This window comes from Mya arenaria, chromosome 16, assembly GCF_026914265.1.
Source record: "Mya arenaria isolate MELC-2E11 chromosome 16, ASM2691426v1".
NCBI classification, from domain to species: Eukaryota; Metazoa; Mollusca; class Bivalvia; order Myida; family Myidae; genus Mya; species Mya arenaria.
In genome coordinates, this window is record NC_069137.1 from 40,749,993 (window position 1) to 40,822,081 (window position 72,089).

Below are 72,089 nucleotides of genomic sequence, written 5' to 3' on the forward strand. Positions count from 1 at the left end.
ACGGGTAACGTACTCGGCGGAATTCCGCAATTTACTTGTAAAACCCGAGGAAAGTGGAAGTTACGCGTGGAGTGGACCGCACTTGGTATGCCAGTTGGTTATGACTAGTAGATTACCCCTATTGATTTTTAGGTCAGCTAAATTTAATGATCACTGTTGGTTCGTCTCGAGTCCATAAGTACAAATCCCATGACCATCATTGATTATTTCTCAGCTACGTCCACATAATGGGGGACACAAGCGCTTTAGCAATCTAGTTTATAAAATGAAATTCATGGATATATCAATTGAGTTGTTATTACAAGGTGCATTCATAACGTTTCCAGACTGCGTGTTGTCAGTTTTTAGAGTAGATAAAATTAAATTCCATCGAAATAAAGTCAAAACTATATTCTACAGGACTACACATATTTTAAATATCAATAACACATAAACAATCATTTTTTACATAGAAAATAAACATAACTCACACGGTACGGATCACTTCATACAGAAAAGACAAACTGTAAACGTTCACTCACAAAATTACGTCCGCGTAGACGCGTGTATGCTAGTCAATATTGTTTTCAAAGTTTTGCCCTTGAAACTCCATATATTTTCTGTGTCGATCTACCAATTTGTTGAAAGTGTCTGCGTCCCACCCATGTTCGTTGCTGACGGCAAATTTCATTCTCTTCAGATTCAAATCTGCGACCTTATTTAGTCGGCCTTGGAAAAACATAAAAGTCAAAAGGAGCAAGGCGGATGTCACAGTGTTTCACACGACAAGAAGTCTTTTGTTAGTAATGTGTCTTCAGTCCGATGTGCAGGGGCGTTGTCAAATTTTCAATTTTGCAGTCCGGACGTTTCTTTCCTAATGCATTTCTCTGCACGACCTCAAATGTTACAAACATTTGTTCACATCAAACTTAATATGACTCTCTGCATATGGTAGAAGCATCCACTGGCTGTCCTTGCAAAAAATTTATATATATTTTTTTCTTTGATGATTTGGATCTCGCATATGGTGTTTTTACCCGTTCGTACAGGTACATTGAATATTTGTATTTTGTATTCGTGTACCAATAGGAACTCGCCATTTGAAGGCAAATAAAATAAGAATAATCGTTATAAAAGAAAGTATGCACTAGGAAATGCCTTATTATATAAAAAAAATGTGTTAAATCAATAACAATTGTGAACTTACAAGCTTGTACTTACCAAAACAAATGTACAGACCAAGTTGTTAAGGCGTTAGGACAGTATATCTGTTTTTGTAAAGCTTTTCTCGATCAGAACTTATAAGGGAACAATTTAAATGAATTTCAAAACGTTTACTGGCAGCATGAAATCTGTGGTAGATACCCTCTTATTGACAGTATCAAGTTTAATCCAATGTAAGTTACACATTACATAATAACTTAGGTATTCGATTGAGCTATTCATCTTAACAATTGAAAGTGGCGAAAACATGAGAAATATTTTTTTTGGTATGTTCTTGTTTTGTGCATAATACCTCTTATTATATGTCTTATAATTAATTAAAGTCCCCACAACCGTAAATGTCTTTCAAGGACACTCTTGATGATGTCTGTAAGTTAATTTAAGTACCCACAACTGCACATATCTCTAATGTGACACTCTTAATAATGTATTTGAGTTAATTTAAGTGCCCTCAACTGTACATGGCTCTCATGTGGCACGCTTAATGATGTCTAAGATTTCATTTAAGTCCCAACAACCGTAAATGTCTCTTATGTGACACTCTAAATAATGTATTTGAATTAATTTAAGTGCCCACAACTGTACATGGCTCTGATGAGGCACGCTTAATCATGTATGTAAGTTTACTTATTACACACAGTGCAATAATCATCAAAATGAAAGAAATTGGGATTAAAGGAATGTTCCTACGCTTAATTTCAAACATGTACTGTGCCTTTAAATGATACGTTTTGGTAAATAGGATAGCTTCAAACCACTTCGATGTAAAGCAAGGCATTCGGCAAGGGGGAGTACTTTCCACTTGGCGTTATCTCCTCTTTATAGAATGATCTCTTGAACAAACTAGAAACTACCGGCAACGATGAAGATACCCTTACCCTTAAAACAATATCCATTGCGGTAATCCAACACTTGAAGACGACTTAACACTGCTATGTGGAAACAGCATTAGGAAAACAATTACATTTTGTGAAACACTATGCTAAAACGTGGGGATATGACTTCAATGTTGACAAAGCAATACATGTGTCACAAGCGTGTTTCTCATGTGGCAATTTTAATGATTTCTTAGAGTTAATATACGTGTCACAAGCGTATTTGTTTATCATGTGGCACTCTTAATGATGTCCGAGAGTTAATATACGTGTCACAAGCGTGTTTCTCATGTGGCACTCTTAATGATGTCCGAGAGTTAATATATGTGTCACAAGCGTGTTTATCATGTGGCACTCTTAATGATGTCTTAGAGTTAATATACGTGTCACAGGCGTACTCTTTTCTCATGTGGCACTCTTAATGATGTCTTAGAGTTAATATACGTGTCACAAGCGTGTATGTTTCTCATGCGGCACTCTTAATGATGTCTAAGATTTAATATACATGTCACAATCGTATATGTTTCTCAAGTGACACTCTTAATGATGTCTAAGATTTGATATACGTGTCACAAGCGTATATGTTTCGCATGTGGCACTCTTATTGACGTCTAAGAGTTAATATACATGTCACAAGCGTATATGCTTCTCATGTGGCACTATTAGTGACGTCTTAGAGTTAATATACGTGTCACAAGCGTATATGTTTGTCATGTGGTACTATTATTGATGTCTAAGAGTTAATATACATGTCACAAGCGTATATGTTTCTCATGTGGCACTCTTAGTGACGTCTTAGAGTTAATATACGTGTCACAAGCGTATATGTTTCTCATGTGGCACTCTTAATGATATCTTAGAGTAAGTACCCACACCTATACAAGGCTCCATTCAATTGTTTTAATAGCTGCTTATACATTTACTTGTTCCCGTTGGTCCTTGGTTTGCAACTGTACATGTAGAATAAAACTATCTTACACATTACACGGGACATTTTCTTTTACATCCGCCCCGTATACATGTAAACGATACTTTTTTCTGGAATACCGAACATTGAAATTTAAGTGCAATATTGACGGTGTAAGTGTTGGTTTTAGATATTCCACCAAATTGCCATGAAGTTGTTAATTGAAGCCGATTTCGTGAAGCGCAGTAATTTGAAGTGAACGTCAAATAGTTCCCGATTGACGTCGCCGTTTTGAGGTTTTCATTTAATTTTGAATAAATATTTTTGTTGATGTACATTGTTCTGACTCTGCTCTTTAAAATCGTTCTATTTTTGATTTAGTATCATTATCCATTAAAATATTATTCTGAAATTGCGCGTAGATGCATGTGAGTCGTCTTACCCGGGTAGAGAAATTTCCAGTCCCGGGAAAAACTAAGAAACGCATGTCCGTTATGAAAGAAACATATTTTCGCGTTAGGTTTTGCTCCTGTATTCAAATGTGGATTTGTGGATCAAGTATCGTTTCCAGTAAAAACATCACTATTTGTCGTATAAATGAAAGGTTTATCTTATTGTTTTATTGTGTGTTGTTGTGAAGTACCTCTTCCTATAAAGTTATCACGTGTTGTCTGATTAAGTGTAAGAATGGTCTTATAGCATCCATGTCTTTAATGTGGCACGCTTAATTATGTCTTAAGATTTAATTTAAGTGCCCGCAACTGTTTATTTCTGTTTTGTGGCACGTTTAATCATGTCTTGGATTTAATCTAATTGTCCACAACTGTCTAACTATCTCTTATGTGGCGATCTTAATTACGTCTTTAAGTTAATAACGTGCCCACAACTGTACATATCTGGTATGAGGGACTTCTAATGATGTCTTAGAGTTAATCAATGTACCCACAACTGTACATGGCTCACATTCAATTGCCTCGATAACTCCTTTGTCACATGTTTGTTAAGTTAAATACTATCCATTGTACACGTATCAGCATATTTCCACATTAGGTTTTGCTCCTGTATTCAAATGTGGATAAAGTACCGCTTCCAAAAAATCATCATTATAAAAGCTCATTTTTTTTATTTTCAATTGTTTAACATTAATTGCTGAAAAAATACATGTGTGTCGAGTTATTCCCCTCTATGGAATAAAAACCACAACAGAACAGGTAACATTTGCGTGCCGTGCTCTTGTTAAGTATTATGACAGTACTCTCGTTCGAAAAAGGGTTATACAGAATTTCATTCGGTTGGATCGTCTTATCCGGACAATACCTGAAGAATTGCTTGACTTAGGACCATGCAACGTTAGGGGTAGGTACCATCTGACCAATAATGATCCCTATTGTGTTAATATCATCACCCTCAGCGGACGGAGGGTTTATTGATTTGAACATGTCGGGTTGTTCCTCAGTCTGTAGACTTAACCTTGTCCGACTGATAACTAGTTAACGCTTTGGCCTAAGGTTATCAAACTCGATAGGAACGTTGGTCATGAAATGCCAATGACACCTATTGATTCGTGGTCGTGGTTACATTGTTCACAAGAAGCTTGTCCTATTGAAAGTTAGATTATGCCTGGCTCCCATGAGGTTTATATATTTAACTTCATAGTCATTAATTATTGTTGGGGCAAGTGTGATGTTGTGCGTATACAAGTGAGTCATTCAAAGGCCACAGTCGATAGTCTTATGCAAAAATTTCCCGCACATTATTCCGTGAACCGTTTGACGTGTTACCATGAAACTGCAGCAGTAGATGGCCATTGACAAGCTACATTCACTAACATCTATTTTTGGAAAAAAAAATCTGAAAAAAAACATTGTCCGCACATCAACTCGAAAACGGTTTTAACTATGACAATTGCACGTCAGTGGTCGGTTGCCATTGACAATCATTTGACTATTTTGCTCATGAGCTCAGAAGGTCAAAGGTCAAGGTCATGTACAACAGAATTATGAACATTTTGTCCACACAATGAATCTAGAATGGTTTGATCAAGTATCATATAACTTCAGTGGTAAGTTGCTTTTGACCAGTAGATGGCTCTTATTGTTTTTTTAAGGTCAGCTTTTTATTGCACGCAGTCCGATATAAACTTTGTCCGCCCATTTACTTGGTAACTGTTTGACCCTGAAAATCCAGTGGTATGTTGCCCTTGATCTGTATATTACCCCTATTGTTTTTGAGGCTAGAAGAAACACTTTGTTCGCCCATTAAGTCAAGAACCGATTGACAATGAAATTTCAGTGGAAGATTGCAATCGATCAGCATATATAAATATTGATTTTAAGCTTAGTAAGTTAAAAGTCACAATCAACTGTCTTATGAAAATTTGTCCGCACAATAACCAAATTACCGTTTGATATAGGAACATGGCACTTCGAGCTGATTGTGAGGCAGGCGCCACAGAGTTGCAAAGTTAGGGCACATTATTATCGTTTACGATTGAGTATGATTTCATAATTGATGTCAACTGAATTAACTAATTTGCTTCATAGGCGTTTCGAGCTTGCTCTTTTTATATAAAGGAAACCTTTATAATTAGTAATGTCAAATATAATGTCAATATAAAAGTCAAAACACAAAAGGTTCGTACATATAATACAACAATTTACAAATATATCTTGTGCTTCTAATACGGCTTGGAACGGTACACGAAAGTAGGAAATCACATTTTGCTTAACCGCACGTTTACTGATAGAAGTATCCCTGTAAACTAACATAGGTTATATAAAATATGTTAGTTGATGTTGCTAGAAATTTGCTCAAACTGGATGTAATGGACCGATTTCTTTATACTGAAGGTAAGCATTCCCGCTTAGCTCCAATTTTCCGAGGCTCGAGGTATGTTCGACGGTCCATTGGAGTTCAAGCCAACGGGGTTCGACTGTATGCTACTATTTTAGTGTCTATGTAATGAATAAATATAAGAAACAAAAAAAAAACAATTTTATTTTTTAACAATATTTGTAACTAGTTTTCTCTGTTCATGATACTGTAAAACTATTTCTTTTTCCTCGCCCAGCCTCTGAATTTAAAGTTACTCGCTCATGTTTTTGAACCAAAACAAAGTTTTCCCGGTAATGCATCTGAAAACACTTGTTTTATCATTATTTTACTCTAGGATATAGAAATTACAAAAAAACACAGTTATAGCATAAATGAGTATTTTGGCTTTAGTGGGGCTCGAACCCACGCCGGTAAAGTCAAGAAAAAATATAAAACAGCCGTCTAATCCACACGGCCACCGGGACTCTAACAAATGTGGTGGATATGTTGACCTGTTAAGGATACATTGATAACCTCACGTGATAATGTCAATCAACCAATTACGCAACTACACAGCCCTAATTAATTTTCAATCGCGTTATAAACGCTAATGAAATTTGTGGTCTTTAAAGACGATATTTGACCAAATATCAACATTTGCTGAAAGGTTCCAGCTTTTTGTATTTTAGTTCAAACACTACTTAAGATTTGCCGCATTTTATTTTGATATTATTTTTTTTGGCAAAATATGAGCGAGTACCTTTAACAAGGCAATTCTGTCCGTAACTTGTTTGACAGTCAGCAAGGGATATTCACAAAATAATGAACATTTTATAATAAAGAAACATATTATAAATAGCCATGGAAGGCACACCAGATCAAGGATTACACAAAAAAGAGAAAACTCTTATTTCCATTGTGGTCCTTTTGATAACGTTTATAATGTTCATTTTCCCCGGGGTATTTGTCTACACTTGTTCTACTGTGCCAGCCTTTGACAGCAATGACACTCTCTCCTCTCTGTGTATTCTTTTCCGCGATTCGCGACCTATACGCTTATATGCTATCTCTTTTTCGCGTTTCAATGCGTATGTTGCTTCCAAATCTAGTTTCCTTTCTTGATAGGAGTCCTTCATGTCACTGAAAAGTTTAAAACATTGATGACAAGTTTTTCGAACACAACAGATAAAAACAGTTGATACAAAAAAAATTGGTTTGAAGTATTCAACGTGACTTTTATTATTATGACGATTATTTTAAATACCCCCCCACACACACACTAATTATCAAGTTTATTCATATGCATATTATTTTTAAGTCCATTTCTTATTTTCAAAGCTTGTCCACTAAGTTGAAATATATCAATATAAGATGCTTTATGAAAAGCTTTATAAGGCATTACCAATGCTTGCGAAATGATCAAAATGGTGGTTGTATAATGTTTGAAAAGCACTAGTAAGTTGGCAAACTATGCAAAATGGTGGTTGTATAATCTTTAGGTGCACTAATAAGTTGGCAAACTTAGCAACATAGAACTAGTTATGCAACGCTGTCATGTGACATTATGTGATGATCAAATTCAATACTTAAACGCATCAACTCGTATTCTGGTTTTGTGGGGATCGAACCCACTTATCATCGAAGAGGTTTTGTTTCGATCCAAATTACGGGTACTTTCTCGAGGTCCCTCAAAATTGATATTAGTACTGGTGTCAACCCAGAAAACAGACTCGAACGTGAATAAGTTACATCAAATTTCGTCACAATCGAACTCAAAGAAAATAGTATAAACTAAACTTAATCATATTTTTGACATTTCAAGGCGTCTGTGCAACATTTGTTTTCTGATTGTGGGGGTATGAACGCAGAATGATTATACGTGAATTTACTTTTAATATCAATAACAACTTTTTCGCCTTTTAGGTATCCTACCAACACATATTTACCTGGCGACCCAATATTATTTTAGGTCATTTGAAAGGGTTTTGTATGCAAGAATACAAAATGTAAAAACAATACGTTTTTCGACCTTCAAAAAATGCAAAATAGGTAAATCTACGCCCGATTTCAGTTGAAATAGGGACTTTACATACAATTTAGTAATTGTATGTATGATGTACATTAGGCCGTCTCTTTTGAAGATGCACTCTTACTTAATTAAGATTTACCACAAATAATTCAATTGTTTAAATGTACCAAAAGGGATGAATAAATGTCGAAAACAATGGTTCTTATGAAAGATACCGAGTTTAATTTGAAAGAAAGGTGCAGAAAACACAGTATCTCTACCTTATGAGACGATAGTAGATCACAGTAAATGTTTTAGCACTAACCAATCATTTAATATTTTTGCGTTTTCAGCTATTAGATACACGGTTACAATCTCGTTGTCAGTAATTAATATTTTCCATAAATACATTATTTAGTAAGTAGTTAATGGTTTATCACTCAAAATTTATGTTTTATATACATGTGTATGTATTGATTTTGAATACGAGTGTCACTTTAAATAAAAGTGATCAGCATGCAACTACCTTTTAAATCATATCATATTGTTATGGGGTCACCAGGCCCCAATATCACGAAAAAGCTCAAGTCAATCTCACCTCTTTTTATCAAATTACGGCATCAAATGATCAAAATTGTAAATGTTTTACCCCTTTTTAAATCACATTCTCTCATTCATTATGTTGACTAAAAAATGGTCAATATTTTATATATAAAAAAATTGAGAGCAAAAATTGTACTTGAGTCCAATTGATTATTTTTGAGTTTTATTCAAGAGTCAAGTACATTTTGTTCTGTAGAAATATTTTATTTAGAATATTGAGCAGAACATAACGCATGTGAGATTGTGCTTTTAAAAATAGTAAAACATAAATAATTTTTGATAATGTCATACTGTAATGTGGAAAATTGAGTTGAGATGAAGATTTGAGATTTGACTTAAGTATTTTCGTGATATTGGGGCCAGGCATCAATACTGAACAGACTGATTAATGGAGCTACCAGAGAACTAACTTATTTATAATTTCTAGTACCATAACTATAGAATCATACCTATCATTAAATGCCCAGGATTTGTTGTATTTATCGCCCACTCGGTACGGCGCTCGACCAAGGAAATGTGTCATTGTGCCTATACGGTGTAGTATCATTGCCAGGAATTGTATGAGGAGAACGAACGAAAACAACACCAAAACTACCAAACCTGCAAATATAAAAGTCTCAGAGTAAAAAGAGCCACGATATTCCGGCTGCGAATACTCGTCGCCAACAAAGGTGCAACAGTTCTAGAAACCAGTTTTCGCCTTAAAACACATAACGATATTGTCTCTGGCATGATGTTCATTTGAATTCATTTATATATCCTTAACCGTTTTTTTTAGCTATGACCAGGGCTATAACAATATCGAAAAAAAAAGCTAAACATAAATCATTTAACTTTAAATCTGGTGTTTTTCAATTTGATGTATCATTTTTTTCGATTAGCTTGCAAGATTACAACATAGGCACGAGCAATTAAGAAATTTGAGAGATTGACGCTATTTATTGATTTCTGAAATAATTTTGTCCAGTTGAAGCGCACAATGCTTTAAACTTTGTCAAAGTGTAGATAGGCAAAATACAGCAATAACACGTTTCCAGGCATTACTTCTTCCCACTACATTTTTTGGTTGACCATGCATATTATAAACAGCACCTGGCAAGGCCATACGTTAATGTTAAGCGTTATATACGAATTGAACAACCTACTAACCATGCATGAAGAAAAACAAAAACAAAACGTCAAGGTAAAAGAAGCCCATCAATTATCTTTAATTTAATATACAACCTCTGGCTCCAATCTGTCAGTTGACTGAACATAACCCCCACCCCCAACCCTCGACACCTTTGTTATGGACAGCACAAACCAACAGGTTTACTCTCCGCAATACTAAGAATCTGCCCTTGGTTATGAACACTCACCCCAAAACAGAGTTTCTTCCCACCACACTAAGTATCTTCCGTTACGCGCCTTGGTAATAAACCCTCACTCACAAATAGGGTGACTCCCCAGCACACTAAGTAGCTGCTATTAGTTATGATCCCTCATCCACCAACAGGGTTACTCCCCGCCACACCGAGTATCTGCCAATAGTTATGAACCCTCACCCACAAATAGGGCAACTTCCCTCCACACTAAGCATCTGCCATTGGTTATAAACCCTCACCTACCAACAGGGTTACTTCCCGCCATACTAAGTATCTGCCATTAGTTAGAAACCCTTACTCACAAACAGGGTTACTCCCCGCCACACTAAGTATCTTCCATTAGTTATGAACCCTTACTCACAAATAGAGTTACGTCCTGCCAAACTAATTAGCTGCCATTAGTAATGAACCCTCACTCACCAACAGGGTTACTTCCCGCTACACTGAGTAGCTGCCCTTGGTTTGCCAACGTGAAGATAAGGACCATCCAAAGAGTGTTCGAGACAGCAAACACCATCAACCAAGCATTACGTAGGTCACCCAGCTTTACTGTTAACAGAAGTATTAGAGGTTACGTAACGCTACTGGTACGGGTTTTTCTGTGCACTGCGTCATCCAAGTATGTGTATAGTGTAAACGTTTAATATGGCATAAACACAGGCACGAAGAAAATGATTTATGCGAGTATAGTCGAGCCTACAATAACAAGGTAAAAAGGAAAAATTGCATTTTTTTAAAACTCAACTTAAATCTGTGCGTGTAAGTGTAGCTAGATGAAACGTACACGTACACCTTGTATATCGCAATCTGTCTATTATAAATGTACTAAACATAAATATTTTATGAGTGTAAAACGAACACATTTTTGCATTTCCTAATAATCAAGGCCAATTTACAAAATGCAAAAAAACTCATAAAAGTTAAGTGATATTTCAAGGCACACTGATTTCACAGACCATACCAAGCCTGTTATCTCAGTTATTATTGATATCAGTAATTTGATAGTTATGCAATATTTGTACTTTGTGGCGATGTGTCACGTTGATCGTTTGATGGTCTTTGATCTGTGCACTTTAACAAAAGGCCAAAATCAAGAGAATGGCTTGTGGACTTGTCATTGTATTTTCGTAAAATTGATTGTTTTCAAAGGCACTGCTATTTCTCCTTGTTGTGTTGTGCATAATTCTCTTTTTTGTTAACAAAAGCAAAGTAATACCAAATCAATACACTAGGGTCGTAAGTAACTGTAGCTGCATTTTTACTTGAGGTATTTGAATTACCGCGTGAAGTGGAAATGGGTCTTAATGTAAACGCTTGAATTACCGCGTGAAGTGGAAATGGGTCTCACAGTAAACGCTTGAATTACCGCGTGAAGTGGAAATGGGTCTCACAGTAAACGTTTGAATTATGAAGTGAAATGGAAATGGGTAGTACAGAATACGTTTGAATTACCGATTGAAGTGGAAATGGGTCTCACAGTAAACGTTTGAATTACCGATTGAAGGGGAAATGGGTCTCACAGTAAACGTTTGAATTACCGCGTGAAATGGAAATGGGTCTCACAGTAAACGTTTGAATTACCGCGTGAAATGGAAATGGGTCTCACAGTAAACGCTTGAATTACCACGTGAAATGGAAATGGGTCTCACAGTAAACGCTTGAATTACCACGTGAAATGGAAATGGGTCTCACAGTAAACGCTTGAATTACCGCGTGAAATGGAAATGGGTCTCACAGTAAACGCTTGAATTACCGCGTGAAATGGAAATGGGTCTCACAGTAAACGCTTGAATTACCACGTGAAATGGAAATGGGTCTCACAGTAAACGTTTGAATTACCACGTGAAATGGAAATGGGTCTCACAGTAAACGCTTGAATTACCGCGTGAAGTGGAAATGGGTCTCACAGTAAACGCTTGAATTACCGCGTGAAATGGAAATGGGTCTCTCAGTAAACGCTTGAATTACCGCGTGAAATGGAAATGGGTCTCACAGTAAACGTTTGAATTACCGCGTGAAATGGAAATGGGTCTCACAGTAAACGCTTGAATTACCGCGTGAAGTGGAAATGGGTCTCACAGTAAACGCTTGAATTACTGCGTGAAGTGGAAACGGGTCTCACAGTAAACGCTTGAATTACCACGTGAAATGGAAATGGGTCTCACAGTAAACGCTTGAATTACCACGTTAAATGGAAATGGGTCTCACAGTAAAGGCTTGAATTACCTAGTGGAGTGGAAATGGGTCTTACAATAAACGTTTTAATTACCGAGTAAAGTGGAAAAGGGTCTCACAGTAAACGCTTGAATTACCACGTGAAGTGGAAATGTGTCTCACAGTAAACGCTTGAATTACCGCGTGAAGTGGAAATGGGTCTCACAGTAAACGCTTGAATTACCGCGTGAAGTGGAAATGGGTCTGACAGTAAACGCTTGAATTACCGCGTGAAGTGGAAATGGGTCTCATAGTAAACGCTTGAATTACCTAGTGAAGTGGAAATGGGTCTCACAGTAAACGATTGAATTACCACGTGAAATGGAAATGGGTCTCACAGTAAACGCGTGAATTACCACGTGAAATGGAACTGTGTCTTATAATAAACGTTTGAATTACCCTTTTGAATTATCGCGTTAAGTGGAAATGGGTCTAAGGGTAACATTATCGCGTTAAGTGGAAATGGGTCTAAGGGTAAACGTTGAATTATCGCGGAAAGTGGAAATTGGTCTCAAAGTTAATGTTTGAATTACTGCGTGATGAAGAAATGGGTTTGAGATTAAACGTATGAACTATCAGTTTTTGGCGTCAAATGACAGATTATTTCCGTAAAAAAGAAATCTTTATCACTTGAGGCGTACCACTGACTTTTAATACACCTCACAGCATGGGGGTCGGAACTATAATATCAGTAACAAAACACTGATATATACCACTCTGACAATAAGGGATGATACTCGTTAAATAATTTGATTACGGACAAAGGACATGTTTACCTTTAAGATCTTCTTCCAATCCATACGCTGTGGACTGGGGAAGCAGGCAAAAGTTTTTCAGATCGTCCCAAAACTTGAATTCATCGCAGTTTATTCTGTCCATTTTTTTGTAGTAACTGTTTGTTCAACCTTTCACGAACTTCAATTATTTTCCTCTCGGCTGTAATGTAACAGCATAAGTATATAGTATCCGATACACAACTGTAAGAATTAAGGATGCCTGGCGACCCTGTATTATTTTCGTTTAGAAAATGTTATGTGCAGGAAACGAAAACACAAACACTTTTGTGATACAAACCTTAATAAATTTAGAGAATCCCACCCACAAATAAGCTAGTTTTTTTGAAAGCCGCATCAATCATAATAAAGCTTGTTGATACCTGGTGACCCCGTGCGATTTTGGTATCATATCTTAATTTTCATTGCTTGCTCATAACTAAAAAATGAAATAAATAACCGAAAGTATAATGTACATAGTGTCATCGCAGCTTGTACGTTGTTATTTACTCCAACTGAAATCGAACGTGACGTTACATATTTTGCAATCTTAAAAAGCCAAAAGAACTTGTATCTAAATTTGCCGTTATGTAAATAAAATTTGAACTGTTCCTACACAGTGTAAAGACCTTTATTAAATAACTATTAATTACTAGCCATTAAACACAGCATTTGCCTCGTTCAATAATACAAAGGCCTCCTCTATAACAGTGCCAATATCTATATCAGTTAGCGGCCCCGGGCCGAAAAGTTATATGGATATAAAGCCCGCATTTAGAAGAATTTGATTGGCTAATTAAACAGGGCCAAACAATGATATAGATTCGCAGCTAGAAATTCGGAAACTGCAGCCATTTTACTTAAACGTCAGTATTAAAACGTTTGGTTAAATATGTTATGTATTTAAAGTTGTTCTTTGTTATATGTTTTTTTAAAGAAATTTAGTGTTTAAACTTTGAATCCTTTAAGTGCATGAAGTTATTTAATAAAATTGTCAATAAATAAGTGATTTGACATTGGCCCTGTTATTTGTCCTCGTGACAGTCGTATTGTCCTTCGGCCTCGTGCCAATACGACTGCCCTCGGACAGATGACAGGGCCAATAGCAAATCACTTATTTATTAACATATATTACAACTAGCAAGGAATGTCTGGGCATTCCACTGCTTAATGACCTTAGATTTTCGTTAATATCAATTGAATAATTGGATTAGGAAACGGAATCGAATTATCAGACAAACATTTCTTTTTGGGATACTAATACATAAATAAAATTGCCCGTCTAATTCTTTTAAAAAGGTCCGTCCCAAAATAGCGTATACTTCCTATTTCTAAAGTCCGAATGAAAAAACATACAACAGTAGGTAAGCTATTTAACAGGATCCCTTGCAGATTTGTTTCTGAAAAACTGGTAGCTTTACATACGAATTTAAATTTTTACAGTCAACATGATATGTTGCGTTTAGTCCAACACCGCGTTAACTACTAAATATTGCTATTTTGGTACGACCCTCTAAGATAAATATAGCATATTATTTGGTCTCACTTTGGGTTGGATTTCGCAGCTTGCTTATTGCATACAGCAATCTTTTGATGTGACCTAAAGAAAAAAGAATTATTCAAAAATACATGTTTAACGTAACAATAGAAATGTTGCGAAACACGACTTGTACGGGTACGTGTATGTTTAAACTATTTTTTTAAGTTCCATGTTATCCAGGTATGTGTATAATTTACTGTTGAGAATGAAAGAGCAAGAGAAAAATGATAGATGCGAATATCAGCCAGCCTACAAATACACATTTAAAGAAAAAACTCGCAAACGACTGGATGTACACGTCGCGTTTCGCAACCTCTTTTTACATGCAATGCAAATATACTTAAAACATAGTACTAAATGTTCCGTCTATTGCTTTGGGATTTTGAAGATTTTAGACCTCATATAAATTGTCATGTAAAGCAATGTTTCGGTATATTAATATTTTTTTTAATCTTCATGTGCCCACGCCTGACCCATTCCGTTATTCTGCGTTTATCACTCGTGAGTAAATTCGACTACATTCCGTAAATTTAGCCTACTTCATCGACCAATGAAATGGCTGCTCACATAACTGAATACTCTTCATTTATTGTCCTGAAAGTGAAGCCTTGAGTCCGTTACTATTTTATGGCGATTTAAAAGATCCATTTGACCTTGTTTGTGTCTGTAATGTATATGGCGATCTTATCAACTTATATAAAAAAATACTAATTAGGCCAAGTATGATGAAATGCATTGATTACATGCACTGCCCGACATATACATATCAACTAGATTGGTCTAAGTTTATTTCAGACGCATTCTTACTTCGTCAAAGCATTGTTTATTTTGTATATTTGTCAAAATAAGTAAATTAAATATAGGGTCATATATAGCTCTCAGCATGGCATATTATATAATTATCATAAATGTCTATTTTGTTAGAATATGTTCATTGATCATATATATGTATTTATACTCAATGTAAACTTTATTGTTATATTTACTGTTTGTATTGATAATAATTATTAATATATGTCTGCTAGTTGCTATGTCATACCTTTCAAGTTATCGTTGTATATATGTTTACAATGTATGACAATTTATATCATGTAATGAGAAACATATATGTTTTAAAATACTTAATAAGCTATCAGTGAAATAGAACAGAAGATAGTTGTTTGAAATTAAGCCCGCGTTCACGTCCAGATCAAACATCTGCCACACAGAGCTGGGACAACATTTCAACGACGTATTTTTTTATATGACGTAGCAATTAATTTTTGGCGCGTAACATCATGGCCCAACGAGAGTCTTTATATAATATCGTTATAATTTGTTTTACATTTGTTTTAAAGTAAACAAGTTAAAACTAACAAATACTATATGTTTTATAATTATGTAGGTAACATTGTTCTATACAATACAGATACAAAATCATGGCAAATGCCAGTGTATCAGTGAGTAAATCAATGTATTCAACCCAATCATTATTTAATTGATTAAATGATGCAAATCATCTAATAAAATAAATACTTCAAATTCGTATTACCTTAAGATCTTGAACTTTGAATACGTTATTTTTTTCAGAACATTTTTAATGATAATATTTGTTCAGAATGTTTTATTCCGTTGTCTTAAGTTATTTTCATGCTTTTAGTACGAAACAACATTGGCTAAAATGGAAGTTTGATGCCAATGATTTCTGCCTTTAAGCTGCACTCTCATATATTGACCGTTTTGACAGCTTTATTGTCTTGGAATGAGCAATTGTTCGTGTACATGTGTGGAATCCAGAGATATAAGTCTTCTGACAAAAGAGCAGATCGCAACTTTTCATATTCATGTTCGAAAATTGATGTTTTATGGCTCAAAGAGTTACTAACGCTTTAAGAAAAATGAAATTCTTGGCAGTTTTTCAAACAATTGAGATCTGTTATCTTGCATGACTAAATTGAAGGCATTGATGCCAAAATAAGCTGATTCTGAGACATTTCTTTTTAAAATGTCAAAACTTTCAATCTGTGTGAGTGCAGCTTTAAATGGGAATGTAAGTTAGATATTTTTTGTTTCTAACTTAACACGATCTAAATTAATTATATAATTCTCCATTTTGACAAAGAATGAGCGATATCATTGGCCGAAAAATCTCTTTCAAAACATGAAGAATCAATGAAATGGCTTGAGCTGACACACTCTAAACTAATTGTGAACAAATAACCCACGAGTAATAAATGCAGATTAACGGAATCGGTCAGCCCGGGTAGCCGACGATGATCTTTTTCAGAGCATAACATAGACTGACGATCTGAACGATATTAGTCACAGCAACTAAATAATGACAGAAAATACAGAACATGTCCAGGCCCCAATATCACGAAAATACTCAAGTCAAATCTTAATCTCATTCTCAACTCAATTTACCACATAAAAGCATAGTATGAATTAAAATCTTGCATGTTTTTATACTTTTTGCAAACATATATTCTCATAGAATGTGTTCATAAAACATTTGTGTCAATATTTTGAAGAAACTTAATTGCAGAGCAAAGATAAACTTGAGTAATTGTTAAAAAACAAGAAATTATACTCAAATACATTTTTGGTTGTAGAATATTATTCCCTTGGAATCTTGACCAAAGGCATGTATCAGCATATTATATGATAGAATGCCTTTTCAAAGGTGTGAAAACATGTGTTATTTTTAATAACTTTTGAAGTTATGTAGTAAAATGAGTTGAGACTGAGATTGAGATTTGACTTAAGTTTTATCGTGATATTGGTGCCAGGTCCAATGTACACTGACGTCTTAGATCTGAGTTTGAGACTTAAGACTTAAAACTGCGTAACTCACTATCAATATTCCTTTTGTTAATATGATCTCGTGCGATATGGGTTTACGCAAACAACTGGAAGTGATACAACCCAACATATCATCCAACTAAGATGGTGGTTCCTTTATATCATACTTTAAACGTATTTTTTTTTAAAAAGTATAACAATAGCTGTCTTTACAAAAACATTAACATTCGACGACGAACGTTCTATTTCCTTCCCGTAATAATTCAAAAGTATAATTGTAAATGCGCACTTGGCTGCTGCATTCGGTCCGGCCCCAATTTCACGAAATACTCCAGTCAAATATCAATCTCAGTCTCAACTCTTTTTATCAAATTACAACATCATATGATACAAAATTGTAAATGTTTTACCCTTTTTAAAATCACATTCTCTCCTTTATGTTGATAAAATATTTGGTCAATATTTAACAGAATTTTTTTTGAGAGCAAACATTGTACTTGAGTCTAATTTTTGTGTGTGTTTTACTTAAGTACTTTGGTGTTGAAGAAATATTATCTTTTTAAGAATATTGTGCAATCATGTTAATCAACATAACGCGTGTGAGAATGTGCTTTTAAAAGTAGTTACACATTAGTAATTTTTAATAATGTCATACTGTTATGTGGAAAAATGAGTTGAGATTGAGTTTGAGATTTGACTTAAGTATTTTCGTGATATTGGGGCCAAGTTTTTTTTTCTTTTCTTTTTCTGTGTATTTTTTTAATCAGTCAATATCTTCGACGGAAATATAACAGGTATACAATCAATTATCATCATACCGATCTTCTTGATCTTAAGGTGTGTCTCAATGTCGGCCCTGGAGAAGGACTTCAATATTTCCATATCTTTCGATGTTCTGATATGTTCCCTTATGAAGTTCTCCATGTAAATCCCCAAGCCTATATTGTCAAGCCACTCTTCAACGCTTTTCTGTAATGCAATATAATGTAATGTCATAAAATGTATATCATTATATTTAGCTTTCATTAACAATCTATCACCCTAAACGCTATCAGGTTTTATGAAAAACTGTTTGCTGTTAATATGATATTGTATAAGGATGTTTTATAGTTCTTGTTGTTATTTCCAATCGGACAATCACAATATATATTTATAAATATATATGTATGTGTAGATCTTTTGTATTTAGGATATGTTTAGATACCTCACCTCCTTAATATTTAACGCTGTCCGATTGGTTAAAAGTGGTCACGTGGACAAGGAAAACAACTCACCGGTACAAAGGCTTGAATTTCATAATCTGGAAGGCGTTTGATATTTTGCATCAAATTACTTGTCAAGCCAGCACCTGGGAGAAAGGCATGATGTTATTAATTGTGAAAGTTGTGTTCTGAGATCTCGGCAGATATCCTTTATCTATTTCACGTAAGGAAATGTCTGTCAAAGTTTGGTTAAACATCATGAACAATGTTAATTCACCAATGAACATATTATACCATGATTTATGAATAAATGTGAATGGCTCATGTTTGGTAAAAAATACACTGTTTAATTGATCATCTTGGTTTTATGTTTATAAGAATAAACGTTGATGTTGATATGAGTTATCTTCCCATGTTTAAATGTAAAATTCGTGACCAGTTTATACAAGACTGGAATGCTCCGGTTACTGATATGCCTAAATTGGTAGCGTACTCTAGACTTAAGGATAATTATCCTTCTGAATATTCTTAGTGTACATCAAAGCTGATAGTTTAAGAGAATATATGAGTTGTTTAAGTTTATCTGCAAGTACATTAGAAATTGAAATTGGCAGATCAGAAACATAGGTATTTCAAGAGTCGAGAGAAAATGTAAATGTTTTTCTCCAAATATAACAGAAGTGAGTATCACTTTATGCTGTCTCGTACACTTTACGATAGACTAAGATGTAACCATCTAGGTAATACACTCTGGCCTTCTATGAATATGTTAATTATGTGTATCCACCTCAACGAGTTAACTGTTAAATGTAGCTATATATTTCAAAGCTGAAATGAAGCTAAGAACTCAACCCTGGAAATACAACTGTTTCTTAAATACTAGCTATATTTGGTTCACTCTTATAATATGAAACTTTAATGCTTGTTTTACTTGTATATGTTTATATAATGTATGTCGACATGACTACGTTTGTAAGCATGACCATAAGCATTTATATGTCGTTTTTGCCAATAAACTTTTAACTTCATTTTTTAAAACATTTTATTTTCAAATTGTGATTAATTATGAAAACATATTTTTAAACAGAATTCATCAGCATTCGTTATAATGAGATACTAAGAAAAACAACAGTATCTGAATGACAGATGTAATGTGTATTATATGCATTTACCTCTTTTCATATATGAGCCGCATCGCGCGATTTTGGGCCTTTGGACATAAATAATACAAATGAAATAATTATTAATAAAAAAATGCCAAAATTAATTATTTTTCTATGTTAATCAATTTCTTTCAAACTCCTTTCTTTTTAAGGTTTGTCATTGGTGCGTCATTTTCTCGACAATTTATGACCATTAGTTTACTCATGTTTCCATAGCAACCATGGATTTCGTCCCGACATATTTTGCCTGCATTAATAGTCTGTGTTTAAAACTGCCAAAACTGATTTATTATTTTTATCTTAATTTTTGGTCATTGATGATTCTATGATAAGAAAAGAATTTAAATTATAAGCTAAATATGATATTGATACGTTAATTTTGCACGTCATTTGAATAATGTGCTTTCGTAACGACGTCATTTGAATGATGTCAAATTTAGTATTCAAAATGTGCAATACATGGTCTCACTTGTAAACACGTAACTTAAGCAATTTAAGTAATATCAACATGAAAAATTCAGAATATCTTTCTGAAATTACATGGCACTCAAATACCTTAAAACATTGTAATAGCAAAAATATGTCCGAAGGCCCAAAATCGCGCGACGCGGCTCATAGTGTATGTGTTGAGTGTAAAATTAAACTGAAACTGAACCAGATATAAATGGTTTAACATAATTAGAACATAAGTAGTTGGAATTTAGAAAGTCAATACTTACTTTTCACACCTAAATCTCTTATTTCCCTTTCAGTCATTTTGCTGATGAATATTGTATTTTCGAATCCATGCTCCTTAAATCTCTTCACTAACTCCTGTTGCGCCTATAAAAAGATAACCTTCTATGTTTGAATATGTATTTTTTTCGAAATTGTTTCAAACAATATGTAAGTAGATAGCTATCAATTAAAAGAAAACGAGTGAAAGTTTGCCCCTAAAGTAGAGGAAAATAACCTTCCATGTTTGAATATGTATTTTTTTGAAATTGTATCAAACAACATGTAAGTAGATAGCTCACAAATAAAAGAGAACGAGTGAAAATTGAGAATACATCCCTTGAGCACGCCCTGTTAGAGGTGTTTGTATTGTTTATATACCGATTATACTTTTTTAGGTTATACTATTCTAAAATCAATCAACTGACTGGAGTGTTCCTGTTTTCGCTGGGAAGCCATTCCTCGACGGTAAGTACTTTGTCTTCAGTATCATCCACGTCGTCAAAATCTGCGTTGAGATCTCCTAAACATACACAACAATTCGAAAAAGGCCTTTGCTTGGCTCCAATATACGTACCCTCAAAGTTTTTTAAAAACTGTGTTTAAAACTTCTAAACAGACACGCACATTTAATCGAATATGAAATCACTGACAAACTTGATGGTATAAACATTGCCGCTTTACTTTATTGCTTTTTCGGCCTAAATGCCGTCTGGAAACACACTGACTTCCTGTAAAATTCACAGAAACGAACGAAATAAAATTAAGATTTTTATGGTCATTATAAGCTTAAACTAGAAATCAAATTGGTCATTGTAAAATTGGTTAAATAAAATAAATAAGTATCGGAAACGAGCTCCTCAGATCTCTGATTGTTGAATACGGTCCTGCTTTGTTTTCCTTCCTTCTTAACAAAAACGCCATTTCGAGTCGTGCCAACGTGCTGACCAATTAGCTGACGATATAGAGGAATACCGCTGACAAATTGCTAACCATATAGGTAAAGAACGAAATTCTAACTAGTGAAATGAAAATACTATGAAGAGTGATTTTATTTTTCATTATATACAATTAAATACTATGTATAAAATACTAGTTTTAACGATATTTTATTGAAGTTGATATTTTTTTTTCATTTCATGAAAGAGTTAAGTCACAAGCCACAAGCAAACTGGCTTACTTCCTTCAAGGTCGATCATTATAGTCGAAACAAATGTTCTCAATAATTAAGTTTCCGGTGGTCATATATTGACGCCCTACAATAAATCAAATAATACAGCACATGGAGCTCCGTTACCTTTTAAGGGTTAAAACATTTCTGTATTGAAAAATAACACGTGTTTAGTGAAACATTGCAATACTCTGTAATACTGTGGTTATGATATTCCTTTCAAAAAGATGCACTGGCTCAGGAATTACCCAACAACAATTAAACCAAAAACAATCTCTATTACATGTCGAACATTCAAACCATTCGAACACTAGTCATCACCCTGGTTTCACCACGGCCGAGTTTCAATATTAAAGATATTCCATGTTAGTCTTAAAGCGTATATCAAATGCTCAGTTTATTGCAATGCTAATCTTTGAATTACACAATGTAAATTATTGATTAGCATGATACATTTGATAGAATAATTATTCAATGACACATTCTAATTTCATAAATATCCCGATAGTTTATGCTGCGGTCGTTAAAATGAGTTATTAGATAATATTCGTGTCGTATGAAGAAACCAGCTTTGAATCTTACCGGCTACGTTCGTTCCTTCGTTCGTGTCTTCAAGGCTACCCATATCAAACCTCAAATATAAATATGTCAAAATATGTTGCAGCTTTATAACTTTTCAAAGAGGTGTGATTAAGTTGAGCTGTCAAAAGAAGGGGGTACTACAGGAATTCAAATTAAAGAAAACAACAACATCTGTAAGTATGTTTACCATTACCTGATGCACTTTTTCGTCAATCAATACATGCTACGGTACAATGTTGTAAAACATTGCACATATACCACCGATGTAAAGACGATAAGGATAATAATTTATTAAGCAATCTATGGGCCTATAAGTAAATAACGTTGTAATGGGATCGTTGTTAACTTATAGAGATGAAATATTTTAAGATGTGCTTATATATTTTAAATAAAACAAGCAGAGCTGAATCAACTGTTTCAATATGTGTATGAAGTATTTCAGATCACAAATATGTCAATGAAATTTTCCGAGTAATAAAGATTTGAAAGTTAACAACGATCACACAAACAGCATTTTTTACTTTAACATAGTTCTGAACAATCGGCCCATTGTTTAACAACATTAGCACACACATACAATGGGAACTACAGGACTAGTAGCCAAACCTTAGACGATAACCATGCTTAGAGCCCAAACATAGCAGGCCAAACAAACACTGAACGAGATACACAGCACGTCACAATACAAAACAATAGGTAACAAATGCATTCAAATATATGTATTATTAAATGTAAGGGATACTACCTAGGAATGTTTAGCGCAGCACCGAGTTTGATTGGATTTTCAACTAATTTTTGATTACTCAATTTCACTTCTTTCTCCAACATTGTTAACAAAGTGTTTGCATAGTTTCTATCTCGTACCTGTAATTAAAGAACTTGAGAGATGTGGGCTGCTCTTCGTCTACCATCAACTGGAATTCCAGTGTCGTGGTTTGTCCACCCAATGGCATTGTTCGCATTGTCATCCTCTCTGCTTGTTGAAGCTCGGTTTGTGTGCCTGATGTTGCAGAAGTTATTGGCGTTTTAGTCGTAAGAGGTGCTTGGTTTGATCCCTGACTTGGGAGATTCTCCTGGCCACTGAAAAAAGACACATTACTTGTTTTTGTCCAGGAGACGTATTGGAGAGTAATCCACAGCAGCGTTCATCTCTCACGCTGGACTACATAAGTACAAACTAAACTAAATGAACTGCGACAAGAAGCCATGGTTATTATAGGAAATTATTCATTGGTCAGTTTTTGCTTTCAAGAACAGTTTTAAGTAAATGTTTGCGATTCACAAGGGAACAAAGCGTAAAAATTTGTGCTTCTTTTCTGTTTTAGTATGACGTCCCGATTACTTCATATTTTCCATGATACCTATTTTCGCTTGTCATGGTTCAAATCGAAAAAAGTGCATCTTAAAAAACTAATTGAATACTAAATATAAGACTGATTTCTGCCGGTATCGGTTCAAATTCGAATGGTTTGTAAAGTATTTAGAATAATACACGTGCATCACATTCTGTTCTTATGTACTTACAAGAGAAAGGATTTGAATGCCTTGGTCAGCGTATCTTGCCATCTTTTGTTAACTACCCGAAAAGAGTGTGTTTTATCCTCTCGAGTACCTACATATTTTTAAAACATCAAACATAGATAGATTTACACAGCAAAAGAACACTCGTGGCGAAGTATTTTCAAAAAGCCCAGAATATATATATTTAACGATACAGCTGTTAAGAGTCACAACGTCAACGGCCGAACAGATGCACACAAAGGCACAATACAACAAAGAAAGATGCCTTGTGCATTAAAATAGTGTATTGATAAAAGAAATAACAGTCTATGAATGATCAGTGAAGCATGTGTTCACAGGGAGTTTTACGTGAGCCCACAACCCGTACATAATAAGGTGTTTTCTACGTACCCCAAGTTCGATCAGTGATGTTACTGATGCTGTAGATCATTAAGATGAGATATCCACCCGGTATACAGAGGAAAAACCAGACACCGTGAAGTAGAAAGACAAACTCTCCAAGATGTAGGATTCCGGTGATGAGGAATATGCCCACCATGACCCCGAGGTAAAGTGTTGTAGTTGATATGGCGAAGCTTGCTTTATTAATTACTGAAAGGGAACACCTTCCAACATAAGGTTAGCTTAGAAGGAAGTATGCATATTAAGTTTATCACATCAATAAGAGATTGCGGAGAGTCATCTTTGGGCCTTTTTACAGACACACCCATGCTGTGATTATCGTATTTACAAAACATAAACATGTAGATTTTAGAAATAAATTGCTAAGAATACATGATAGAATACCAGCATCAGTATCTTTGCTGAAGTCCTTTGCAACCTGAACTGCAGTACCAACAATTCCAGCCGACATGATCACAGCGTACAGGAATGTTAACAGTTTGGCAACCTGAAATAACATGAACAGGACTGTACATAATTATATTCTTTGTGTAATAGATATAACGTTGGCATGAGCAGTTTTGTAGCGGTCCTACTAAACACTGCAAAGCCAAGCAAAGCCTAGCAAAGTCAAGCAAAGCCTAGCAAAGCCAACCATGAACAGCACTTAACATAGTTATATGCTGAGTGCAATAGATAGAACGTTGACATTTGCTGAAGTATTTCCCCGTTGACGTACCGAGTATCAAACCTAGCTAATCACGGCCTGGACGCATGTGAGTTTGGTTGGTAGTCAACCAGCCGGAAAAATGGGTTTTCTCTGAATACTCCTGATACCCCCACAACACAAGACCACACTATCGCGCAACATCGTGCCAACGAGAGTAACTTTGTATAAGTTATCATAACTTTCTTCACAATCGTTTTAAACTATATAATGTTTAAACTAAACCTGCTTGAAATGTCTCAGCATATCTGCTGTCTGAAATGCAGTTGTATCTGCAGTATCGACTAGCATAGCCGACATGATCACATCGCTTAGAAATGTTAACAGCTTCACAGCCTGCAATTGACACGAGCGGTGCTTAACACATATTCTGAGTGTACATAGAGTTATGGAAATTACTAATGCCCTTTGCAGCTGCAGAACTGAAATGTACTGGTGAGACAGTAACGTCGTACATAAATGTTAGCAGCTTACCAACATTGTTTGAGAATCAAAAGTGAGTTCTTATTTAGAGTTGGTTCAGCAATTTGTTTTGGATTCAGTATAGAACAGGTTAAATATGTGCTAACGTTTCAAACTTATGGTGACTTAATCTATTTGTTTCAGTCATGTAAACAAAAATATATTATCCAACTAACATTAAGCTGTGTCTTTGATGACGTCAACAGGCACGTAGCTACGTATCCCAGGGTAACAAGTACTTGTAGCACAACGCTGGTCGTAACCCCGATGTTCCAAGCGTATTTGAGGCCACCTGTATACAAATAAATTGTTGTGTTTTTATAAGCTTAAATGTGGTATTGGTCAACATATGCAAGAGTATTTCAGCAATTACTGAAAAAGAACTTGTACAAATTCGCCAGTTTGATAAAGATTGTACTGAATCGTGAGGTCCTTTATTTCAGGGGGTTTCTAATTACATAGTAATCAACATGTCTCAATTATTACATGTTTAGGTTACCATCATAGAAAGGTCAGTGAAACAGGGGCTCACTAGGGTTTAAACTAGTTTATGAGTACTCAACCTCACACATGTCCCAACATTGGGGTTACCATCATAGAATGGTCAGTGAAACAGGAGCTCACTGGGGTTTCAACTAGTTTATGAGTAATCAACCTCACACATGTCCCAACATTGGGGTTACCATCATAGAATGGTAAGTGAAACAGGAGTTCACTGGGGTTTCAACTAGTTTATGAGTACTCAACCTCACACATGTCCCAACATTGGGGTTACCATCATAGAATGGTCAGTGAAACAGGGGCTCACTGGGGTTTCAACTAGTTTATGAGTACTCAACCTCACACATGTCCCAACATTGGGGTTACCATCATAGAATGGTAAGTGAAACAGGAGTTCACTGGGGTTTCAACTAGTTTATGAGTACCCAACCTCACACATGTCCCAACATTGGGGTTACCATCATAGAATGGTCAGTGAAACAGGGGCTCACTGGGGTTTCAACTAGTTTATGAGTAATCAACCTCACACATGTCCAAACTTATATACAAACATGTGTATATATGATATACAAAACGAACAACAGCCATGGCAAACAGCATGTATAGATATTAATGTTACAAGCCGTTTATTGATAGTTAAGCCGTACCAGTAACTACCAGGATAATCGAGCTTGGACCAATTAGAGTGGCAAACAATAGGATCGCTTGGTACACCAGGAAAATTATGGACACACGGGGGTTCAACTTTGAGACTGAAAATATAATTTGGTTCAGCTGAAAGACAGGAAATAAGCTTATATTTTGTTATAATTTATCATATTTTTATATCTTAACTGATAACGTATCAATAGTATCCTCAAATTTATCCGTATGTTACACATAATGTGTAGCCTTAAATTATTGTTTTAAAATGTATTTTTGTAAATAATTTAATTTAAATCAACAACTCAAAACATGTTTTACATATTATAAAATATACTTGTGGCTAATTCACCTAGTGAAAACCATGAGTTTAAACTTAATTAACTTGCAACAATTGTAAAAACAAATATAACAACATTATAAAAAATTATTAATCACTCTCGTTGACAGGATGCAGCGTGAAAGTGTGGTCTGGAGTTGTGGGGAATTGGATTACCCGGAGGAAAATTACTTGTCCGGCTTGGTGACCACAAACCAAACTCACGTACGCCAAGGCAGGGAATCGAACCATGTACACTTTGGGTAGAAGCGAGTGCGCAAACCACTGTGATAATCGAACAACCAAAATAAACGTATGCATGGTCTGATCACATAACTCACTGATACTCCATTCCTTGATGAGCAGCATCAGGTTAGCTAGTGTTGACGCCACCCAGCGACGCCTCTGTTTGAAGAACTCGTCGAAGTCTTCGGGGCAATGCGTACTATTCTCAGAAGCGGCGCAATATTCAATACGCCAGCCACTTTGGACCTGAATTTAATCATATTATTAAAAATAAAAAAAATCCGAATAGTGGGTGCTGCTCTCAATTTTAAACCTGATATTAATCCAATATTTGACAAATGCTTTGATAAAAAAATATTGTTTTTAAAGAAATATTACTAGAAACATATTAATGGATATATCCAGTTTTTAGAGTTAAATGAATCTAAGCAGTCATTTTTGTTCATGCCTAACCAAAATAATTCAGAGCAGAACTAAATTGACAAAAAAATACGTGTAAACTGGTTTTCTTTCAAAGACCTTCGCCTGCACTAACTATACATTGCAAAAAAAATACATATAGTCATGTTAGACATTTCGCATATTGTACTTTATAAATGTTAATTTCAGCTCTATACCTCATGGTGTCTCAACTAACCAGAAGTGTACAAAACCATCTGTCCTCCCCCATATCTTTGGTGAGAAACTCGAACGCTTGTTCCACATTCGTCGCATACTTAGGAAGGATATCCCTGATAGCTCGGCATCTGTACACGCTGAAACATCCGGGTGAACAGAGGACTGATCCAATTACATGTTCTGCCGCCTGGAAAATAGTGCTGAATGATGATGGAATGTCGTAAACTTGTGTTGAAAACATAACAAAGTACCTCTTATCATCACAGCGGGCGTAGTTTTATACAGTTTGTCTCAAAATAGTAGGCAGCATTGTCTTATGAAACAAAATTATAGTGAAAACGCAAATGTTGCAAAATATTTGTTTTGACAAACCGACTGGCTAGAAATAGGTTACATGCAAATTATTGCAAACCAAAGTATAAGGCTGACTCGTTTATAGAAATCACTGGCTTTTTGCGTATTAAAACAACTGGAACCACATGAGTTGGCGGCTTCCGAGGGAGGAGAAATAAGTTATTGTAGCAATGTTTGACCTAGTTTATGCACAGCCGCAAGAAGGACTTAAACTCGTGCTATTCCGTTAAGTGTTGTTTGACATAATGTAAAGAAACACTTAACTTCAGACATGACGACTGCTCCAAGGATGGATAGTTTGTCCACACAGCTTAACATACACGCGAAATAGACTAACCTTCTGAAACCAGTGACCGATCGCGTACTCGAAAACCTGGTACCATACAAGTGGACCGCTCCCAAGGGGGTGGGTTCTGGCACACACCGCTCCTACTGTGTTATCCCGGATCATGAGGTCAAGAAGGGCTTCAACAGAGTCAGGTGTGAACCGGACGTGTGCATCAGTTGTGAGGATAAAACAATCTTCTTCCGATGCTTGAGAAAAGTAAAGAATTACAATGACAGTTCACATATAACAGTGGTTGAATGATACCGCCTTTAAATAATCAGAACATACAATTATGAATTAAATATGATACTATTATGTATCATCGGTGTATATGTTATTCGTTAATCGTATGTGTTTTACCATTATGTACTACATTCTTTTTGTTTTTATCACTTGTGTACATGTTCAAGATGCAATGTGCATTTGTGTGTAAGCTATATCAAACAAGGCTATATGAAAAAGGCTTAGCTACTATTTTGATCAAGCTTTAGCAGAACATCAACCCTTTGTAACATACATACACATTTGTTTTATTAACTTCAACATACCAGACATTCTTCAAACTCACAGCTGAATTGTTTCAAACTATAGCGTTTTATAACTGAAATGTGAAGACAGGTATAACTGATAAGCTGATTTGAATCACTCTCGAATCCTATGCTGAGATAAAATCCAGTTGTTTTATGTCCTTTTTAGTATTCCAAGGGAACATTCCCCTAGTGGGGCTCAAACCCCTTGACCTATTGTGTGAAAGGCGGACAACTTAACCATTGGACCACTTAAACCATCTAGCTTACCATTGTTGTCTTGTTTAAGTTGAAAGTCGAGCACATATGACATGTACATCACCTGACTCCATCTTTTTTTGTTTTTGACCTTGAAAATAATAGAAGGTTAAAATCGAAAGGTTTTATCTGCTTCTTTATGTAATGTTACATAGAACCTTTCGGCTTTCAACCCTAAAATAGAGTGTTACAGGATGACCATAATGATGATATAGTAACTACAATGGCATTTCACTAAATTATATGGAGAACCATGTAACACTGTATTGCTATAGAGACAACATGGGCGTGCCTTCTAGAATGACGTCAGACGTACGTGAAAGCTACTCCCGTATATGCCAAACATCTCTATACAAAAAGAATGTTGTTCAATGTCAAACGTTGACATATGTTTATTGATAAACACACTGTGATTTAAAAATGTCTGAACTTTATATTCTTGCTAAATGTACTAGTGAAGCTGTACAGATAAAAGAACATCGAGGACTTCCACAGAAAGAGCCATTTCGGATAGAATATTTAATCGAACAATGTGGGTTTTTTATAGTTTATTTTTCAAGTGGAGATATCTTTCTCATAATTTACATGATCACCCTTTTATTGGCTAAGAAATATGGGTAAAATTTTGACTTAAAATATGTATGGTTATTAAGTTTCCATCATCTAAAAACATAGCTTAAAAAGTGTTCAAAAATGTATTTTGTTACATAGGAATGTGAAGGTGAATATATTAATAGAGTGTAGTTTTGACACAATCCCACAGTGTTATATAATACAAACACACAATTAAATTAAGACCGAGAAGTAAACAAATCAATACACAGCGTTAACAACGATATCAGCGAATTGAATATTAATCAGGTATGAGTTGATCTACAGCTTATACAGATATTTTATGAACTTGTCGTTACGAATTTATGAAAAACACTAAATTTATAGCCCAAAACAAGACTTCTCTGATAGTACATATGTAGCAATCTATTTGCAGATCCATTAAATACGGTTATAATACATATTCAATCTTTAAATTTCAGTGACGATTACTGCAAAATATTGGTCATATAACGCTTAGCAAACAAAGCATATACCTTCACATTATCTTTTAGGTGGATGCAGAACACCATTCCTTTCCCGCTGTCACCAGCCTTTAGTGTCCATGACAACAAGATTCCGTACGGGGTGGACATTTTGGTACATAGTTCTGTTCCCACACCTAACATTGACAAGGCTTAAGTAATTTTTCGTTATATGTGTATAGCGGCTAGCTCAGTCTCTTAATTACTATTTTATTGATATATATATACATTTGGACTATTCTGTCCAATCATTGCTAACCTATGATTATTTAATAATTATGTGAAAATGCTCATCACCAAATGAATCAGCTCAACTTACTGGTCCGACTTTCTGACCCTTCTAAAGGTTGTTCTTAAAAACGATGCTGGTACAATATTAAACAGGTCAGAGACAACGCACTTTTCACCCAGATTTCTCAAGTAGCACATCTTCAGGTTAATACAATATTTACGACGACCATCTGGAGTCAACGATGGTGTCGAAGATCCTTTGCTGCTTATACTTTATATTATGTATTGTACAACGTGTACGTCATTTATATGACGAGATTTAACCTCAGGGGTGAATAAGTGCATTGGAATGGATTTGCCCCCGGGGGTATTTCGATTTTGGCATGGTTTTACAGTATATAGTTGACAAATAAAACAAATTAAAGTAAGGAAATTGTTATAAAGCATTTCTATTTATTTTATGCAACTTTTTAAACTTTCGTAGCAAACTGCTTTTATGAAGGACATAAATGTTTGAAATACCATGTTTTGTACCAATCAAATATTTTATTCACGTGCCATCAAAATAGAGTGCAAAACCTTTGAAAACATTTAATTGAAAGCTATCGAACTCCTATTTCAGCAAAAACATGTTTTTAAGTTATCGATTTTAAAAACGTACGGTTTAGATGTTTTCTGATAGTATAACAATAGTTTTTTTGAAAGACAAATAGATTCTTTTATTATTTTCCTGAAATAGCTGCGACAAAATATCGCTCAGTGTATAAAAGTGGTATTAAATACAGATATGTTTATCTTACCCTAATATTATTAGCTACATCAGTATTTCTAATTTTATTTTTCAACACCATCTATTGGCATCTTACTAAATCTTAAATCCAGCGGCAAATTTGCCCACTTGGATGTATTTGCCCCCGGGGTCAAATTTGTCACATCGACAAATGGTCGGCATATAAACGCAGCTTTTAGACAATGCATTTTTCGACCAGGCTACTAATGTTTAAGAAGTGTGGTCTAGAACAGTATATGCAACTGGAGACGATACTGATGTTCCTGATCCACTCCTGCTAGCATTAGTCTTTTACAAAAGTGTACAGTTAATAACTTTACTATATTAACCAAAAGTAATACTTACTATCTGCTTCGAAACCTTGCATTATTCGACACAGTTTAAGTCATAGCTCTCCTGACAAATGTCGAGGATACATATAACTAATTTAATAACAAACGTACGGCAATCACGGTATACCTCGTTTCATAACAGACTTTCCACAGTACTTCATTAAGCTATTTAGCCATGCATTAAGCGTTCATTAGGAAAAACAATCAGATTTTCAAACTGACAATTTAAACTCTACATGTTATTTCGTTGGCTACTGCGCTTGTACCTGTAGTTTCCATTGTATTTTTTATAAATTGGTAGCACTAACCTAGCACTGTTTCAACAAGTGAAGAAAGCTGTAGCACTAACCTAGCACTGATTAAACCAGAGTAATTTTCTGTAGCACTAACCTAGCACTGTTTCAACAAGCGAAACCAGCTGTAGTACAAACTTCGTTGGGTGTCTGTTCTTTACAGCTCCGTCAAAGAACACGTGGGCCTCAAAATGTCGGTTGCCTTTTGCTTGTGCGTGATTAAGTCCTTGTATAGACTCCAGGAGCTGTCTCATCTCATAATCAGCCTGCGAATTTCAGTGTAAAAGAGCAGCTTGGATATGTATGTGTAAAAGAGCAGACTGCAAATTTAGGTATAAAAACAACCAATATATTTAGGTGAGCAAGAAACTTTGAATGTAAAACAGCAGCCTGAATATTTAGGTTTCAAAGAGCAGTCTGCATCATTAGAGGAAAAAGAACAACCTGATTATTAAGGTGTTAAATCAAAAGCCTGGGTATGTAGGTGTAAAAGAACAAGTACTGATTCGGATTCAAATTCACCGGAATAGCTGTTTTTATACTTAGGGTGTTTTACTTTGCTTGCAATGACTCTCTCACCGGAAGTGTATTCAAGCTTTAGAGAAATAGCTGTTTTTATACCTAGGGTGTTTTTCTTAACTTCCAATTGATCTCTCTCGGGAAATATATTAAAGTATTAGAGGAATAACTGTTTTGTATACTTAGGGTGTGTTTTTTTGCTAGCAATGGATCTCTCTCGGGAAATATATTCAAGCATTAGAGGAATAACTGTTTTGTATACTTAGGGTGTTTTACTTTGCTAGCAATGAATCTCTCTCCTGAAATAAATTAAAGTATTAGAGGAATAGCTGTTTTTATACTTAGGGTGTTTTTCTTTGCTAGCAATGGATCTCTCTCGGGAAATATATTCAAGCATTAGAGGAATAACTGTTTTGTATACTTAGGGTGTTTTACTTTGCTAGCAATGGATCTCTCTCCGGAAATATATTAAAGTATTAGAGGAATAACTGTTTTGTACACTTAGGGTGTTTTACTTTGCTAGCAATGGATCTCTCTCTGGAAATATATTAAAGTATTAGAGGAATAACTGTTTTGTACACTTAGGGTGTTTTTATTTGCTAGCAATGGAACTCTCTCCGGAAATATATTCAAGTATTAGGGGAATAACTGTTTTGTACATTTAGGGTGTTTTACTTTGCTAGCAATGGATCTCTCTCCGGAAATATATTCAAGTATAAGAGGAATACCTGTTTTGTACACTTAGGGTGTTTTTTTTTTGCTAGCAATGGATCTCTCTCCGGAAATGTATTCATGTATTAGAGGAATAGCTGTTTTTATACTTAGGGTGTTTTCTTTGCTAGCAATGGATCTCTCTCCGGAAATGTATTCATGTATTAGAGGAATAGCTTTTTTTATACTTAGGGTGTTTTTCTTTGCTAGCAATGGATCTCTCTCCGGAAATATATTAAAGTATTAGAGGAATAACTGTTTTGTACACTTAGGGTGTTTTTCTTTGCTAGCAATGGATCTCTCTCCGGAAATATATTTAAGTATAAGAGGAATAACTGTTTTGTATACTTAGGGTGTTTTACTTTGCTAGCAATGGATCTCTCTCCGGAAATGTTTTCAAGCATCAGAGGAATGGCTGATAAACTTTGTCCATCAGCAACAATAAGAGTTAGTTGAGTTACAATGTTTGAAGAATAACAACGTTTGATATGAGAGCACATCGAGTAGTGAAAGCGGAAATATTATTTTTGCTTCTTTATTTGACATCACTTAAAATAGTTTATTTAGCTCTCATCCTTTGAAATTAAGGTCAATTAAATGCAATTCGTTAACTGCTTTCGTGTAAATACCTCTCTATACATTGTTGTACAAACATAAATCTTTGAACGCTTTGCCTTTTCAGTGGGGTTTTGATGGCCTTCGTCGTGGTATTCATTCTTTCTGACCAGCATCAACCATTGCTCCAGCAAGGCAGAATTGTACATTGGTGTCCAGAAAAGCTGCAATAATAAAACTACATGGAATATTTCATATAGAGGTGGGTTCTTATGGTACTGGGCACGTTTCAATAAATATATTAGGTGTAAATTGAAAACCTTTAAGTGTAATAGTTTTGTAATTTTGCTATATATTACCAGTGCGGGTTCAGATATGATTAATTAATGATATGATATACTGTGTGAATACGGATTTATGGTAGTGACCAAGTCTTTTCGTCGAATTGTATTCCATATCTTAACTAAAATCCCACTACTAAGCATGCATGGTTTAAAACGCTCAGCTGAAATTAAAATACAACAACAAATTGTAGGACACACACATAAACAAAAGAAATACGGCTATACCTGGTTTTCTTTCAACATAACAACCGACTGCGACCTAATGAGAATATATCCGGTTGATAATAATTGGGCGGCGACCAGTAACACCATGGCAGCGATTGCAAATGTCCTTTCCGTTATATCTAGGACACACTGACTAGCTGTGGTAATATCTGTATGAAATATGATATTTGATTTAAAAATATTCTTTCTGTATATGATTTTTTAATAGTCCTAAAATTTTCTCTACTATTAAATATTTGTCAAAGAGCGTGTATTTAAATTAATTTAATTTAATTTAAATTAAAAAGCAACGAAAACCATTGGGAAACTAACACATTTAAAAATCGCCTGGAGTAATGGCGTTTGGAAATAAAAGAGCAAACGCAATACGTAAAAGAAACAAAAAGTAATTTAATACTTGCCTGCTGTAATAACTATCATTTCACATAGTACATTTGGGAAAAGCAGAGCAAATGCCATTGGTGAACTGACAAAGATCAACGGTATGGAAAATCCGAATTTCTGCATACAGGTTGTACATGCTATGTAAGCCGTGAAATACCCTGTAAAGCAATTATTCAGACGTGAAATACCATGTAAAGTAAATGTACAGACGTTAAATACCCTGTAAAGCAATTATAAAGACGTTAGATACCCTGTAAAACAAATATACAGACGTTAAATACCCTGTAAAACAAATATACAGACGTGACTTACCCAATGACCAATTAACACCTCGCCGAAAGAGATAAGGCTACGCCTACCATGTCATGTGACAACTTGGTAAGGGTCCTCCAACGAGAACGCAGATACAGAAGATAAGAATGTACAGAAGTTATACTTTACAGTCCGATCAAAGATAGCATGGAACGTCGTAACCCGTATCAATAAAAGCAAGTATAATATTAAATTAGTTCATTTATATTAATTCAATACAACGTATGATTCACGTAGAAATAATTTGATATGTACACGTTAAAATAATTTGTTACTAAATACCATCGACATTTTGTACAGAAGAAAAAAAACGGTCTCTATTTTAAACCTCAAATTTAGGTAATCAAAATGCGTATTAATCTTTCTTTCAATATTTAACATTTGTTTTGAAGAAATGTCAAATCTCAATTGGTTTAGCTGTTTTTCAGTTTTCCCCATGAAAAATGATAGGTTTGAATTATTATTATTATTAATATAATGACCTTTAGTTATTGTTTCTTTTAAATGTGATAATATCTAAATTAAATGGAATACAAAATTGTTCTAACAAGCAACAAATAGGTTACAAATGATCATAGTCATAATCAATATATGTTTTATAATTTGATTTGCGTCATTTACATAGATAAAACAAATCTCATTTATTATCTATAATTGTATACTTTTTGCTATTGTTAGTTATATGATATCAGATATTAAATATAAATTTCAAATATATTTGTGATTCAATATATTGGAAATTGAGTTGTCTGTTTCCCTAAAGGTATTTCTAAACAAACTAAAAAGCAAATGTATATGATTCGGATTTAACACTCAACGCACAAGAGGGATACAAATTTCAAAATATAACTGAATCACATAATCGTCAATATTATACAGTCAAATTGATTCAAATTTCAAAATATAAATGAATCACATAATCGTCAATATTATACAGTCAAATTGATTCCATGTACCAGTTATGCTATTTCCTATCTTAAGACTAACGGACATTAAACGCATATTAGGTACAGCTATAGTAAACGATTAATACATTCGGAGCGATTAATTATTGCAATTAAGGTCACTTTGTATCAAACAAATACTAAAAATGCATAAATCGAGCAAGATTAAGAAAAAAATGTCAGTATTTCGGCTTTCATTATTTGTCTCAACTTTCTCTCAGTAATGAGGAATACATTTTGTAATTTTATGCCATTGTTTTACTAAGTTTATCATTATTTATAACACAACTTAACGGCGCAGGAGTGATATAACCCCATGCAATATTTTCATATATAACAAGTGTAATAATTATATAAATTAGGTAACCGCATCACAGAAAAATGTATTGATACGCGCTATCAAAAAACGTAAACAAACATCAGAAACATTTCAAAAGAAATCCCGTCGGTCCATGATTAAACGAATGGTGAAGAAATTTGCGCTTAATTCAAACAAACGACTCAATGATCACATCGCCAGAAAATACCTCGTCCAAATATTGAATAAAACAATGTTCCTGCGAACCAGATTATGCAAATATCTGGACACAAGAACATTGCATCTATAAACAACTATAGCCACATAAATCCAAATAAACACAAGGAAATATTCAACATCCTGTACTCCAGTTTAAATACCCCTTCTACTTCAATGCAAAATGCTGAGACTATGCAGTTCGCTAACAATGCTCAAGTTCACACAGTCACTGATTCCACATCAAATCTCTTTTTTTCTGGTGAATTTTACAATATTTTGCTGCTCCAATTTACGGAGGTAATATCAATGTGCACATCCATCAATATGACAAAAAAAAACATGTTGTAATCCACCAGCTACAAAGCGAATTCGCACTATTGACGCGACTGTGACGCTGACTAACGGTCTTTTAAAACTTCAACCGCCAACTTATATGTACACACTCGCGTGATTACTAATGACGTCACACAGTTATGACATTGCTCTTATTTTTGATTTGCTTGATTTAAATGGATTGAATTATGTATTGCTGTTGTTTTTCAATAAAACCTTTGAAAGTCGAATGATAATTGAGAGATGATTTATTACTTTTTATTGTAAATAAAATGTTTTTATGTCGGACTACTTTCTTTCCCTGCGGATGAAGCATCCTAATAACGCTAATAACACAAAATGTAAATTCTTCGTACTAGGAGACGAGAATGTGTATTGAAGAAACTTTGGCCTAGATTTCGACCGTAATTGAGCCTATTATACTACGAATAATAAGTGCAGATTGTTGGAAGTCAAAGCTGATAGCAACGGACAACTGATAAGCCCCGCCTTATCTTGACGCTGATTGGTCAGTAGGGTATCGATCGTCTTTTTGAACCGATAAATTGTAACATGCAATACGAAGCGTGCGTTTATTTGAAGCGTTGTATTTCATCCGCTCGCTACTTATTGCACGGTCACGGTTCAAATACGAAAGATAATTCATAATTGAAAGCAAAACGATCATTCTCCTGTACGGTTAAACACAAGGTACACGTAAAGCTACCTATTTATTCAAACTATATATAAACACTTATGTCATGTTTTATAAATATGGATCCAAAGAGTTAATGGAGGAGTGGAAACGTAAATATTTTATCTGATTGTTAATTAATAGCATATAAGACATTTTCGTGTTTACTCCTTGAGAAATCAACCAACATTAAAGTATATCTAAAGCATTTACAATACTAATACTGAAGTTCAAGCAATATAAATTCATTATTCACAAAATATGTGTAATTTCTAAAATATGATTTCTAAAAACCATGTAATATACTTACCAAACAAACTTCCTATAACATTTCCCAAGAAAAAGATCCAGTATGATAGGCTAAGGTCGGAGAAATTAAGTTGACTCCAACCTTTCACGTAACCACTTATCCCCGTAATACCGTCAGGAGAAGAGTATTGAAACAGAATCATAGTTATGCCATAAATCGTGATCGCCTTTAAAAATGACATATAGATGGTTAGCTTCCAGGATGGTCGTATGTGCAATGACGATTTTGAAGGTTGAGGATGGGCCATGTTTGCTGGTCGAATTCTTTCTTCTGATTGGATACTTGTATGAACTGTGCTGACATCCTGCAGGAGGTATATCATGTATGTAATTAGAAATAGTGTATATTTTATAAAACATGTATAATTATATGTCAAATGCTGTTATTTTGTTTCGGAAAAGCAGAGTTTTCTAGTTCACAAACAAAACTATAAATGGCATATGAAAATCATTATTTAATAACATGCCAATATCTTAGTTACTGCACATTTTTCAAACGATTGTCACTTACATCGCTTGTTTTCTGATAATCACTTGGAGACGAAATTATACTACTCACAGTGCCGTAGGATTCGGTCAGAGGTTCGTGTCCATGGTCATCAAGGTTTCCGTACGTATTCGCATGGTCTTCATCTTCATCGAGCTTTAGTAGGTATCTAAAAATTAAAACAAAAGTTTTTTGCCTTTTCAGTTTTTACAATCACAACAATACAAAACGTTGATTCGTCTAGCTTAAAATATACCATAAGCAGCGCACTGTAGCCGACAATTATGGGATAAATCAGTGTTGCCTGAGACTCTAAACAATTGTCCCAAGAATTTGAAATATTGCCCTTAAATCAAATTTTCCTCAATTATAAATAATTATGTGTCATTAATAAAGTTAGTGTAACACAACGGGCCTAGTCCTAAACAACCGGAACAGAATATTTAAATAATATCATCTTACCACAAGCGAGTTAAATGTTTGGCTACTAGGCTTGTCCCTGTAGTATTCAGTGAAGTATTAGACATGAATTGATAGGGATGATCAATGTTGGAAAATGCTTCTGTCGTGAAAATACCTTTGAACTCCAGGCGTCCACGAAATTGATAAACATAACACAGCCACTGGAGCAATGAGGTAATCTTCAACTTTGCTTGTCTCTATAAAACACAGGTAACCTGAAATAAATGGAGCTCAAATGATGAGAGCGAAAAGGTTATATCTGCCTTTTTATTTCATGCCACGTAGAACTTTTTCGCTTTCACCCTTCTTGTTGAAGGTTGGTATACATGAAGTCGAAGGTAGTGTTGCACAATCGGACCCAAAATGCTATCGACAATCGAATCATGTCGAAAGGAGTATTTCGATTTACAATCGGATAATATTATATATTACATAATCATTTTCCGTCTTTACCTGATATGTAAGTGAAGTCCCATTGTGTTTTAGTGATGTAAACTGTTTGTATGTATATCCAAATGACTCAACCTTTTTGACATTTTGTAACCCCAAGGATGATAAAAAATGCATTTATCGCAATTACAAAACGCAACAAAACCAAACGTATAATCTATATTTAGCGCGCACAACGTAAATACGAATTGTGCGTATCTCGTGACTTTCTTGGTACCATGAATTCTATGTTGCTTTATATACTAATGATTTCCATTTTTTAACTAAGAAGTTATTGGTAAAATTGTTTAAATATTTTTTAACAAAATAATCATAATGACACTGTTATTTTCAGAAACTATTTCAATTGAAAGCTAAATTATATTCAACTAAAGAAAAGGGAGGTAATAAGACAATTAGTATTGACACATTAAATCGACTAATATCTTTATTGAAACGGCCCCCAGGGACCTGTTTTATAAAAATATCTTTGTCGTTTTTTAAACCATTGAATATGAAATATTATAATACATGACAATCTTACATCCAGGATATATAACAGAATCAAGCTAACCACACTATTTTGGTTTTTGAATAAGCTATGTTACTTTTTAAAGGAATGCATTTTAAAGACAATCACATTAAACAATGTTTGGAGTTATAGAAGGTATTTGGCTAAGTGAAAAAAATATGCTAAAGATTGCTACGCTACTGTCATACCAGTCAATCCACAGCCACCAATTTCAAATACAAGCGCCGTAAAGAATCTGAATTTATCCTTTGCCCGCGCATCTCTTCCAAGTAAAAAGCTGATCACAAGATTGTAGAAGATGGGCGCAATGAATACGCACATCATAAGGAGCACAACAACAACTGGTTTGGTGATACCGGGGATTTTGAAGATAAAGAATGTAATCCCAACTGATTCCAGAAGACATACCACCGTCGCCTGTAATTTAAAACGAGATGGTATGCACCCAAACAGTGTCACTAATTTCAGTAAAGATTGGATAGTAATTGCTGAAGTTAGAAAGCAGACAAATTGAAATGTGTCAAAGTTTAATAATGTAGAGGATTCCATAACTCTGGAGATAACTGTGCGATCTGGCGGTTGATATAATGCACAAGATATATAACATAAATAACGCCAATAATATTGCAACCAAACTACGTAAATATTGGATAACGATAGGAGGGAGGAAATAAAAATGTGACGACGCGGACGACGAGCACGACGTCGATGGAAGACGTTTTGTTCGATTTTTTTGTGCAAAGCAACGCAGGGGACATAAAAAAACATGTACACGAAGGTCGTATTGGTGTCAAAGCTACTATTAAGCTTATTTTGACTTAGGCTCATTAACCCTGCGTGTACATGTTTAACATAACGAGGGGAAAAAGCAAACATCTTATATACACTCATTTTTCTAATGTCACGTGGAACCTTAATGTTTACACCCCTCGATAAATATAAGTATTAACCTACCGCTCTCATAGACCTCTTCGATGGCCATGGTAGATCCTTACGAAAAGCTCCCCGTAAGATACCTCTTATTAAGTTGAATATGTGAGGCATTACTGCCACAATCTGTAGCATTATAAACATCCACGGAGCATGCCCGTTCTTTTCTGCATGGAACATTCGGTTTGCAATGGATATAAACGATATCTGAATTAAATATAAGTGATATAAAATTTGAATTAGATATATGAAATAGATGGATCTGATTTCCGATTAAGCTATAACTTACATATGAAATGGACACAGGGTGGAAAAAAAGCATATATGTGTTACAATGATTGTTATGGCTCATGTGTGTCACATTATTGATTTGCACATGATAACTATCCATGCCGGTAAGCTCCACTGGTTGAGCATCTGACATGCACGCAGGTTTCGGAATTCGGTTCCTGGACTGTTTGCATATTTTTTCAGAGCCATAAGCCGGCACATGTCAGAGGATTTGTGAGCTTATTGACCCCAAATTACTAACCTTCATTCTGACTTGTGCATGTCATAAGTACCACGACAATTGTAAAATTGAAACAATTGATCTAAAATTTGTCTGACGAATATACAAAGCTTTGTTATATACTGTAGTCCGTGCAGGATGTTAAAATGACGTCTTAACACAAAATAGTGCGTCATTAAAATGACATTTATTATGAAATCAGGTGCCTTTAATGTTGTTTAAATTAGAAATGTATATATGTTTATAATAAAATGGTTATAAGTATTGCGTGTTTATCCGTTATGTCGCATCTCGTGGATTTTGGCAGATTTTGAGTACTAATAACCCTTTTAAAAAATGACCCTTGTGCCTTTATTCATGATTTCTGGGCTTGTGAATGTAGTATCCATTGTTAAATTCAAATTATCAATATATTAATCATCAAAGTGGTACATATCTGAAACGGATATGAATGATACCCAACGTAAATGTTTTCACCGATAAGACAATGACACTTGTTCTTTAGTCACAAATAGTTTACTCACAAAACATTCGTAAACTTCCCAAAATCGTTTACACCCAGATACAGTTTTTTACTAGTTTACGTACATCCGTGATGTATGTCCGTGATGATATGTTTGGTATTGATGCAGCGCGAAATCATTCCAAGAGGTTGATTTTTGAAAGGCACAAAGTGTATAGCTAATAATTCAAGTTAATATTCAGACTCAATACGAGTATTCAAACATCTAACAATAACACAAGGTTCAAATGCTATGACACAATACAAGACTGTTTCGGGATATACTGTATGTGTAAAGAAAGAAAGTGTACAGTGAACTTAAATGGCATAGAATGTTTTAATGTAAGTTTGATCCATATATCGTTCTATAATATATTATAATAATACATAATATGCAAATTATTTGTTAAACATTTTAGTGACATTTTCTCGAAACATGAACAAATGATAACATACTTTTGTGAAAATTGAATTGGATTATTTTGCAATGACTTCATTTAACGGTTAACTGTGACAGCCCTTATACTACAACAGAAAAATAATAACGTTTAGTGAAATAATAAAATTTTATTAGTCAACACTCACCTTACTGAAATTAACGAATCCCAGTATCAGTACAAACAAAAGCAAGGTCGTGATCCACTTGATGAGGACGACTTTCTTGGAAGGTCGATGACTGTAGTCTTTCTTATTGAGATACTCATCCTCGATTTTTGCTTGCATTTCAACCACCAGTTTTCGATCTGGTTCTGTATGTCCAAGGTCGGGTGTGGTTCTCACCACTTAAAAACAACCACTATATGTATGACTTTTGTACGAGTAGCGGTAGGCTACAATAGAGGCTACAGGGAAAAACCTACTAGTCTACTTTTGTTGTGATCAAATATAAAATAGTTCTGAACATAAGGAAAAATGTATCAATTTGATAAGCTAATACATAAACTTACTTTTATAAATGTAATGATAAATAAGAAAACTAGAATATGATAATAAAAAATACTGCAACAGCAGCATGAATTGATCATTGGTCCTCTCAGTCTGTGGACTCTATGGATTTTATGATACATATTAAACACAATTTAATCATTTGCGGAACTGGCGAAAGCTGTGAACATTCAAAAATCAATTTGATTGTTATACAGGTTAGGTGAACATACGTTTGAACCAAGTTATCTATGTTTTCGACACATTTCGGGCAGACGGTAAAAAAAGAAGCGTTAAAGATGCAATATGCAACCCGTTATGTATATATTTATCTATTTATAGATATCAACAAATACACTGAACAAATCACAAAGTGATGACCAAGATGCTGCATAAAGTCCAATATATCACCAGAAAGTGAGCAACACCGTTATTCAAAAGGTGTTTTACCATGCAAAATGTATTCATCAATGAGTGGTATGCAACATTAAATTCACAATATCAGTTATTCAATGTAAACTACAGGGACTATCATATATTAAGTTTCATTTTACGTTAAAACACATGATAACCCATCACCTCTCTTCCGTCCTGTTTGATCGTTACGCGATGCATTTGTGGCATTTGTCGACCCATACGACGGTCCACTCATTTCTGTAATTTGTCTTTGTTATACCTCTTCTACAAAATGATAATCTTTTCCATCACCTAAAAATATCAAATAAACTCTAAATTATCAAAATGGTGTAATTGTAGAAAGCTTTATTTTGCGTACGTTGGCCTTTTTGAATTGCTACTTTTGTCAATAAAATTAAAAGTTTGCTTGCAAATGGAACTGAAGCCAAACTGCGGATGTTGGCACGTGTATGTGTATGTCAGTGTTTGATAACAATTATCTGCAATTTACATTTTCAGTTTGCAATAATAACTATTACTCATTGATATATTATATATAAAGCAGGTAATACATCAAACAGCATATGTCATACTTAAAACGTATGCAAATATAATTACTGAAGTATATATTTGTTTAAAACTAAATTAACTTATTAACAGCGGATTTAAGAGTGGGTGCATACGGGACATTCCCCAGTTAATTTTTCATGTCAACATGGTAGAAGCAATATGCGTAAATAACACAAACAGGCATTATTTTATACCCAAAGATAGGCCAATAGGCAAAATTGTCTAGGGGGGGGACCCTAAAACCCATAAGAAGTTTGGAACCTATTTTGTCGGTTATTGTTGTTATCTGCGCCAAAGTGCGCTCCATCTATAACATCTCTGCTTATTCTTACTACTAAATAAATTTGAACGTTGAGTCGGTATAACGTTTTATTCTGAACTGTTCTTTTCTGTTTTTCATGAAACATATTGAAATGATAATGATATCAATATATCTTTTATTATTCGAATTGTCATGATTTTAATTTAGGATAATTATTCACAACTAATCACATCGATGAAGTATGAACACATATACTAAAGTTAAGTTTTCTTCATAATGCTGCACTCTCACAGATTGAACGATTTGACAACTTTTAAAATAAACAAATATGGAACGAGCTAATGTATATGAAAATGCATGGAAACCAGTGATATAAGACTGCTGACAAAAATCAGATCGCAGTTTTTCATATTTAAGTTCAAAAATTGTTTTATGCATTTTTCTTAAACCGTTGAACTTAGTAACGCTTTCAGCTATTAAACATTTATTTTCGAACGATAATATGAAAATCTGCGATTTGGTCTTTTGTCAGCAATCGTGTATCCCTGGTTTGCAGATATTTACGCAAAAATTGGCTCATTCCAAGACAAAAATAAAAAAGTTGTAAAACGGTACATCTGTGAGAGTGCAGCTTTAAAGGTACTCGTTCTCGTTTTAAAGGGTTTGACCTAGAAAACATTTATGAAACGAAAACATGTTTAAATGATAAAACATCACCAAAAGTTCAATTTACAACTCTTAAGTGAATGATTAATTATTTATAGAAAGAAAATGCTCAATTTTGTTGAAAATGATAAGTCTCGCTATCGAAAATTAGACTAATTTTGGCTCGGATTTACAAAATTCTGTTCGAATGAGTAACTGGCAGTTTTCATTTAGTGTTTGTTTTTAAGGAAAACAAAAAGATAAGTAAAATAGCATATCATTAAACGATATATATATTACTTCTGCGATCATGATTTAGTTAGTGAAATAAGAATGTGAATAGATCTTCAAGGAATATCTATAACTTTATATATATATATGTATATAAACGATACAATTTATTAGTTAATTAAACTTTAATAATTATTGTGTACATTTTATCATTATATATTGATCTTAAGATTATATATTTGGATTTGTTATTTTAAAATATCAAGTATAATGTTCATATTCTTCGCCAAGAAACAGTGAATGTGAAACAAAAATTATATAAATGATGCTTTTTAGTGTTGTAGAAAAATAATTACACTTTTAAAAATATTGTTACAAATATCTTACCCAAAATTAAACAGGTTATCCTATTTTCAATCCTGTTCCTTTTGAAACTGTCCTGGGCATTCGGGCGTATTTATACGTATAGGTCACATGCACCGCTCTACTTGTTTAAAAACACCGATAATACTTCACACGGTTATTGCATACTCCTCTGTAACAATCTTTTTTTAAAACAAATAATACCATTCCCCCAAAAAACCTAGTATCATTTTATATATCCACATTGTCATAATTATATCTATAAATTATCAATTTCAATTGTATAATTAACTTTATCTTAACTACCGGGTTTAAAAAATGAGTTTGAGGTATCACAAAGGCATTGTTTATGTTTATCACTTATCCGTGGTTTTCAAAAAGTATTGTTTCAATAACTCTTATCAGTGTTAAAAGTTTACTACACATATTTATTCAATGTAGCATCCATTGTTATTAAATTTATATGAACATGTATGCACCAGTCCGGAGCCTAGTAATATTACAAAGCGTAAGGAGCGCTTCATTCGTACCCGCCAGAGCGAGTGCAGAAAGTGTCATATACAATCAAATATATTTATATTTATGTAGTATTTGTTTTATTTTGAAGCAGTTTTTGTCTTTGACTGTTTTAATACAAGTTGATGGTATTAGCGTGTCAGTGGTTTTAGGTTCAAAACTAAAACCGATGACACAATTAAAAACAACAGCGTGTTGAAAAAAATCATTTTCGCCTTTAGCATGTTTTTTTTTGCATATTGCGTACGGTTCTATTGCAATCCATTGACACCGTCAACATTATGATGCGTAACAGTATTCATACGTTACCTGCAGGAATAAAACACATCGTCTTCTTTGAAAGTTTAAAACGCAGGAATTTATCATTTCATTGATTTGATGTGCAATTTACGTGTTAAAATTGCCTTAACCTTTTCACATGTAGACAGCTCACTAAATGTAGAAAAGATGTGGTTAAAAAACAAACATATCGTTTTTATTTGGTACTTTAAAGATTTAGTTTTTAGAGAATTGATATAAGCGCGACACAATTTCTTATTAAATGCTCCTGTCAAAACATTAAAGCAGAACTACCTTTAATGAGCTAGGTTACACATGGTTTGAAAACTTCATTTCATATTTCTTGCCATATTCAGGTTAATATTTTCCTTATAATCGTTATAATGCATACAAGTCAGAAATCATTAAATGATACTTATTTTAATATGTTTTCAGACGATTTTTTATTATAAACATTAAGTATTTAAGTCGTAAGATGCACATCACTCTAATCGATTTTATAGATCGATCTTCCAAAGTGAGTGTGCTTTTCAAAGGATGTAACAAGAAATGAGAAGATGCAATATCATAAAGGAACGATGGAAGTTTTCATATACATAATTTATTTAATAATATTCGAAGAAGAACAACACATTGCTGCTTAAAGATTTCCGTTATTTTTTTTTGCCGGCTTATCATTTTGTGTTGATGTTGCATGCTGGCCTACAGGGTAACACGCTATTCATCTGATTCATCATGCCAATTCAGTTTGTGTTATATCTGACCATAGTCGGCATCCACGGTACACATTTCGCTCAATATGGTTAACGAAAGGTCCAACACTCCCGAATGGACGGTGCACCCATAATTTATCGACAGGTTTTTATTGATGTATCGATAAATAATCGGTGTATCAATAGTTGCTTTATGGAATTTTGGAACATTTTACAAGTATATGATACAGGCCAAGCGTTATCAGAACGAAAAACAATATACATTACATTTGAATAATACATCTTCTGTCTAGCTATGCCGCAAATGATATTTTTTCGCTCTTTCATCTACGCTATGACAACTACTAGCAGAAGGCTGAAAACTAGTACATTAAGGGGGGGAAACACAACCTATTAATTTATTATATACCCATCATAAACCCACACGCAATAAATATCGCAAAATACGGTAGGCCGTATTCCACTCTAGTGTAATACGGCCGTTTTCCACTCTGCTGACGACACATCATACGCGTATCATTGCGCGATGTGAAATGACGTCATAAAATAAAAGACTGCGTCATTAAAATTACTTTTATTATGAAAACGCGTGTCTTTTAAGTGATTTAACCAGTAATGTATATAATAAAAGGGTTATTAGAACTTCGTTATGATCCGGAACGTCGTTTTCGACATTGTGGATTTTTGCAGATATTGATTTCAGTCGGCTTGCGCCTCGTGAAATCCGAATCTGCAAAAATCCACTCGAGTCGAATACAACCTCCCGGATCAAAATGCAGTACTAATAATTCTAATGTGTCGGTATGCATTTGCCGATTGTATAGAACTTTAATTAAGTTAACAACGTTGTAAACTTAAAATATGTGGTTCTTTTGACTATTACTGAGACAAGTGATTCATCAATGCTTGTTTTATATGAATAAATCAGAACATAATTAACTATTTCACCTTTTAAGTTAACAACGATGTTGTTGTTTGTAAGCAAAATTCTGAACAATCGGCCCGTTTTCTGCTTAATCCCGCCAACCAGAGATGGCGGGAATCGGTCACCATATCTCTTTGTTGGAAATTAGCTCTGGTACAATATTGAATATACCTAACCTAACATATGTTTATACAACGACGGCTAACCTCTCGGTCAATTCTGTAAAACATTAAAATGTGTTTTCTACGACAAACATCTTTTTAATTCAGAATAACCACTAATTTACAAATGTCTTGAAGCTCGATAAACCATATACAAATAATAACGCTCGATTCCGTTTCCCTAGATTTTGAAACTATTTATTTTGGTTACAGTACTGATGCAGCGCAAAATCATTCCAAGAGGTTGATTTTTGAAAGGCACAAAGTGTATAGCTAATAATTCAAGTTAATATTCAGCCTCAATACGAGTATTCAAACATCTAACAATAACACAAGGTTCAAATGCTATGACACAATACAAGATTGTTTCGGGATATACTGTATGTGTAAAGAAAGAAAGTGTACAGTGAACTTAAATGGCATAGAATGTTTTAATGTAAGTTTGATCCATATATCGTTCTATAATATATTATAATAATACATAATATGCAAATTATTTGTTAAACATTTTAGTGACATTTTCTCGAAACATGAACAAATGATAACATACTTTTGTGAAAATTGAATTGGATTATTTTGCAATGACTTGATTTAACGGTTAACTGTGACAGCCCTTATACTACAACAGAAAAATAATAACGTTTAGTGAAATAATAAAATTTTATTAGTCAACACTCACCTTACTGAAATTAACGAATCCCAGTATCAGTACAAACAAAAGCAAGGTCGTGATCCACTTGATGAGGACGACTTTCTTGGAAGGTCGATGACGGTAGTCTTTCTTATTGAGATACTCATCCTCGATTTTTGCTTGCATTTCAACCACCAGTTTTCGCCTTGGTTCTGTATGTCCAAGGTCGGGTGTGGTTCTCACCACTAAAAAACAACCACTATATGTATGACTTTTGTACGAGTAGCGGTAGGCTACAATAGAGGCTACAGGGAAAAACCTACTAGTCTACTTTTGTTGTGATCAAATATAAAATAGTTCTGAACATAAGGAAAATATATCAATTTGATAAGCTAATACATAAACTTACTTTTATAAATGTAATGATAAATAAGAAAACTAGAATAAAAATACTGCACCAGCAGCATGAATTGATCATTGGTCCTCTCAGTCTGTGGACTCTATGGATTTTATGATACATATTAAACACAATTTAATCATTTGCGGAACTGGCGAAAGCTGTGAACATTCAAAAATCAATTTGATTGTTATACAGGTTAGGTGAACATACGTTTGAACCAAGTTATCTATGTTTTCGACACATTTCGGGCAGACGGTAAAAAAAGAAGCGTTCAAGATGCAATATGCAACCCGTTATGTATATATTTATCTATTTATAGATATCAACAAATACACTGAACAAATCACAAAGTGATGACCAAGATGCTGCATAAAGTCCAATATATCACCAGAAAGTGAGCAACACTGTTATTCAAAAGGTGGTTTTACCATGCAAAATGTATTCATCAATGAGTGGTATGCAACATTAAATTCACAATATCAGTTATTCAATGTAAACTACAGGGACTATCATATATTAAGTTTCATTTTACGTTAAAACACATGATAACCCATCACCTCTCTTCCGTCCTGTTTGATCGTTACGCGATGCATTTGTGGCATTTGTCGACCCATACGACGGTCCACTCATTTCTGTAATTTGTCTTTGTTATACCTCTTCTACAAAATGATAATCTTTTCCATCATCTAAAAATATCAAATAAACTCTAAATTATCAAAATGGTGTAATTGTAGAAAGCTTTATTTTGCGTACGTTGGCCTTTTTGAATTGCTACTTTTGTCAATAAAATTAAAAGTTTGCTTGCAAATGGAACTGAAGCCAAACTGCGGATGTTGGCACGTGTATGTGTATGCCAGTGTTTGATAACAATTATTTGCAATTTACATTTTCAGTTTGCAATAATAACTATTACTCATTGATATATTATATATAAAGCAGGTAATACATCAAACAGCATATGTCATACTTAAAACGTATGCAAATATAATTACTGAAGTATATATTTGTTTAAAACTAAATTAACTTATCAACAGCGGATTTAAGAGTGGGTGCATACGGGACGTTCCCCAGTTAATTTTTCATGTCAACATGGTAGAAGCAATATGCGTAAATAACACCAACAGGCATTATTTTATACCCAAAGATAGGCCAATAGGCAAAATTGTCTGGGGGGGGCCCTAAAACCCACAAGAAGTTTGGAACCTATTTTGTCGGTTATTGTTGTTATCTGCGCCAAAGTGCGCATCATCTATAACATCTCTGCTTATTCTTACTACTAAATAAATTTGAACGTTGAGTCGGTATAACGTTTTATTCTGAACTGTTCTTTTCTGTTTTTCATGAAACATATTGAAATGATAATGATATCAATATATCTTTTATTATTCGAATTGTCATGATTTTAATTTAGGATAATTATTCACAACTAATCACATCGATGAAGTATGAACACATATACTAAAGTTAAGTTTTCTTCATAATGCTGCACTCTCACAGATTGAACGATTTGACAACTTTAAAAAAAAAACAAATATGGAACGAGCTAATGTATATGAAAATGCATGGAAACCAGTAATATAAGACTGCTGACAAAAATCAGATCGCAGTTTTTTATATTTAAGTTCAAAAATTGTTTTATGCATTTTTCTTAAACCGTTGAACTTAGTAACGCTTTCAGCTATTAAACATTTATTTTCGAACGATAATATGAAAATCTGCGATCTGGTCTTTTGTCAGCAATCGTGTATCCCTGGTTTGCAGATATTTACGCAAAAATTGGCTCATTCCAAGACAAAAATAAAAAAGTTGTAAAACGGTACATCTGTGAGAGTGCAGCTTTAAAGGTACTCGTTCTCGTTTTAAAGGGTTTGACCTAGAAAACATTTATGAAACGAAAACATGTTTAAATGATAAAACATCACCAAAAGTTCAATTTACAACTCTTAAGTGAATGATTAATTATTTATAGAAAGAAAAGGCTCAATTTTGTTGAAAATGATAAGTCTCGCTATCGAAAATTAGACTAATTTTGGCTCGGATTTACAAAATTCTGTTCGAATGAGTAACTGGCAGTTTTCATTTAGTGTTTGTTTTTAAGGAAAACAAAAAGATAAGTAAAATAGCATATCATTAAACGATATATATATATTACTTCTGCGATCATGATTTAGTTAGTGAAATAAGAATGTGAATAGATCTTCAAGGAATATCTATAACTTTATATATATATATATATATATATATATATATATATATATATATATATATATATATATATATATATATATATATGTATATAAACGATACAATTTATTAGTTAATTAAACTTTAATAATTATTGTGTACATTTTATCATTATATATTGATCTTAAGATTATATATTTGGATTTGTTATTTTAAAACACCAAGTATAATGTTCATATTCTTCGCCAAGAAACAGCGAACGTGAAACAAAAATTATATAAAATATATAAATAATGCTTTTTAGTGTTGTAGAAAAATAATTACACTTTTAAAAATATCGTTACAAATATCTTACCCAAAATTAAACAGGTTATCCTATTTTCAATCCTGTTCCTTTTGAAACTGTCCTGGGCATTCGGGCGTATTTATACGTATAGGTCACATGCACCGCTCTACTTGTTTAAAAACACCGATAATACTTCACACGGTTATTGCATACTCCTCTGTAACAATCTTTTTTTAAAACAAATAATACCATTCCCCCAAAAAAACCTAGTATCATTTTATATATCCACATTGTCATAATTATATCTATAAATTATCAATTTCAATTGTATAATTAACTTTATCTTAACTACCGGGTTTAAAAAATGAGTTTGAGGTATCACAAAAGCATTGTTTATGTTTATCACTTATCCGTGGTTTTCAAAAAGTATTGTTTCAATAACTCTTATCAGTGTTAAAAGTTTACTACACATATTTATTCAATGTAGCATCCATTGTTATTAAATGTATATGAACATGTATGCACCAGTCCGGAGCCTAGTAATATTACAAAGCGTAAGGAGCGCTTCCAAAGTGAGTGTGCTTTTCAAAGGATGTAACAAGAAATGAGAAGATGCAATATCATAAAGGAACAATGGAAGTTTGCAAAAAAGTTTTGTTTTCATATACATAATTTATTTGATAATATTCGAAGAAGAACAACACATTTCTGCTCAAAGATTTCCGTTTTTTTTTTGCCGGCTTATCATTTTGTGTTGATGTTGCATGCTGGCCTACAGGGTAACACGCTATTCATCTGATTCATCATGCCAATTCAGTTTGTGTTGTATCTGACCATAGTCGGCATCCACGGAACACATTTCGCTCAATATGGTTAACGAAAGGTCCAACACTCCCGAATGGACGGTGCACCCATAATTTATCGACAGGTTTTTATTGATGTATCGATAAATAATCGGTGTATCAATAGTTGCTTTATGGAATTTTGGAACATTTTACAAGTATATGATACAGGCCAAGCGTTATCAGAACGAAAAACAATATACATTACATTTGAATAATACATCTTCTGTCTAGCTATGCCGCAAATGATATTTTTTCGCTCTTTCATCTACGCTATGACAACTACTAGCAGAAGGCTGAAAACTGTTACATTAAGGGGGAAACACAACCTATTAATTTATTATATACCCATCATAAACCCACACGCAATAAATATCGCAAAATACGGTAGGCAGTATTCCACTCTAGTTTTCCACTCTGCTGACGACACATCATACGCGTATCATTGCGCGATGTTAAAATGACGTCATAAAACAAAAGACTGCGTCATTAAAATTACTTTTATTATGAAAACGCGTGTCTTTTGAGTGATTTAACCAGTAATGTATATAATAAAAGGGTTATTAGAACTTCGTTATGATCCGGAACGACGTTTTCGACATTGTGGATTTGTGCAGATATTGATTTCACTCGGCTTGCGCCTCGTGAAATCCGAATCTGCAAAAATCAACTCGAGTCGATTACAACCTCCCGGATCAAACTGCAGTACTAATAATTCTTATGTATCGGTATGCATTTGCCGATTGTATAGAACTTTAATTAAGTTAACAACGTTGTAAACTTGATCATTGTTAACTTTCAAATATTGAATACTCTTAAAGTTAAATGGGCACACATGTGATATGTGGTTCTTTTCACTAATTACTGAGACAAGTGATTCATCAATGCTTGTTTTATATGAATAAATCAGAACATAATTAACTATTTCACCTTTTAAGTTAACAACGATGTTGTTGTTTGTAAGCAAAATTCTGAACAAGCGGCCCGTTTTCTGCTTAATCCCGCTAACCAGAAATGGCGGGAATCGGTCACCATATCTTTTTGTTGGAAATTAGCTCAGGTACAATATTGAATATACCTAACCTAACATATGTTTATACAACGACGGCCAACCTCTCGGTCAATTCTGTAAAACATTAAAATGTGTTTTCTACGACAAACATCTTTTTAATTCAGAATAACCACTAATTTACAAATGTCTTGAAGCTCGATAAACCATATACAAATAATAACGCTCGATTCCGTTTCCCTAGATTTTGAAACTATTTATTTTGGTTACAGTACTTGTAGGCGAATTAAGGAGGCAGGATTCTGGTATATGTGGGTGCTTGAGCCCACGCCCTTTGGGTGATGTCAGACCCTATTATACATATTTATGTTGGCATGTCTGATATTCAGATTCCCTGCATTGTTACTCGTGTACTGGAGCCACAAGTCTACAGTCCTGTAACCAAACAGTAAGCTGCGGGTCTCATATGGTTAGAATAAAATACAGGTTCAGTTTAATTTCGAATATTCGTGGAATATATAGCTTTTGATTTGAAGGGTTCTTTTAAGGATAAAATTTATGTTGACTGCTTTCAAGCCGTATTGAAAACATTAGCACAACTGACAATTCCATGTAGCCCCCTTTCCATATACTACGTTTTACGATTTTTAGGATAAAAGCTCATTTTAGACGTTTTGAATGTACATACATATCTATAACAATCGCAAATTTCACAATGACTACATCTCAAGAGCTACCACCTACATTTTCGCTGACCTGCGTGGAAAATAAGGTTAACACTTCAGTTGTGTTTCTATTGCAATTTAAATTTTCAAATTATATTAGTAGGCTTGAAAAGACATGTAAGATTCCAACCCGTGACTACTTTTATAGCTTGACAACGTTAGCTATGGCAACCATTAACTAGGTCAACACCTAAACATCCTAACTACCACACTGACCGACTGACCCAACTTAATTGCAAGGTATTTCTAGGGGGAGGCTTGACGATAGACGCTGTATTTTGGACGAAGTCCACTACGTAGTCTGCTTCGCAGAAAATGTTGCGTCTAGCGTCAAGCCTCCCCCTAAAACTCACCTTCATATATGGAGTGTTCAGTTTGGCATGGTCAATAGCCGGCTTTTTAAACACATGTAGCATTTAAGCTGGTGCACGCCCATGGTCATTTTTTAGAACACAAAGTCTTAATAAATGGTTGGACAAGTGCGAGGTGTCATATTCATCAATAAAGTAAATGAAATCAAATGAAACACGGTTTGCTGAACTTTCTAAGGCAGTGACCCTAACGTTTATTGATAATATCTAATGTATTTGTAAAATAAATAAGTTTATGCTTTTCCAGTAAATCGTACATTTTGGTAACTGACTATGCAGTATATACTTCAATATATCAAAGGGATGTAACGTTAGCTTCTATTCATTTTATTAGTTAAAGGGACCATAAATAATATCACAACCAAGCATAAATTATTTCTGGTGTTGGTCCACACTTTGTTTTATGTTATATGACTTCTGTTAACTACTTTCAATGAATTTCCTGAAAATATCTTTCCACAAACCATGAACAATATGTTGATTTAACACCAAAACCCCATATTTAGACCATTTCGTTTTTTAGCCATTATGATTTGTTTACAGTCACTACCTATTGCGTACAACCTCCCGGAAGCATTTCGTTGTGTACCAACACTTTTTAAGCGTCAGAAACGAATGGCCTTTGTTCATTCAAAATGAAGTTCCAAGTTCCGGATTTCGCAAGACATTAGATACATTTTGTGTGTTAAATTTAATATGTTATATTTTGTAATTTACTTAAAATCGTTCTAGCAAATTGTGTTCTTTGATACGAAATTCTCATTACCACCATGGTAACGCTGTTTGCAAACAAACAACTGAACAGAAATAAATGGCTTCAGTCCGAAGACTTCTATCTTGTGAGATCTAGTAAACAGATACGATAAGGTTATGACTCTTTAAACATTTTATAAAGTACAAATATCATTAAAAAACTGGTACAAAAAGGTTTATATACCGACTTGCGTTCCATTTATTTTTGCACATTGTCCATGTGAATATGCTGATAAAGTTTAACAGATAAATCCCAGTTGTATTCAATGTTTTAATTTGTGAGTGCTTCCTTGCGTGTTATTGTCCAAGTGTTAATTTGTTTATGTTGTTGTTCAATTTTGTTTCTACTAACATGTATACGATGTGTGAACTGGTTAGTTTTCTATGGGTCAATTTTCTTTCGAATCATTCTTGAATTTACCAGTTTTTATATATTTTCTTATTATTTTAAACCTAACAACTGCTCAATTGTCTGGCATGTAAACGTTTGACAATTCCACACCTCCATTTGAAACCATGCTTGAATGACCCAGGACTTATTGGGAGAAAACAAAACATGGAATAATATGAATGTTATACCAAAGACCTTTGAAATGCAAGCCCGGGCTCATAACAACTACGTAAGTATTTCTATATTTGATGTAATGTTGTTTCTTTTTCAATAAAAAGTCAAAATAATAAATTGCTATTCACCTATTTATTTCATGTACACGTGAATGTAATTGTATAGAATAGGTCATTGCTTATTTTGTTTAATGTGCACTCTCTGTGATGTTTGCGTCAGAATATTTTATTGGTAATCCGCTGCTAAGTGTATGAAACAATTATACATGAAACCAATCTTTTAATATACTATATCATGTATTTTTGCATCTTAATTTTTGAAGAATATACCACAAGCAAATCAAATTTATTACTAGAGATGTTATTGGCAACATTATGAAGTTAAACCTTAAATCTGTGTATCGTTGAACGCATTGTTTATATCAGTACCGGTATGGCATGAAATTCTTAAGACCCGTGAAATGTGTCATACTTACCATACTGCGCATGCGCAGACGACGGTCAATGATCATCAAGTAATGGTGTTGTAGAATGGTTGACTTATGTGTTGTTTTTGTTTTTCTATGTGTTAGTGCTTAGTTACAATACTAAAGCGTGAAACGTAGTTTCGATTTCAAGTTTCATATCGACTATACGGCAGGATATAACGGGCCGATTGTTCTGAACTTTGTTAAAGTTAACAACGTGAACAACGACATGATTGTTAACTTTCAAATATTAACTATTTTATGATATTCCAATGATTTAAATAAAACATTAACAATAGTTTTTTATATATTGTTAGAAATACAGCAGATAACAAGTGTATCCATTTAACTTCCAGACCAGAAAATATTTGAAAGTTAACAACGAAGAAGTAACAACAATGGGCCGATTGTTCAGAACTTTGTTAAAGTTAACAGCGTTGTTGACGGTATCGTTGTTAGCTTTTAAAGGTGATATTTTCTATTACGTTCTCATATATGTAGATAAAACAAGCGTACAGATAACTCAGTATTTGTAACAAGTATTGTTTATCCATGAAAGGTTAAGAGTATTTAAGATTCGAAAAGTAAGAACGATTCAGTTAACAAGTACTGTGTATCCATGAAAGGTTAAGAGTATTTAAGATTCGAAAAGTAAGAACGATTCAGTTAACAAGTACTGTGTATCCATGAAAGGTTAAGAGTATTTAAGATTCGAAAAGTAAGAACGATTCAATTAACAAGTACTGTGTATCCATGAAACGTTAAGAGTATTTAAGATTTGAAAAGTAAGAACGATTCAATTGACAACGTCTTTTGAATCGTTTCTGATAGATTCTTTGTGAACAGGTATACGGACTATACAGGAGATGCTTGTCAAGGCAAGCCATGAACTGCGCATAGATGTTGAAGGTTATGATGGATCGAGTGGTAACGATGTATACAGTAACTTCAGACTGCAAGGTGCTGGATATACCTTCTATGTTGACAACAGAACCAGATCGTTAAATAGTAAGTTTACTTTCAATTTCATAATGACAACTGCTAGATTTGTGGACCGAGAGACAGGTAACGTCAGGTTACAGTACATAAGCCTTGTAACATGACAATGATAACCGCTCGAGTTACGGTCCTTGAGAATGGTTACATAGCAATAATATTGTTTTGTAAAATTATACAATTCACATATAGTACTTCATTTTTCTTACAGTGACTGGTAAGGACGAATTGTAAGCTACTCACCATACTGGCAGAAATTTACTACCTTTGATAATGACCAGGATCGTATTCTCAATGCCAGCTGCGCACAGACGTATCGTGGAGCTTGGCGGTATAACCGATGTTAGAATGCAAATCTCAACGGGAATTATAGAATCCCGATCTGTACATCAACTATTTGGACAGCGGTAATCTAGCGCTAACAATAAAGATGTATGTCTACTTTATTTAACGCCTGTAAATTCGTTTTCCTGATCTGTTCATCAACTATTTGGACAGCGGTAATCTAGGGCTAACAATAAAGGTGTATGTCTATTTTATTTACAGCCTTTACGTTCGTGTGCTTGAAGTGTTCATCAACTGTTGGGGCATCGGAATGCACAACAGTAGAAACTTGCGGCCCGCATGAGGTATGTTGTTAAAACCGATTACCTGTTTTGTTGTCGGAGAAAGTTGTCACTGAATGAGTATTATTCGAACTAGCTCTGCAACTTAGCATCACATTTATGAAAATAGCATATCAAAAACTGGAAGAAGCATTTGCGGAATATATACAATAGTAAAGCGGTAGACAAGCACAACTCGTACTTTCAAGATCTATCAAACATCGATCTTTGACAATTTCCTATATGTGGTCTTCTTCCAATGTCTGAATTATTTACGTTATCTTTAAAATATCTGCATCGTTTAAGGTATACTTTTCGGACGCATTTTCAACGGCATCTGGCATACGCCGAGATATGGCTGTCGAGACTCCCAGGTATACAACTAGGATTATTATCAGGGTGATGAATCACGTAACTTCAAAGGTGTGCTCACATGGGTCACCACGCGTCACAACCGATGTAAAACAAATCAAGTAAGTGGCGTTTATTTCTAAATATTTCTTTTGACAGAAAATATTTTCAAATATTTCTTAGCCTATAAAAAAAGACTGCAATTGTCTTGCTCTTCACGTGTGAAATATTTTAGATTTTATTGTATTATAATGATGCACTCCTAGGCCGAAATTTTAGCGTAGCATCTTTATTTAAATTCCGCCAAGTTTTTACATTTGGGCCAAGGATTTTCTGTCAACATCGTTGTTTTTGATAAGCAGTAAAGATTTTGAATTTAAAAACGATGACTGCGTTCTTAGCTTTTACAAGTTTCATGTTTATTTTACGCTGAACACATATGTATGTGAATAGAGGTTTCAGTGTTTGGCCATCGTGTTAATTAGAGAGATTAACATAAGATGCAATAACTTGTTTAACAATCGTAGTAAAAATGAATAAGTTTAAACTTATGTCACTTAACACGATTTTATGAAATTGCTTTTCCAGGCGCTCAGTCGCTGGGAGGACCAACGTGTTTCGCCTTTGACTTGTTGCAAGATTCGGATGCCTGCAACCACATTTGGCACTGTGAACAAGACGAGGTTTATTATACAGTCGAACCCCGTAGGCTCGAACTCAAAGGGACCGGCGAAAATACCTCGAGCCCCGAAAATTTTGACCCAAGCGCGAATGTTTACCTTCAGTATAAAGAAATCGGTCCTCTACATCTAGTTCGAGAAATGCGAGCCAAGCGAGTTCGAGCCAACGGGCTACCTATTCAACAATGTTGAAATTTCTTTATGATATCTTGTCAAATAAGGAAGTTATTCAGAAAAATATTGAAGAATAGTGGATGAAATTTATTTCCGGGTTACAAAAATGCATATATCTTTTTTTTAAATAATTGCAATCAGCACAAAGCCCCAAGACATTGCTTCGATAAATTTGACTCATTAACACATTCTTTTTGTATTAAGACATTTCCAGGAAAACGTAACTGCTTTTTTTATTAGAAATCTGATCAAATATTATATCGTAAAAAATGCTCAAATCCTAATTACAGCTTTTCATGTTGCAACGGATATATGAATCATGCTTGTTAAATATTGAATCTCAAAACTAAATAGAAGTTGATTTTTTAAACATTTTAAATATTGGTCCTTCAATCGACTTTTGCATACCTGCCGGTCCTTAAAATTTGTATAAAAAAAAATCACGGAGAGCCTTTTCTATAAAGACATTATGTTCTTTTAGAAGCATACTGATAAAAGTGCTATATACTCATGGTAAAACTATTGCTTTATTACCTTTTTTCAGCATTATATCTCATATATACATCTGCATACTTGTTTCACAAAAACGTTCCTTTCAGTCATGTGAAACACAACGTAATAAACTTCTGATGTTTTCATCGGGTAAATTAAGTTATATTATCAAGTAATTAAGTAATAGGAACTTGTGATATAATCATCCGCGAACGGGGGTCGACTGAAAAAACCCATATTGTTTTGTGGGTTTCATTTTCTCAGTAAAAACGTTCAAAAACTTAGTGTTACAAATAAATAAAACAAAGACAGTGATGGCTACTCAAAACAATGACATCGTGTATGTTGTATTTTTATATCAAGATCTTGTCGTTGACGATTGATATATATTGGACTTATAGGCCCGGTTTGCGGCGCTAAATGTTGCAATACGTCCCAATGCAATAACGACAACTGTAGCAAGAACACTCATACAGCAGTTACGTCCCTTGCTCGAACAAACGCCACCGCAAATGTTAAACTACACGACATGTACACGCGTGTTGTGTACTTCTACATAATAATTATACATAATGTTACATGTTCGACAATGCTGTGCAAAATTGAAAACAAAAATATATCCAATAGAGTAAGGTGTAAGAACATCATTTTGATACGCCGGATGCCGGCCCATTTTGGCGCCATTCCGGTCGCCGAGTACGCCGGATCCATTCTTGCGATATTCCAGTAGCCGAGGTTAGGTACGCCGGGTTCCGGCCCATTTTGGTGCCATTCCAGTAGTTGGGGTAAGGTATACCAGATTCCGGTCCATACTGGCGATATTTCGGTAGCCGAGGATAGGTACGCCTGTTTCCGGCATATTCTGGAGGTATTCCAAGTGCCGTGGTTAGGTTCTACGGAATGCGGGACATTTTGTGGCATGCATTACGGGTGCCGGGTTAAGGTATTTCGTAGACAGTCGCATTGTCCATGTCAGTAGAAAACCATTTATTTTGTGTACGACATACTCAACACTTTAATGTTTATGTTGTTTACCTTATATTGGGTTGACTGTCTACTAAATCGTCCAGCAAATGTTTAAACATACCGCTTCACCTGATTCAAATCAATCAAGAATAAGTGCAATAGTGTATATGAATGCCTTAGATGCTAACAGCTGCTACGATTTGCTAAACAAGACGGGAATTCATAGAAGTGAAATGTACAACATAACCAATTGGAGGTCAAACAAAACTACATAAGTATTAGTGTATTTTGTGACATGACCACCGATGGAGGGGGATGGATGGTACATTATTTATATTCATTTCCTTTTGTATTATTTATATACTATATAGTTGTTTGCATTTGGCAATGTCTAAAGTAGTAAAATTGCCATTAAATATGAGAGCTCTGACATTTTTTTTACCCGAAAGACATATACATAATTACAAACCCGCCAAATTTCCATTCAGAAACGAAACCAGTTTTAGTGTAAGATTGCAATATATATATATATATATATATATATATATATATATATATATATATATATAATACTTTAATTCCTCCTGATTATATCATCAAAGTGATTACCCTTAAGATAAAGTAGAATCTTATAATCATTTACATTTACATTTAAATGAGGCTTTAGATACCTGTAGTTTTCCCCCTCCAACCTCCTGCCTGTCTTTGTCCAGATTTAGCCTGTGTCTTTTCATTGTCTTTGCTTTGTTTTCCCTGTTTTGTTTGATTATCTGACATGATGTGTCAGTTTGATAAAGTCTCCGATAACAGTTAATCACTTTTAAATATAAAATTCTGATCGAAATACACTATACTCAAAAATAAATTTTAACTTTGAAACCTTAGCAAAATTTTACGACCGACATTTTTCAACCTCGTCACAGGTGGCGCTAGCCACAGCGCTAACCGAACAACTTACGGTCGCGTGATGAAAATTTGACGTATAAATGAGGTATTGAATAAGCCAAACTATCCGGAAATATTTAAGATAAAAACAAAGGACTCCGAAATTAAAGAGGTAAACAAAACCCCTAAACTGGGATAATTCCACAGGAGAGTAAAGTCCCTAAAATAGTACAAATTATTATATTAATGAATAAAATAGAGCTACCAAAACATGTTTTACTTTTTTAAATCAAATATAAATACAATGTATAAAACATTATGAACAATTGACTAACAGTTACCATGAATCTAAATGGACAAGTCTGCAAGTAAGTTAAAGGTTGGTTTTTCGTCAATAAAGCATTGAAATACGCATTTGTTCATAAATTGCGTTAGATGGTGATGTTTATACTACATGGTCCTACAATGGCCGTTTGACTTGAACCCAATGTATACGTATATGCATTCTGGGGTATGCTCATGCTACTTCATGCATGAACTAATTTTGTGTTTATACATATTTAATTTTGCATATATGTGTTATATTGTTTTCATATATTCCTTGCGAGGGATACATTGAAATGAATGAATGAATTAAGAGGAAAGTGTCAAACGGTAAATATATTATGATCAAATACCCCTAAAAACGGAAAATTTGAATGAGGTCAAAATTATGAACAATCATGTTAATTACATAAAAATTAGGCAATATTTATCTTTAAACTACTTTATTTTTTTCACAATAATATCTTTAATGAGCGCGCAGAGAGCGTTATAAGATTATGGTTATGATTTTACGACAGACAGACAGACATACATAATTGGTTATTGTTGTGAACATGTAATTGACAAAATATGAATAATATATGCATCTATATATAAATACTCAATATGGTCAAAACAGTTCACGGTATAAATACAAAAAGAGAAAGGAATAGGTAAGTTAAATTAAAAAAAAAACATACAAGAAGGTTTCCAAAAGAAAAAGTCAGCGTAACTGATGAATATCAAAATTAAACTGTGAGATAACGAAACTTCTCGCGGAGCATTTAAAACATTTCAGAGAACGACTAATTGGTTATCATCACACCTAAAAAGTAAAAAGACTGGTACGTTAAAGATACGGATGGTTGATCCAAATGTAGTAGCTAGACCTCAGACTAAGTTTTCAAGTGCTCAGCCAAATGCTGTAGCTTAACTTTGATAAATACCGATGAAACACGACTTGAACGTGTTAACAATAATATATATAAGGCTAGCTAAATATTGTTATACGTGCTTACTAAAGTTACCTCGTTTTAATTCATTTGGTAAGCAAATGAAGGTTCAATGATGTACCACTCTGATGGTTACTTATGAAATGTCATTTTGATATCGGTGTTATAACGTCAGGAGTCTCTCGTCTTTGACACCAGTAAAACTGTCGTCATCTGGCCTATAAAAATCACATAATATCCAGCCTCATACTACCGCATACTAAGCTATTGTACAAATATTTTGATATTAATGCTTCTTTGTACAACTGTCCAACTGAGTTTGCTTTGAAAATTATATTTACTGCAAATTCAGTAGTAGTTGTAGTAGTAGTAGTAGTAGTAGTAGTAGTAGTAGTAGTAGTAGTAGTAGTAGTAGTAGTAGTAGTAGTAGTAGTAGTAGTAGTAGTAGTAGTAGTAGTAGTAGTAGTGGAAGTAGTAAAAGTAGTAGTATAAGTAGTAGCAGCAGTAGTAGAAATTGCAGCAGCATCATCAACATCAGCAGCAGCAACAGCAGCAGGAGTAATATTTGTAGTAGTTGTTGTTATATGTGCGGTTGTAATTTGGTTCCAGGCAGTATGTTTAGTTGGTGTCCATACATGTCAATATGAAAAGCTCGAGTGCTTGGCCAATGGCCAGTCTTTAATTATTTAAAATTATCCAACTATACCTAAAGTGTCTGATGTCTATGACTCCTCTATGGTCAGCCAATTTATTCATGTGATAGCCAATACAAATACATTTTCTGAATCAATTGAGATCATGCTATTAACATAATCATTTTCGTTCCGTCGGAGTAAAGCATCTGAGTCTATGGCAAATGAATATCTCTACTGTGATGTTATTATGTTGATTGAAATAGGCGGATTTAATATTCATATAACATTTACAATCAATATATCAATCCTATCTTCCTTCTACTTGTCTCATCAATTATACATGGTATATAGATGAAAATCAGCGTGTGATAACATTACATTTGATTTATATCAACTGAATATTTTCCTTCATGTTGTTTAAAGCCACACCAAATAAAGGTGTTTTGGGAATATATTGACACTTGAAACCATAACAATTTATTGTGCAGATCAGGAGGGGTATTCAATATGTAACTTAAATCAAACTTATGGTCATACATCATTTACTCCATTCATTGGATTGGTCCGTTATGTATACCACGCAATCCGAATGGCCACTGTATTCTAAGATCCAGGTAGGACCAATTTTAATTTTGTTTATGCGTTAAGATTTTCGGAACTGAACTACGTAAATTAATATCTGAATAAGTGATACAATTTGCTTTTTATAAACAGCAAAACGTTTAACGTTTATACAAATCAAATAATGACAACGATTGGTTCCTTGAATGTTTTTTTTTTCACTTGTCTTTGAACAATATTATTGTGCAGCGTTATTCTTTTTTTTCTGTCCATTCTTTGAGAAAACGATTCAGTTTCCTGGCTTCTATTTCAAACTTTGATAAAATGGATTCTAATGTAAAAACGCTCCATTTATAATTACTAACACCGGAAACAAGTGTACCAATGATCGGTACAGCCACTTTTGCCGTTTCTTTTAAAAACAAATATCCACCAGCATTTACTGCAAATGCCGAAAACGCAAATACTGATCTAAAAAAGGCTTTATCCGCTAAATCTAATTTCTCATATATTTCGTCCTCTTTGAGATCAATTCGTTTTGCTATCTTCTTTATCGAATCCTCGTCTGTTCCAAGCTGCTGTCGGTAAAACATAACTTCCTTATATAGGGCACCGACCTGCACACAAATTCCAACTATTGGAATGACGGTACCAATGGACACCCCAGCTGACACCTTCGGTGTCCTTGCCTTTAGTTCTTTGACCTTCAAGGTAATGATCTCATCAGAAGTCGCTGACAGTGATAGTGCTAATGTCGTTCGTTTCATGTCTGGTAGCTCTTGAAGAATGGTTTTTAACAGATTTTCAAAATCGGCATAATCTTGTCTAAAGCAACATATAAGGAAAATATGATTTCTAGCAATAGTTGGCATGTTTTCTTGAATGTTTCCGATTATCATTTGGTGAACTTCTTCTTCCGTTTTCTTTCCTTGATAGTCCCTTTGTACGCTATCATTGACATTGTCAATCATTGTTCTCACGAGGTACGCTTTCTTCCCTTCTTTTGAGATTTCATCGAGTAGCCACGTATTTTCGGTATACATCCTGGTAGAGAACAAAAGTAGGAAGATGTCGTATGTTTTGAAGTTTATTTTCTCAAGGTACGTTTCTTTAGGAAATTTAGGAGAACCCACCCCGGGTATGTCCCAAAACTTAACGTTTTTATATCCCGGATGTGGAAAAGGCGTGCATTTCAAAGTCGTTTCGATTGATCCAGACTCTGCCACATGTTTTCCTATCACCGTGTTTATAAACGTTGATTTCCCGGTGCCCGACACACCAATTACAGCAATATTCAGATTAACATCTTTCCATGACTCTAATTGCTTTTTTATTTCCTCATGTAAGCTTGCATATCCATCTCTCTTGAATGCCTCCTTGAGTGATATACGGCGAGTACGCTCTTGTTCCGACTATAAAAGAAGTATGTGTAAACGGATGTCCTTAAGTGACTATTGAAACAGAAATTGTCAGTTCAAATATTGATTATTATAATAATACTTAGGCAATAATCACATACCGTTCATGTAAAAAAAAAAAAAAAAATATCTTAACCATAACAAATAATCGGTATCTTTAAACGTCTTTTTGTTTTTAATAAATATTTTATCTGGCACAAACAAATGACAATAAAAAGGGTCTACAATTAGAACATGCTCATTGGCATTTTTTTTCAAAAACAAGATACTTGCCAAAAGACTATTATGGTATGAGTGTTCGTTTGAGATAAAAAGGTTTCAGACCAATCATACTAAATTTGTTCTTCGTAATTACACGTTAATTGTAGATTTGCAAATATATACATTATAAAATCATCAAAGTCACGTGTTTCCAAAATGCACACACATTTTTACGAAAACAATTTCCTGAGAGTAGAGTAGAATGAATAGAACTTGTTACACTGTAACGATTTTTACTTACCTGCCGAGCGTTGAATTCTTCTTCATCTGATGGACCTGCATTATCTTGAAAAGAAAAAACGGTCTTGTCACAACATAGTTGTTTTCAGTATGTCCGTATAATCAAACAGCGTTTATAATAAAGGATGCTTATTCAACTGAAGTAATTGAAACACGGTAAATTACAAAAACAACAACATGTGCTTAATTCATTTTTGTACTTAATCCATGGAAATGAGAATTCAAGCCAGTTACTTTGCTACCCATTGAAAATAATTTATATTTATTAATGATGTGATGTTATGAGGTTTATTTTGACAACAACAAAAACACAGTGTTAAGAATAGCGGGCACTATGCTGTGCATTCATGACGCCGTAGAATGCCTCACCGTTACTAAGTATATACAACGTTAAAACACGTACCCTAACAAAAACACTGTATTAACAAAACTTATGTTTTAACGAAGGAAATAATCGGACTGTCCGTTGGTAACGTTCTGACAACTGTTTTATTTTTTGTCTTCTAATGAGCCAATTTATGCGAAATTGAAAGAAAATCAGTGATTTAAGACAGCTGACGATACATCGGATCACAGATAATCATATAAAGTTAAGAATGATGTTTTATGCATTTTTTCTTAAACCGTTAGTAACCTTTTAAGCCATAAAACAATAATTTCAAACAAAATAAGAAAATCTGTGATCTGATTTTTTGTCAGCAGGCTTATATCACTGGTTTCAGATATTTACGAAGAAATTTGTTAATTTCAAGAAAAAAAATGAAATAAAAAGAGTTGTCAAAACGGTAAATCTGTGAGAGTGCAGCTTTATTAGCCATGTTCAAGTAAAATGAGTATAAGCATTAATCGATTCCAAGCTAGGTCACTCTTTGCCATTAGTATGAATCCGGTATGAAAAAACGAAGAATCAGCGCCTTTATCTGATAATTGCTAATCATTGCACATTTTTAAAGGTGGACTTTTAAGTTCTTATTAGCACTGACTTACATTAAGTTGTATTCTTTAACCATAAGTATGCCCCTTTTCAACAAAACTGTCCACTATTAATTTTAAATCAAGTAAGGCCACTCCTTTTTTATTTTTTGGTTTACAAGAATTTTTGGAAAAAATGTCCACCGGGTGGTCGAAAAAAAAAAAAAAAAAAAAAAGGGAAAAAGTCACAAAACATACTCTTAAAGGGTGAAAATCAGAGAACAACATAAAAACATTGAAAATTTATATCATTTACTTGACATTTTAAATTTTTAAACTGCTATTAATGCATGTTTTAATACACTCAAAGTTTCAAAGTTCTAATTAAACACACAGTTTAAATCTTACATACTGTGCATATAAAACATCAATGAAATTGACTATAAAACATGTTTACATGTATAAACTACACTTTTTATCAAAGATACATTGAATCTTACTCAGCAGGACATTTGTTTAGCTTTAAGGGTATGCTAAAGCAAAAGTGAATGCAGAACACTTAAAAACTGACCAATATTAAATTGGAAAAAAAGGGAAGGCAAATTTTACGCTTTAAAATACACAAGAATTGCACTGTATTAAGACAATACATTACATTTTCTAAGCATTGTTTCAGTTATTTCAATATTGGAAAATGTCAATAAAGTGAAATAATTTCCAATTTTGTAAATAAGGAAGTAATATTGTATGAAGACATTGTGCTTTAATATTGTGCAAACAATTCCTGAAAAACTAAAAACCAAACTAGACCTAGATTTGAGTTTTAATAAGCTTTACCATGCGGGGTCCTAGTTGTGTGTAACCCAATCCATGCTAAGTCCGGATATTTTCGGACCGGGATATTTACCATGCGATGTTCAGCAAATCCATTTCAAATTCAAATCTTGCAGCAAATTACCACATCAGTACATAACAATCACATAGCAAAATAATAAATCTAGCATGTGACTTAACTTAATGTACCAATGATAGTAACAGTGAAATCCATAATTAGTTGTCGGATATTTTCATCTTCTCCCAACTCCGCCATTTTGTGTATCAAGCGTTCGCAGGGCATCTATACTTCATGATTGTTTATTTTTCATTTTAAAGAGAATTCCTTGGTTACAACAACAAATCTCATTTATAGTGAAATATCAAGTTCATAACAAATTAAAATGGACTTCAAAATAGTTTTCCGTGTTGTTTTATCTTAGTGTTTTGCACACAACTCCTGGCATTAGTAAATGGCATTGACACATGTGTTCAACTCTTTCATTGTTTTTACTCTACTATTAACCCAAACATGAATAAACATGTAATCTAGAATAAACACAAGCTTTACATTGACTCAATGACAAGTATTTCCAAACCAGTTTGTGATTTAAAATCCATAAACACAACCGACCGAACTTGTGAAACTAGATCACCGGTGTCAACTTAGAAATTTTACTTTCGATTTCACCACTCACACTAAGTGCACTGTTATTTGATATTTAACCATAAAATGTTATAATATTTTCTCACACATAATTTACAGATATTTGTGTCTACTTATTCGATGGCAGCCGCTGCCACTTATTTTTCATCTATAAACAACAATATTTTCATGACCTAAATTTGCGGGGAAAAACAACAATCACGTGACAGTTATTGTTTGTGTCGGCTGTTAAATTTGCCAATGTATTTTGCTATTGTTATTTTAACAACTCCTGCATATTTAACTTAATTATTTCATACAAAGAATGACTGCTATCGTCAATTTCGCCATTGTCAACGGCGCTGCCATAACATTTGACTGGCTCACATGTTATTACTATAAATCGGCGAATACGGCTACGGAACAACAAACCAGTCGAGATCTACTGCATTTGTACTCTTATCTGTTCGTTTTTCTTTCGTTTCGCACCAAAATCAATACGGTCGGGAAAATAATCTTGAAAAAAAAGTGAAATTCATTTTTTTTTTTTTTTTGTACTTTTCGGAAAATTAGACCCGCCGGTTTTGTAAACCAATTTATATAAAAGTAGTGGCCTAATGTATGTTTGATAGAGTTGTTTTGTTTGCAACGCAATATCACTTAACGAATATCACACAAAAGGATGACGTCGAATTGCACATTTGGTTTGAATATTTACATGTTCATATCAATGTCAAAATAAAAGGAAAATTCTAAAAAACCTCAGATACATCAAAGAATCACGAAACTTTACGTTACTGTTTATGTCATAAGGAAATAACATTATATAATGGTTAGGCGACGGACATGTTTAACCAAAAGTAGTTTATCGAAATATAAGGATAGGTAGGGGTATCCACTATCCAAAACTCTAAATAATTATAAATGATAAAAAACAAAGTTTTTATATCGATATTAAATCGCATGACCGGATGAATATTTATGACGGGTATTTAATTCTCTTGCGTCAGAATGCATATGTGATTCGCTATTAATTGATGATATTTTCAGAAGGTACATTTCGTTTGCCAAATTCATTGGTAAAAAATAGAAGTATTGATATTAAATTGCCATATAATTAAATTATATCAAATAAAGATTATACAAGTAACGATTAAAATATATTCCTGGTAATTCATTTTAGCGTTACCAATGGTCATTTTGATCATGTTAAGTCATAGCGACCCTCAGTTTATCATAACAGCAAGCCCAAGCCCAAAGCACGGTAAAAATGTAAACAAAGCACGGTGTGAATGTTAACATATTCTCGTTATGATACTTACTTGTAGTAGTTGGTTCGGGAATATTTTGTCTATCCAGTAGTTTAACCACCTCCTATAAGAAATGGTTCAAGAATGTACACATCTGTATGAAATTTGAAAATGATTTTACAAACCGTCCCGTGACCTGTTTTGTTGCATAACATATATATTCAAAATGATACAGGAAAAATAGATTCAAACATTGCTTTCATTTTCACAAATACTTATATAACGTTTCATTTCCTTTCGTTATATATTTGGACAAAAATGTGTATAAATATGCACAATATAGCATACGCTATTTAATTTCAAAATCATGGTCTAATGAAAAGGGCTAGGTTCAAGAAGGCTCCTTTTCAGCCCCGAATGATATAAAATAAGTTTTTTGCGTAAACAAATATGAAACTTATTAAAGGCAGGTGAGGCAATATGTTCAATTTCGCTGAACACTATTATTGTTGCCCCTGTAAAATATTCTTAAAATAATATCTAAAGGAAGTTTAGTGGCATAATACGTTTGAAACTTGTCACGTCGCCTAAGATTGTTTCAATGAGGTCCTGCTTTCACATCCATAGTGCAATATATATCACTGAATAAAGACGCCATAAGCCCGTATAGGGTAAGCGATAAGAACGGTTTGTTTTCCATGCACAAAATGGCTTGATGACTAAAACCTTTTTCCATGCACAAAATGGCTATGTGACTAAAACCATCATGAACACACGCCCATTATTAGTAAGCGGAAATCATAAATTCAGAATAAACATCGCATCGTTATCATTACACAAACCTTATAAATAACAAATAATAAAAAATATAAACCTCAGACAGAGAGTCCAGATTTGGTTCATTACAATCCGCGTCTTCATCCTGATGCACATCTGAAAAATATGGCCATATCCCTGTTCTAGGTTGAGCTTTATCTAACTAGGGCCTAGTGCGACCTAGGTCAAAGTAACGTTTTAGATCACATTTACCTGAATTGAACGCAGCACAAAGGTTTGGGTCTTCAGACAAAATCGTTAGTATTAAAGTATTGGCATTGAAATATTCTGATATCTATTATAAAACGTTATATTCCGTAATTACCCAAATATATGCTGAAATATTTGTAGAATGATTAAAGCAGCTTTAATTAATAATATAAATGCACATATACAACATCTTTTAACAAGAAGTCCGGTAAAATATGGTTAATAATAACCTGTATAGTGGTAAACGGTCCTGCACGTGGAACAATTATTTCGGTTTTCAAATTAAACATTAAACTACAATGTGCGTTTGCTCATATCGTTTGTATTTTATGTTTGGCTTGAAACTGCCATGGGCATTTCGTTAAACATTGTAATCAGAAATTATAATACGTGCTTGAAAAGGTTTAAGTCAGTTTCGTTTGAAGTCGCCGCTGACAAGAACGCTAAAACATTGTTTCATATATCAGATAATATTCGAATATTTTCTTACGCATTTCAGTGGCTTGCGAGGTTTCCACGCTTGGAAGAAATAGCAATCCATCCTGTAAGGTTAATGTAATGATTTGAAGTTCACTAAAAATTGAGTACAATGGGTCATACACGTGTTTACACAATATGTACGTTGAACAAATATTGAAACAAGAAATTCGAATATACTTCAAAATAAATAATAATTAAATACTTAGATATACTTAGATATGTTTATTTGAAATGTTTGTTATATTCGCATATAAACAATTTTATTGCAATACGAAAGGATGCACTTGACGTGTAAAATCAGTATCGTTACACACTATGTATATATAATAGGGATGCAAACGAATGGCAAAATTGGTATTCAAATATTCGGTAATTCTTTCGATGTAATATTCGATTATTCGATTACCAAAATAAACTTTTAAGAGATTCAGTGACCTACTATTATTATTCGCTATAGTTATAGCCGGGGCCTTTGTTATAGCCTGGACACGCAATGGACGCTGATTTTTCCCAAAATTAGCCTGTGAAATTCCCCATTTACAAAAATTAAATCCTACAAAAAGCAAAATATTCTGTATAAACAAAAACCCAAATTAACTTCAATGCAAAAGCATTCAATATATATAAACAAGGCCATGATAGTAAAATCTTGGTTGAATGTTGTGATGCACCAATAGATGGTCGTTTTGTAGGACGAGCAGCGTCGTTCTGGAACTGGTCTCTACTAAACATAACTAAGGAAAACCGAACCTACTCGGAAATTAGTTCAATAATAAAACGAAAAGAATCCGGAATTTTGACTCATCTATTGTACAACAATGTCCTAAAAAGATAGTCTTTGCAGTTACATTTCAAAGCATAGACGTTATATTGAAACATGGAAAACAGTTTAGAGCACTTAGCTAACACATGGCATTCATATCAATACGGCAATTTGAGCTATATCGCACAGCTTAATTTGCAGCCATGACATCACTTTAGTAGCTGATTCCATATATCCTTTATTGAAATGGTCATAAAAAAATACCGAAAATTTAATTTGTTTGATGTCACTTCGAATATCAAACGTTCGATCGAATATTCCAATATTTTAATATTCATTTGTATCCCTAATATGAATACGTGACAGTAATGAATATGTATATGGATGTTCTACACCTTTATATGTCTACGTTAATGCATCAATAGACAACCTTAACGGTGTAAAATAATCTTAGCATACAGGACAAAACGACAAAATCAAAACCTTGTACTCAAAATCCACTGTAGATTGCTGGACATCCTGTGCACCGCAGCTATCTGAAATACGATTCACATTTTTAGGTTACATATTCTTATCTTTTCTTTTTTAGGTGAATCCAATGGATACGATTTGAATATTATCTATCTAATGGCCGCGGTCATTTTTTTTCATGTATTTATGCTCTGTAAATAACACCAATTAAACTCCATATAATGGTATTGGGCAGTTAATCTATGATTGTATTCCGTATCTATTATCTGGCAATACACAAAAAATAATCTAATTTGTTGCCAGGCAATGACCTTGCTTCTTTGCAAGTTTAAACATTTTCTTATATAACTATATATATAACTAACATGAACTGTGCTTCTTATATGAGTTCGTGTGTTTTAGCATTTTGTATGATACGATATTACAATGATTGAAGCAATCTAAATGTAATCTTAAACATAACAGTGATCATTGTTTTGAATTAATCAAATTATATTGAACAAATCATGTACCAGCATAGAAAATGATGTGATAAAATATTCAATATGTTCGGATCTTATATATTAAAAGGATTACTTTTTAAAGTCGCATTGACCGACGTGAATTGCTTACAATGTTTATAACATAGAACAACTAGTGGTTACATTTGGCAAAAACTAATTCAGTTACTAAATGCTACATATTGAAACATATATACTATTTTGATATGACCGAAAGGAATATAAATTAGACGACAATGATATGAAATACAATAGACGTATTGGCGGGCCCAGGTGACAGCCGGTGATGTAA

General features: G+C 33.9%; 2 protein-coding genes and 1 pseudogene across 3 annotated transcripts in view; all 3 read right to left on the reverse strand.

Moving 5' to 3' along the window:
• Positions 1-6,663: 6,663 nt before the first annotated feature.
• LOC128221651 (uncharacterized) lies at positions 6,664-34,333 on the reverse strand (annotated as a pseudogene).
• Positions 34,334-39,427: 5,094 nt separating this feature from the next.
• LOC128221652 (uncharacterized) lies at positions 39,428-41,922 on the reverse strand. The gene is made up of 3 exons (XM_052930254.1): positions 41,785-41,922; positions 40,211-40,393; positions 39,428-39,673 (listed from the first exon to the last, which is right to left on the reverse strand). Exons 1-3 carry the CDS (start codon positions 41,920-41,922, stop codon positions 39,428-39,430), a joined length of 567 nt encoding a protein of 188 aa, XP_052786214.1.
• Positions 41,923-62,384: 20,462 nt separating this feature from the next.
• LOC128221246 (interferon-inducible GTPase 1-like) overlaps positions 62,385-72,089 on the reverse strand; it is a 15,824-nt gene continuing 6,119 nt past the window's right edge. The window contains exons 4-9 of one of the 2 annotated variants that reach the window (XM_052929788.1): positions 71,310-71,362; positions 70,074-70,125; positions 69,432-69,490; positions 68,630-68,681; positions 64,938-64,981; positions 62,385-64,429 (exon numbers count right to left, since the gene is read on the reverse strand). In XM_052929788.1, the coding sequence (XP_052785748.1) occupies positions 63,269-64,429; positions 64,938-64,981; positions 68,630-68,681; positions 69,432-69,490; positions 70,074-70,125; positions 71,310-71,362 (1,421 nt within the window). In that variant the 3' untranslated portion in view covers positions 62,385-63,268. The remainder of the gene's footprint in view (positions 64,430-64,937; positions 64,982-68,629; positions 68,682-69,431; positions 69,491-70,073; positions 70,126-71,309; positions 71,363-72,089) is intronic. The other variant, XM_052929787.1, reaches the window with a different exon arrangement.

Bases quoted from the DNA above. Each gene is read 5' to 3' on its own strand.
- LOC128221652 (XM_052930254.1), bottom strand. From the start codon at position 41,922: ATGCAAGCAAAAATCGAGGATGAGTATCTCAATAAGAAAGACTACAGT. The intron at 40,394-41,784 runs GTGAGTGTTGAC...TATTTAATTCAG, and splicing joins GATTCGTTAATTTCAGTAAG to ATATCGTTTATATCCATTGC. The intron at 39,674-40,210 runs GTAGGTTAATAC...TTTAAATTACAG, and splicing joins CGAAGAGGTCTATGAGAGCG to GCGACGGTGGTATGTCTTCT.